This window comes from Triturus cristatus, chromosome 1_2 (genome assembly GCF_964204655.1).
Source record: "Triturus cristatus chromosome 1_2, aTriCri1.1, whole genome shotgun sequence".
Classification (NCBI taxonomy): domain Eukaryota; kingdom Metazoa; phylum Chordata; class Amphibia; order Caudata; family Salamandridae; genus Triturus; species Triturus cristatus.
Genome location: NC_140580.1, coordinates 392,693,404 through 392,765,492, shown reverse-complemented (window position 1 = coordinate 392,765,492; position 72,089 = coordinate 392,693,404).

The following is a 72,089-nucleotide window of genomic DNA, read 5'->3' as shown; positions in this document are numbered from 1 at the left end:
AGTGCATAGCATGTGTGTCACACCTGGAAACAATGGCAGAAGTCACACTCACAAAAAAGGGACACAGTCTGTGCCAGTGGACTCTGCACTCACCTGATACCCTGGTCGCCCATACAGCAGGGGGTACTGTGGGAGGATCACATCCAGCAAAGCCAGGTTCTCCTCCAGGGTGAAAGGCTGTGACCTCTCCACAGCCCTTGACATGGTTCCAGGGAATCAATAGCAGCAGCTGGGTCGTCGAATACAAAGATGTGCAGGCAAGTGCTCCCTCATGGGACCTGGCTGCCTTATATCTGCCTTGCTGGCCTGTTTCATGCACAGGAGTACAGAGTGATTGGTCACTCACATTTGCATCCTATGTTTCCTCCAATCCCTTCAAACCTAGCACAGTCAGTGGGTTCTTATTGTGTTTTTTTCCTCTGCATGATGTCAACTCCAGAACCACATTGCAACAAAGTAGATTCATTCAAACTGACTACTGCTGTGCACCTGCTCAAAAAAATTCAAACTTTAAACTTGGTCTCCATGACAACCAGCATGCATGTAGGCCTTTATACTTGTCCCTCATGTGTCCCCTATGTAATTTGGAGCTTCACACACAGGTACGGTGCGTCCCGGGGCCCTAGGGCACCCCAAATGCATAGCAACGGCCCGTACAGGCGTGTGTACGGTCCGTACCACTATGAGTACGCATACGCGACAACACCCATAGTGATAGTGAGCGTACAGGCGTGTGTACGGTCCGTACCACTATGGGTGTTGTCGCGTATGCGTACTCATAGTGATAGTGAGCGTACAGGCGTGTGTACGGTCCGTCTCACTATGGGTGTTGTCGCGTATGCGTACTCATAGTGATAGTGAGCGTACAGGCGTGTGTACGGTCCGTCTCACTATGGGTGTTGTCGCGTATGCGTACTCATAGTGATAGTGAGCGTACAGGTGTGTGTACGGTCCGTACCACTATGAGTACGCATACGCGACAACACCCATAGTGATAGTGAGCGTACAGGCGTGTGTACGGTCCGTACCACTATGAGTACGCATACGCGACAACACCCATAGTGAGACGGACCGTACACACGCATGTACGCTCACTGTCACTATGGGTGTTGTCGCGTATGCGTACTCATAGTGGTACGGACCGTACACACGCTTGTACGCTCACTATCACTATGAGTACGCATACCCGACAACACCCATAGTGGTACGGACCGTACACACGCCTGTACGCTCACTATCACTATGAGTACACATACGGCAGCACTCCCATAGTGATAGGGAACGTACACAGGCCCTCTTAGCGAAAGTACGGTGCCTTTCACACATCACAGTGGTGACAGGCAGCACACAGGAAGGAATAGGGCTGACATACTTGTCCATGGATGGACATCAAGGCATTGTCTGGGCAGTACTACATGTGTGGGGCACAGGTGTGAAATGCTGTGATGTGGCACATTACTCCTGAGTCGAGAAGGCACCAGATGTATGATGAGATGTGTACAGATGTTATGTGTGACGGTGCAATGTGTGCCAGGCATGCCCTTAACTCCTTTGACATGTGTGCATGTCGTACTGCACACTTGGGATGAGCGTCACTGGCATGGCACGGTCAACAACACACGCAAGTGTCCCCTGATGCCCGCTACAGGGGTTACCACACCAGACATGTCACTACCCACGGTGCACGATGTGACTATTTCATGTATGTGTGGGGGGTTCCCATTAGCTTGATGTTGGAGCTCCCTCAAAAGCATCAGCTGTTGCAGCAACCAACATGTGTCTGTGTGTAGATGGACATGGAACACTGTTCCGCACACCAGGCCACATGTGGTATCGGATGTGAGGTGCGTATGTATGCATGGGACACGGAGTAGCAGAACAAGGACATGTCTGAATCCTCTCTGTGTGGTGAGTCATTACATGTACACCTTCATGGCAAGGTGTGTGGGCTGTCCTAGTGTAATGTCATGTGACCTGTGGCTCTAGTGTTCCGCTACCTGTCTCTGCAATGGACATCCTACTTCTGCTGATGTGTGGATGTATGTCACTCCTGTGTTGCGTCTGGCTGTTCACTTACACTGGGACACAGCTAATCCCATGCCATGGCATGTGGAGGTTCCCAATCTCCGTGTGTAGCTGGGTCTTGGTAGGAGTGTCACCTGGCAGCCATACGTGTCCAGGGCATGTGGCACATACCTGACTCCGTATGTCGCATATGTGTATTGACAGATTAACATGTGCTCAGTACAAATCAATTGTTGTTGTAGTGCACTCACTCTTCCTTGTCACTTCCAAATTACTGCAGAGCGCCGCCTCTTCCCCGACCAATTCCGGACTTGGCTGACATGCGGGAGAATGACTGTATACGGTGCTACCGCTTCCCCCAACCGTTGATTCTGGAGTTGACGGCGAGGCTGGCACCACACCTGCAACTGCTGCACAGGTATCCTACGGCACTGACACCCAAGCTGAAGGTAATGGCAGCCCTACATTTTCTTGCCACGGGTACCTTTCAAAATACCATAGCTCATGTTGGTGGCATGTCCCAGAGCATGTTCTGCCGTGTGCTGCATGATTTCTTAGAGGCCATGTTGCTTCACCTGGATGAGTTCATCCATTTCCCAACCCCTGAAATGTTGACTGGTGTCAAGCGTGGATTCTATGAACTGGGAGGGATGCCCCATGTCATTGGGTCCATAGATGGGACACATGTGGCTTTGGTACCACCACAGGCACAGGAGGTAGCGTACAGGAATCGCAAGCACTACCACTCCATCAATGCCCTTGTGGTGTGTCTGTCCAACATGGTGATTTCACATGTCTGTGCTCGTTTTCCAGGATCAGCACACGATGCCTACATCATGAGGCGTAGCAGGGTGCCTGAAATGATGACGCAGCTGCGCAACGAACGAGCATGTGTTGTTGGTGGGTACACTCTGTCTGTCCTGTATTTTGCGTGGACTTCCAGCACGACCGCTTCTCCTGTCCTACTTATGTCCATGTGCTTTCCATGTAGGGGATGCTGGCTATCCCAACATGCCATGGCTGATCACACCTCTCCGCAACCCCATCACGCCGGCCCAGCTCCGCTACAACACCGCCCATGGCCGGACAAGGCGAGATGACATTTGGCCTCCTGAAGAGCAGATTCCGGTGCCTCCACAAGACCGGCGGCGCCCTCCCATATGCCCCGGCGAAGGTCTGCAAAATCTTCATGGTCTGCTGCATGCTGCACAACATGGCAGTTGAGAAAGCTGTGCCACTCATCCTGGATCAAGATGATCAGGACCATCCACCCGTGGAGGACGAAGGTCTTGGCAATGGTGCTAGTGATGTGGAGGATGTTGTTCCGCAAGAGGACATCCGGACTCGGCTCATACGCGACTTCTTTGCTTAGTGGTGAGTACCAGTGTCTGTGTGTGCACGCATTGGTCCCCGTGTGGCATGTGTTGCGATGTGTGTGTCCATCTGCATGTATGGCACGTGAGTCAGAGGTGTGTGTGGATGTGTCACTGGAGTGATGGTGCCAGTGACGTGTATTTCCCCAGTCATAATTGTGACCTAGCATGTTGTCATCCTTACATGTGTCGAGTACATGCACATACAAGTGGTTGTGCTTTTTGTGGCTGACTTCTTGTGTGTCTCTCTTCCCCAGGTACTTGCGCATGCCGTCTGCTGGTTGCATTGTTGTGGCACTGCTATTCCTCATGGACACGTCATCGTGTGCTGACTCAGCGTAACACGCACGGACAAGTTTGGAAGTCTCCTTAGGGTAAGGGATGCATCAGTGGTGTATTGGGTGTGGCAGTTGTTTACGATGTATGCACACTGCCCCTGTGGATGTTTGGTTCCTCTGCAGACATGTCGCATCACCATGGTACACATGACATGCAGCTGGGTACACCTGAATAGATGGTCAGACTTGTTGACAGTCATCTGTGATGGGATTGTGGAATGTGATGATGGCATCAATGTGTGTTACACTGCCCTCGGACACATACGGTTTGCATTGGATTGACATGGTGTGGGACTTCCACATCAGCGGATCAATGGTGTATGGCAGTCTCTCCGTGAGCAGCAGGGGGTGTTTAGCTGTTAGCCGACACTTGTGTGCCAGTTCCATGGCTATCACGCATTTGTGCTGCAGAAGGGGGGTTCCAGTGTTGGACCCACATGTTACTCCACATGACCCGTTCATGTGTACTCCGAGTTGCCTCTGCAATACAGAATACATGACTAATAAAGGTGTCCCTATGCCTCCAAGGTGCGTCTTCTCAGTCAATGCTGGTGTGTTGACACGGTGCATCTGGCATGTCTGGCATGGTTTTCCGTGATAGTGGCTATGTGTCTATGTGTCGAGTAGCAAGATGCAAGCTGTTTGTGTGGGATTAGACTGTGTATTGTGCATGATGTCCATGACTGTGTGGGTATTGTGACATGTGCCATCCCCATGCATCCAACGTTGTCCAGGCCACCATTCTCTGCATCCACCTGACTCAAGCTTGCAGGACATGGTTCTGCCACCTGTCCACACATACCTGGGTGCCCCCAAGGACACTCCACATGATCCCTGACCTCTGCGCATGGCTGTCGCTGTACTCAAAATGTCTGTCGGCACGGTTGTGCGGCCACCCCCTCAGCTGGTTGGGCCCATCACGGGTGTGTATGGTGCTCCTTGTCTGTCTTGCCTAATACAATGTGACCCATGTGTGTCCTGTGCCAGACTCAGGCCCCAGGGTGTGGATGGTTGAAATCAAATGAGAACTCAGGCATGGTTAGACTTTACAAGACACATGTAAGGTAATAATGCAATGAGTAGGCATCTTCTCTTTATGGTGTGACGTTTTATTTTGGTTGTGGTGGTGGGGGGGGGGTTTGACATGAGGGGCTTTCCGGGTGTGTGGAATCCAAAGTTCACTAGGGGAGTTGGTGTCCTTGCCATTTGAAATCCTCAGAGTCCATGCCACAGTCTTTGTCAACATTGGTCAGACAGTGACCAGCAAGTCCATGTGGCAGAGAATGTCTTTTGCTGCTGTGCTGCTGGTGCTCCAGTGGGCCAGGTGCCAGGCCAGGTGTCCTGGGAGATGGTGCTGTTGCGCCGACCCTCACGGTCTTTTCTGTGGACGACCCGCCCTCCTGCGGTGACCCTCGGAAGCAGGCCGTGACGATGTTTGGATGCTCCGTCGGATATCTCCTCCTCCTCCTCCTAATCCCTCCCTGTGGGTGGTGATGTTCTACGCCTGATGGCACAGGGAGGGTTGCCCATGTTGTCGGCCATCCGACGGAGTGTACTGTGAATTCCCGTGAACACCGTCACGAGCTCAGCCTGTCTGTCCTCCATCCGCCGTTGGTGTTGCAGTAGACAGGCATGTTGCTCCGCATGTTGCTGGGCCTGCTGGGTCTTGATCTCCTCGAGGATGGACACAACCTGGGCCATGCCCGTGGTGTCCTGCCGGTATGTGTCCAGGATGTTTCGGACATGGGAATATACCGGTTCCCCAGCCAACTGGTCAGGCTCGCGCCTCCGCCGTCCTCCACTCCCACCACCCCTGCCCACTTGCACCTGGCCTGCCCTTGTGGGCACATCGGGTCTCCGGGACCCCTGAGGGGTGGCATTGGCGTTGTCGCCTGCCTCCTCCTGGGTGCCCGGGACACCGTGTCCCTCCTGGCCAGCCTGGCTGCATTGTGGTGGTGGGGCAGGGATCCTGGGTGTCTCCTGGGATGTGGCAGGAGTGGGGGTGGTGGTTGGCCCAGTTGTACCTGACGCAGGTGCTGCAGGTCGTTGGACACCAGAGGGGCCAGGTTGGTCGGGGTCGGGTTTGTCCACAGAGTGGTGAGAGTCGTCGCTGCCGGTGGCTCCGTCATCCCGCCGAGCCGGGTCCTGTGAGTCTTCCCCCCCAGTGTTGGGGGGTGATCCACGACGTTGACCTGTGTGTGAGAGAGACAATGTTAATTTTGTTCCATGCAACATCCATGTTTCATTGGTTTCTAATTTGGCACATTTCCTCTGGGAATTTGGATATGTCTTGCATTCCACTCACAGTGCACTTGTACATGGGTATGTCCCTTGGCCTCAGCTTTTGCGACTTTACCTATGTGTGGCACAGTCTTACTTGCTGCGTCAATTGTGACTGCAGTCAGCAGTGGAGTGGGCAGGTGTGGCGAGCCATGCATTGGTGCCTTCCGTGTTGCACTGTACGTGGGCACATGGAGTGGTTCCACACACTTAGATAATGCAGGTAGCTGTCGTTGTGCTCGTGCACAGGTTGTGACATGGCCCTGTGTTTTGCCATGGAGAAGAGGGGGGGTTCTGGCACTGGCCACCCTTGTCTACATGCACGCAGTCCACCTGCTGACGAGCAGACATTCCCACACCCCACAAGGCTGATTTGCTCTCCCTGTGTGTCCCTTTCTCGCTCCCTCTCTGTCCCCCTCTCCCTCCCTCTGTGTGTCAGCCTCCTCCCTCTGTCCGTCTCCCTGTGTCTCCCTCCCTCTCTCTCCCCCTCTCCCTCCCTCTGTGTGTCACCCTCTGTCACCTCAGCCCAGCTTCCTAGGCACACACTTTTTGCCGGTCTTTGAATGGCCCTTGGCTTGTTGATGTGAGTTTGTTTCTGATCTCCAGGCAGCCATTGGGTGTAGTGTCTGTGTCTGCGCTGCTGCTGTGGTGTTGTGTGCTGCCACTCTTTCACAGTGTTGGCTGTTCATTAGCTGCTGTCATGTGCAAAAAGTGCCTTCACCCCATGTCTTAATGCAAGGCGTGCGCCATTTGCTGGCAAGTCTTTCCTGTGTAGGGACACACTGTTTGTCTGGCTGTGACCTGGGCCATATGGGCAGAGGGCATTGTTGTCTGCTTCTGAGTTGCACTATGTGATTTTTGGGGCCCACACTCCCGCCATCCGGGTTACCGTGTTTTGTGTTGGTGTTTTCTATGGCCTGTGAATTGGCATTGTCCAGCTGGGTGCATGGGGCATGTTGGCGCCAGTGGCATGTGCGTGTTCATGGAGTGTGGTTGAGTCATGCGATAGCTTGGGGTGGTTGCGTGCCTGTTTGTGAGTTTGGCTGTGGATGACGTTCCCCCCATGTGAGGTGAGTTGTTTGTGTACTCACCCGGGTCTCGGAGTCCTTCTAATCCGTCCACTGCCACCACCGGCAGCATGGCCATCACCCTCTCCTCCCAGGGATGGTAGTGTACGGGTCTGCGGGGCGGCCCTCCTCCAGTGACGTTGGCCTGGTTGTGGTCGTCGGTCATTTTGGCTCGGACCCTCCTCCGCAGATCGTACCACCTGGCTTGGCATTCATGCCTGGTCCTTCTGGTGGCCGCAACAGCATTGACAGCATCGACAATCCTCTGCCACATGGAAATGCTGGTCTGTCTGACCAATGTTCCAAAGAGGTGTGGCTTGACTCTGAGGATTTCGTCGACAAGGACCTCCAACTCTCGGCTAGTGAACTTTGGATTCTTGTTAGTGGGCATGGTGAGGGGTGTGGTTGTGGATGGTTGTGGGTGTGTGGGTGTGGTTGTGCAGGTGTGTGTGTGAATGTGATGAGGGGGTGTTTGTGAAGGTGTGTGTGTGAAAGTGTGCAAGTGTAAGGTGTAGTAAAGGTTCAAGTATGGTGCTGTAGGTTGTCTGTGGGGTCTGGCAGCAGTGAGTCTGTTGCAAAGGCTCATGGTTTGTGTGTGTGGGCCCTTTTTATTGGTCCATTGGTGGGTGTGGCTGTGTTTGAAGTTTGGGTGGGTGTGTTATAAGGAGTGGTTGGGTTTTGGGCCTCTGTTTTTGATTTTGGCAGTTACAGGTCAGTGATTGTGTTGGTTTTGTGCTTGTTGGACATGTTTAGTGGCTTTGTGCCATTCGAATGGTGTATTCTTGTGTTGTTTTGCTTTGTCCTGGTTGTGTACGTGCGTTTTTCACGTGTGTACGGTGTGTACTTCGGGCATTTTGTTGTACAGTGCTGTCCTTGTGTCTGGCTTGGTACGACTCGTACATGCGCGATGTTGTGTGAAGGTGCTGGTGTTGGGGCCTGGGGTGCGCTCCATGCATACGCGGGTGTGGGTACGGGTCGTACATACGCGGTTGGGGTGGGGGTACGCTCCATACGTCCGCGGGTGAGGGTACGCGTCGTACATACACGGTAGGGGTGAGGGTACGGGTCGTACATACGCGGTTGGGGTGGGGGTGCGCTCCATACATACGCGGGTGAGGGTACGCGTCGTACATACACTGTTGGGGTGGGGGGTACGCTTCATACGTCCGCGAGTGTGGGTACGGGTCATACATACGCGGTTGGGGTGGGGGTACGCTCCATACATACGCGGGTGAGGGTACGCGTCGTACATACACGGTTGGGGTGGGGGGTACGCTCCATACGTCCGCGGGTGAGGGTACGGATCGTACATACGCGGTTGGGGTGGGGGTACGCTCCATACATACGCGGGTGAGGGTACGGGTCTTACATACGCGGTTGGGGTGGGGGTGCGCTCCATACATACGTGGGTGAGGGTACGCGTCGTACATACACTGTTGGGGTGGGGGGTACGCTCCATACGTCCGCGGGTGTGGGTACGGGTTGTACATATGCGGTTGGGGTGGGGGTACGCTCCATACATACGCGGGTGAGGGTACGCGTCGTACATACACGGTTGGGGTGGGGGGTACGCGCCATACGTCCGCGGGTGAGGGTACGGATCGTACATACGCGGTTGGGGTGGGGGTACGCTCCATACATACGCGGGTGAGGGTACGGGTCGTACATACGCGGTTGGGGTGGGGGTGCGCTCCATACATACGCGGGTGAGGGTACGCGTCATACATACACTGTTGGGGTGGGGGGTACGCTCCATACGTCCGCGGGTGTGGGTACGGGTCGTACATACGCGGCTGGGATGGGGGTACGCTCCATACATACGCGGGTGAGAGTACGCGTCGTACATACATGGTTGGGGTGGGGGGTACGCGCCATACGTCCGCGGGTGAGGGTACGGATCGTACATACGCGGTTGGGGTGGGGGTACACTCCATACATATGCGGGTGAGGGTACGGGTCGTACATACGCGGTTGGGGTGGGGGTACGCTCCATACATACGCGGGTGAGGGTACGGGTCGTACATACGCGGTTGGGGTGGGGGTGCGCTGCATACATACGCGGGTGAGGGTACGCGTCATACATACACTGTTGGGGTGGGGGTACGCTCCATACGTCCGCGGGTGTGGGTACGGGTCGTACATACGCGGCTGGGATGGGGGTACGCTCCATACATACGCGGGTGAGAGTACGCGTCGTACATACACGGTTGGGGTGGGGGGTACGCTCCATACGTCCGCGGGTGAGGGTACGGATCATACATACGCGGTTGGGGTGGGGGTACGCTCCATACATACGCGGGTGAGGGTACAGGTCGTACATACGCGGTTGGGGTGGGGGTGCGCTCCATACATACGCGGGTGAGGGTACGCGTCGTACATACACGGTTGGGGTGAGGGTACGGGTCGTACATACACGGTTGGGGTGGGGGTACGCTCCATACATACGCGGGTGAGGGTACGGGTCGTACATACACGGTTGGGGTGGGGGTACGCTCCATGCATACGCGGGTGTGGGTACGGGTCGTACATACACGGTTGGGGTGGGGGTACGGTCCGTACATACACGGTTGGGGTGGGGGTACGCTCCATGCATACGCGGGTGAGGGTACGGGTCGTACATACACGGTTGGGGTGGGGGTACAGGTCATACAGGCACGGTTGGGGTGGGGGTACAGATCGTACATACACGGGTGGGGATTTGACTCGTACATAGGAGGGCTGGGGGGGTGTTGGGCGCTTATGGGGGCACACGTCTCCATGGTTGCTATGGGAGTTCGGTGCGGACGGTGTTTTTTCCATCCGGTTGTAACATCGGACGCACGGGATGGATCGTGATTCAGCGGTCGGACTTCACTTTTCACATTTGTACGGTAAATCGTCCGAGGACGTGTCGGACACATTTTCCGACCCGAGGATGTGTGGGGAATAATTCCCAATGCGGTTCGTATGGACTTTTTACCATGCGAATCGTGATTGCCAGTTTGTACGGCACTTGTACGATTCGTACGGTAAAGAGACCGGATACGAGTCGGACGGGCAATTTTTTTACTGGATCGTGATCGGCACCTTTGTTTTATCTGGAGTTGATTATCAACAGCATCGTTTGAAAAGGTAAAGCTAAAAAAAAGTGAAGGCAGCTTAAAGAGAAATGTTAAAGCACTCCACAATGTTCACAATAATTCTTGACAAATTAATGTCAAATTTTTGCTTTAAAAAAGAAGAAGTACTTTACTTGCACATAACTAAACACAAATTACACATTTACACAATGAAAACTAGACCCTGGTAGTACCACATGAAGTAAAGATGTGTCAGTGGTGCCTTTGTGTTGAACAATGTACAGCTCCTATCTGTGGTGTTTGCAAAGGAGTTTACAGATTTCTCATTATAAAACCCTTTCCTCCTGCATTTGTCAGAGGGTTCCCCATGTTAAATCCCTATTGCATTTATCAAAGAGTTCACAATGTAAAGGCTGAGTGAGCGTAATGGGGTAGAGCACTAATAGGCTAAACCAGGGAGGTACTGTGGTCTAAAAATCAGAACTGAGCAAAACAGAAAACTAACACACAATAAATCATTGTCCAACTAATGTTTTCCTTTAAAAAGAAAAAGTACTTTAATGCACACACCCCTCAATACTATACTCAATGTGAAAAATACTTAAGGATTTCAGGTAGGATTACAAATTGGAACTGATCCTTTAGGGCAGTTGCAGATTAACCAGATGCAAATCAAATACCCTAAAAAAAGAAATATCAGAGGAGGCAACTACCCTGCAAATGTAGTCTGCTCCTGTGATTGATATTAGTGTGATCATTTGAGCATCAGCAAGCTCTAATCCTGAATCCAAAAATGTTGCCATATAGTCCTATTGAAAAAACAAGACATTCCAAACAGGTCAAACCTACATCCTTTGCCAAGTCACTCCCAATGTAAATATGAACCCTACTGCATTTATCACAACATTTGATAATCAATAAATCAAATCTTTTGGGCAGAGCATGGTCATACAGACCACCACCCCAGATCTCAACTGCTATCTGTGAGAACAGCAGCATCATGGCAGTAAGTAATGTATACATTTAATGAAGTCTCATGAATGTAGATTGCATGATATGTTGTCTCATGTGTTGTTCATTTAAGTCCATATTGGCATTATGCATTGGTATAATACACAAAGTATCAAAACAAGCAAAGGGTTATCAAATGACGTGATGCTTACTTTAGTGTCTCATTTTTATATTTGCATGCTTTGTTAGCACAGAGGAGACTGGTTTTAGCAGAATATATTTTTTAGTGGAAGAGTGGGACCATGTCACTGTGCACTACAGTCCGTATGATGGTCCTTTGCTTTTCTGTTATGCAAAAATCATGTAAGAAAAAAGGCCAAGCGTTCAGAAGTTGAGTCACACACTGACAATATGCACCCAGCAGCTGACTGAGACAATATGGTAATCACATATAGATCATGCAGTTGTCTCACACAAAACATCTGTACCTCTAGTTACCAACTGATTCATGTGAATCAACTGTGTCACCTATCATAGTCTTCTTTTGCATCATACAGCTCAGTGAGACAGACCTACATTCCTGTGTGTCATCACAAGGGTGTCAAATCTTTCCACACGTGCTTGCTCACACTACCATCCACTTCTGGACCTGGGTATTGCTGGCTTCCCCTTCCACCCCTTGCTCAGAGCAATTCCATTAGGGATGTCAGGAGTCATGCAGCCCAGGATTGTGGCTGCCACATGTGTGCTGAAAACTTGGATCCTGCCCCCTCGTGACCAGCACAGCTGATCCTGTCCTCATGTATGAATCCAAATAGCTGTGACAGTATGTCTCACCTGAGTGGCAGACTACAGTGGGATTCAAGGATCCACTACAAGTTACTAGTACTGAAATTCTAGTACTGGGACATCTACACCTGGATTTGAGGATCCTGGGGCTTGAGGATTTACTGCAAATTTGAAGAACCCATAGCCTTGAAAAGCCACACCCAGGGCAAGGCTAGGTGCTTGGCTGAACTCTCTGTTGATGAGAGAAAGCCTCTAATTGGGGAGGGCTCTACACCTGTGTTCACCTGCTTAGGTACTCATCTTCACCCGTGTTTCTGGCTCTCAACTAGAGACAGCCTTCAAGCTGGACACAGAGTTCATCTCATCTTCTCAGAAGTTTTCTGCTTATAGCATGTCTTGGAACTTCTTCTTCGGCATCACTCCAAAGAACTTTCTCACATCCTTAGAGTTCTTCGAAGAATTTCCTTGCACATTTGGATTTTTTAACCTCTTCCAGTACGTCTTCATTTGCCCAGCTTACTTTTACTTAGGGAGAGTTAGTTTTATTTGATTGGATTGTGAAACTCCTCGTGGATTTCAAAAGAACTTTATTGCAATATGCCGAAATCACCAAAGTGTAAAATCTGTAAAGGAACATATAACATAACTTCTAACACTATGATAAATACTAATTTTCTGATAACACTTTTTCAAATATTAATAGAGTGAAAGGTTATGCTTCATAAAACTCACTACAGATTTTGAAAAATAACCTATTTTTATGGTGCTGATGAAACAAAGCATATTGGAGATGACTAATCTTGTAAGTTATCTCTTACCACTGAGCTAATGTCGGTGGCAGGGCTGATTTCCATAAAGTCAATATTATAGCTAGGGGAATTGCAAGTGCTTTAAAAATATAATTTGATTTTGGATATTTAATATATTTTCAACTTCTGTAAGATCAAAATATATAGAGAGATTTAGTGGAAAATGTTAGTTGGATCTTAATAGTCACTCATAGAATTATCTGAGCTGGGTGGGTATTCTGGCAATATATCAGAAGAAAATGTATTCAACTTGTTAGGGGTATAATATAAGATTTGCTTATTTATAAAGAGCATTATTTGAAAATTGGAGCTGTTCATAGCTATGTCTGAAAACCTATTCACTTTTGTTCATGCTCTGTCATCAAGGTTGACCCTAGTTGACTCAATCCATTTCTTTTTATTATGTGAGATTTCTATCAATGGGGCTACAGAAGGTTTCTGATACCTAAAGCCCACTTTCAAATTAATTACATCTGGTGTGTAAATCTAATTATCGATTTACTGGATCAGTTTGATCTGAGTTATGTCAACTTGTTCAACTATCTATTGCAATTGAATGTACAAAAAACAGAACCAACTAGCATCTTTCTTAGTGAATATGTGGAAAGTGGAGATTTCTTTCAAATTTTGAGTTTAGCTAAATAACATAATTGAAGTTCGGGAAGCCCTTCCCATTCTTCTGGAAGCTTTGTGACCTTAATTGTGGTGTTCTGTTGTTTTCTGGTGCATTCAAACTTGAAACACTCCATCTATTTTTATTTTAACAAGACATTTGATAAATAACACAGGAATGCCATAAGAGGAATATAAATAAGGGATATATAAACCTTTAACTATGTTGATTCAAACAATAATTGAAAGAGGCAGGCTGCCACATCTTTCAAAGGAGCTCTTTACCCTTGTCATCGGAGTTACATTATTATGATCATACAGCTCTTCAGTTTTATCGGAATCACAGTATCTAATGCCTAAGTACCATTAAAGATTGTTATTGTACTGTGTTCTTTACCCGTAATAGTAGACCCAGCCCTAAGCGATCATAACTGTCTAACAATGTATCTCTCCTTGTGGGGGGATAAAGTAAAGGCGGTACATGGTACAGTGACAGATATAGTTCCACATAGACCCAATGGCCCTAGAATTAAATGGGGTAGGCAAAATGAGGAACATTTACTATGTACCATTGTGTCTGCCTGTATAGATGAGGTGGAATGCTGTCTTGAACCCGAAAAGGATAATGCTGATATTCTAGCTAGTTTCGATATCATTAATAAAAACATTGCAGAAATCTTAACTGGAAGAAAATCAAAGGGCCCTAGGATTAACGGGGGATGGTTCAACAGGGAATGTACTAAATCCCTACAAAGATTAAAAATGGCTCTTAAGGGTAAACCCAGAGATAAGGAAGCAGTTAAAACCCTCAGAAGGGAATACTCAATTCATCTGAGGGATAGGAAACAGGAACTAAGGGAAGAGGCCTGGAACAACCTGACTAAGGCAGTGGATCTTAAGGATACCAAGTTGTTCTGGTCCACTGTCAATAGTCCCTTCCTCCAAAATGAAGAAGTCCCGGTAATGTCTGCCCAGGTATCTGAGGAACAATGGGTGACTCATTTTACTAGTATTTTTAACCCTGAAGGACTAGCTGTAGGGGGGGATAGTGAAACCCTGGCTTTTATCCCCATACCTCTTAATATCACAGTCTCTGAGGTGGATGCTGCCATCCGGGTCAGTAAGGGGGGAAAGGCGCCGGGCCCTGATGGGGTACCCGTTGACCTTTATAAAGCCGAGATTTCCATATGGAGCCCATTGTTAACAAAGGTTTTTAATGCCGCTGCAATGATTGCGGCCCCACAGACTTGGGGGGAATCAATCATTATTCCGGTGTATAAAAAAGGGGAGAAGGGTGAGGCAAAAAACTACCGCCCGATTTCTCTCCTCACTGCTTCTCTAAAAATTATGAGCAGGGTATTATTGAGTCGCCTAGAGGAATGGGTAGAAGATAAAGGGATCCTTGCGGATTCCCAGTACGGATTCCGCAAGGAGTTAGGCACTATAGAACAGTGCATTAATTTAGACCTTATTATATGCAAATATACACGGGCCAAACAAGGCTCGTTGTTTCTTTGCTTTGCCGACCTGTCCAGTGCCTTTGACTTGGTTGACCATGGTCTTCTGTGGTCAACCTTGTTGGACATGGGAGCTCCACAGGATATCATCTATTTCTTGGCCCAACTTTACAGGAATTTGACAGCTAAGATACGATACGGACAATCGGGGGAGTGTACACCCAGTGTTAAAATAGGTTCCGGAATTAGGCAGGGATGCGTCCTTGCACCTCTTCTTTTCTCCCTTTTTATTAATGCAATCGAGTCGGAACTACGGTCCACCAGTGCAGATGCACCGACTGCTGGCGGCCTGTCCATCCCAATACTGCTTTATGCGGATGACGCGGTTCTGCTCTCACAAACCCCTCTAGGGTTGCAAAAACTTATGAATAAATTTGCAGATTTTATTAATGGGAGAAAATTAAAAATTAATAATTCAAAAACTTTTATAATGCCCTGTGGGAAGAAAATTAAAAACCTAAGGTCCTTCACAGTTATGGACCAAACTATAAAAGTGGTGGACACATTTTGTTATCTGGGTATCACTTTTAATAGTAGGGGGATGTGGACACCTGAAATGATTAATGTAAGAGCCAAAATGGCCAAGTGTTCTTTTGGCATATTCAGGTTTGCATCCAAGCTAGGCTCAAGACGGATACCAGACATGTTGTACTTATATCGCCATAAATGTGTTGCTCTGGCCCTATATGGTTCAGGAGTGTGGGGCCATTGTAATAACAACATGCTCCAGGTTGAGGAAAACAAATTTGTCAAAAAACTCCTGTGTTTACCATCTTCTGCCTCAACAAAGCTGATCCATCAGGAGGTTGGTCTAGAATTTCTATCTGACTTGATCAGATTAAGACCCCTGTTAGTATGGAGATCTATATGGGCCAAGGAACAGACTGGTTTTACAAGAAAGATTATTTTAGATTGTCTTTACATGGACAAATGTTCCCGCATCCCCTGGCTTAACTATATTACCCAAACATTTAATTATGTTTTTAATCTCACGGTGCGTGATAACCCTTTTTGTGTTTTAGATATCCCGAAGAGTGAGATTAAATATGAATTTCTGAGGGATAGCATGGTGAAGCGTAACGCAGCTCCTGCTCTGTTCTCCTCACATGTTTTTTACGACAGACACACTAAGGAAGAATTGGGGCTCTCAGGATACCTTAAAATGGTTACTATTCGATCCCACCAATATGTATTGACAAGACTACGGATGGGGATTGTTCATTTGCTTGTTGCGTACCCTGTAATGAAGACTTATACTACTGCCCCCTGTCCGTGTGATGGGACCACAAAGCAAAGTACGGAGAATTTTTTATTGTTATGCCCTCTTTATCTCCACCTTCGAAAAGTATATCTGAAACCGCTTTTTAAAAAATATAATGTATTCAATATTGTTTCGGCCATGGGGCTTTTATTTGGACTTAATTCACAGGACATCTGTTTTTTTACTGCTGTATATATTTTAAAATCGATACGTCTGAGGAAAAGCACTTTTTTTTTCGATATGTGATTAACTTAAAACCTGCTATATCCTCATGTTTTAATGCTTATGTATGTATGTACTTTTATGATTATTAATCAATGATCGAATAAAGTTTTTGAATGAATGAATGAGTAAGAGAATGGTAAAAACAACCTGGAAGCGTGCAATAACAATACATCTGTTTTGGATTAATTTACTGGATAGACCCCATAGCTTGGTGTGTGCGTATTTTTGCACAAAGGGGTGACATGATGTTGTCTTGATCATCTGCCTGATAGAGGGCAATATCATGCATGTATAATTTAATCACAGGGAAATCCCTTACTGGTGGATACATTTTAAAGAGAGAGTGTATATAGATGGCCAGTGGTTCTATGAATAAAGCAAAGTCTAATAATGAGATGGGACATTCCTGCCTCGTGCACCTTTTAGGTGTTACATAGTAAGCTCTTTTATTATTAATAATCACCTCCACTACAGACATTTCATATAAGGACGTTATTGACCTAATGAACTGGGAAGGCAAATTGAATACCTCAAAAATTATAAATACAAGATCCCAGCTCACCAGGTCAAAGGTCTTCTCAGCATCTAGCAGAATCACGCCACCAAAATATTATTAATCTCGAAATATTTCATGCTTCAGCTGAAAAATATGTGTTGCCTGCCAGGTAGAGATCCAACTCTGGTTTCTGTGCTTTAGTGATGGAGTGATGGGGCAGCCTTTAGTCATCGATCTGAGATCATTTTGCCTAGAATTTTACTGCCAGAGTTTGAGAGCATTATTGAACAGTAATAGCCTAAATCTGCTGCTTCTTTAACTGATTTCAAAAGCTGACTATATTGCCCTTGACAAAGGATGGCGGATATTTTCCTCCTTCAAGTATATTCATGAGTTGCATAATATGGGAAAGCAACTCACAGGAAAATATTTTATAGAATTCAGTATTCAAACCAACTTCTCCGGGAGATTTGTTGCCAGCCAATTAGTTAACTGCCGCTTTTATCTTTTCTTCAAATATCAGCTCTAACAGTTGTTCACTTTTTTAACTGAAAGCTTAGGAATGGAAAGTCTTGGCAAGAAGAATATGGTCTCTACTTTCTGTGATGGGTAATCATCTTCATATAATAATTTATAAGGTATGGGTTTTTTGAAATAGAGAAATAGGGTCACATTTATAATTTGGTGGTCTTACCATCCTCCGCCCAGGATGACAAAGTAAATTACTCTTAAGTTTCTAATGAACAAATCTTGACATGTCCATCGGTCTACAGACATTTCAAGCACTGACAGGAACCACTGTCAAGACTGTTCCTGCCAATGTATTTGTAACTTTGCTGTATAGAAAATTAATTGTTTGTTTTTATTTTCAAAAACAAAAACCCTAAAGCTGAATATTTAAAAAAGTAAATAAAAAACACTGCCCTCCTCACCATGCGAGTTATCTCCCATGACGAGGGGGGCATTTTGCAGTTTTCTCTGCCCCATACTGCCAGGATTTTCCTGGCGGTGACAGGCAGCGAAAACTGATCTGTATTTTGCCCATCTATATTAGGTTGGCTAACATACAGGAACATCTGTCATCCCTTATTCCGTCAGGCCATCGGATGGGTATAACTATGGTGGAGACAGGATAGTCATCAATGTTATTGTTTGGTAAGAAATGAACACTCCTACCCTTACAAATAAAACCAGGTGATTGGACTAACAACCTGCCTACATTTTGCAATGAAGTAGGGTTGTCTTGTATTGGATTTATAAATTGTAGGCCTACGTTCAAAGATACAATACTCTAGCTACCTTGAAGATTGTTTATGGGTTTATTAGTAATAATCAAACCCACCTTTTTACAAATCATAATCCCAACCACACATATGGCTGAAGAGGAGGATGAAAAGTATAGTAGATCCACCCAAGATCATTTAAACCTATTTTTCAACCCGTAATCAAGTGTTTCTTGAAGCAAAATTATGTCTGAAATTCTTTCTTTTAGCCATTCTACTAAAGCCAGATGCTTCCTTTTATTGATTAAACCATTAACATTAAAATTAATGATACACAGTAATCTAACTATAACTAAGTGATAAAATAAATACTTAGTAGTTTGTTGCAACAATGGGCTAATCCAGCATATCCAATTTAACTTTTCCCCCCTTCTCCTGACTGTTGCTCACTCCCCCAGAGTCCTCTCCCACTCTAGCATTCTTCCCCCTACCCATGGTGTGTGCCACTTACCAGTGTGTACTGTTTCCCTGCGCCCCAGATTGCAGTGTACCAAAGACCAGGAGGTGGTAATGATTGCATCTTTTTTTAACTGTTTTGCTTGTGGTTGTTGCAGTTAAAAAATTTACGTTTTTAACCTGCCCGTGATTGCATCATTGCTCATCTGTTTTGTGTGAAAACTTCTGGTTTTTATTTGCCAGTGCTGTTCTATTTAACCTGTTGAATTGTACGATTTGCAGTCCAAAATCTGTTGTTTTTTCCTTACATTCCCCGTGACTACTTGTTTTTCCCTCCAAATTTCTCCCTTGTTCTGTGTTCAGACTTGTGTGTTAAGCAAATCTACCCCAGCTCCCATTTTGTATTAGCAAGTTAGTGAAACCAGACCCCGCCCCCCTTTTCCACCCTCAGCAACATGGATATTCTACATCCGAGAGTGTACAGAGAGGTGTTCTGAGACAGCAGTAATCTGCTGTGAGCTGTTTGAACTGTGTTTTTGGACGAATTGTGCTCTTGTTTCTTGGCTAGGAGAGTGAATAAAACTTTATACAAACAGCATTGTTAGAGGACAGAGTTTGTTAGGCCCATACCTGCAGAAGTCCAAAGTGTGGATTGAGCCTGTCTGTCTCCTAGGAGATTCTGAATAGAGGAGCAGCTTCCCTCCACCCCCCCGGCAAGCAGCCTAAAGCTTGCTGATTGGCTCCCCAGCTCCCATCCACCTACAGAGTAACACACCCACACCAAATCCACTCCACTCATTTTCTACAAACTAAGCCTATGCACAATTCAATGTATAAGCACCCACTACAAATCCACACAAACCACACTTATACACTCTTCTATTCTAGCAACCACATAGTTGCACCATCACCTAAAAAATGTACACAACACTATCCTGCACCAGTAGCCAATCCACTCATGACTAACACAACTCAATTCCACACTACACTGAACTACATCCCAACCAGACACACACTCTGTGCTCGAATTACTCCTAAAAGACCCCTTTTTTGTCACTAACAAACCTATACTCAGCCCGCCATCATTTCTCCAACCAACACCCTCCTCTTCTTTCTACCACAAAACGATAACCACGCAACATCTATCCCCCACTACACCACAAATACTACCTCTTGCAGCAACCAAGTCTCAGACAAACACTCACAACTCTACTTCATCCCCTCTTACACACGACATACACTCTACTCACAAACACATCACCACCCCCTTTACCTTACAACTTTCACTCACAAACAGTACTACACAAACAAATCCATCTCATAAAACAAATACATCAGCATCCCCTTTCACTATCCTCAAAAACAAAACATATCACGCACTCCAGCACAGCAAATCTCTCATTCGCAAGATCCCGTAATGCTTACCATCACAAACTCCAAACATACACTCACCTTCCAAATTACACAAATGAACAAACTCCAATACCAAGCTTTCTCTCTTCCACCATACCTAACACACATACAGCATCACAACTCATTTAACCGCTTCTTATCCATTGGACAATATAGAACCTTACCACATGACCCACATGCTGCACCACCACCCCTAACTCATACACCATTATTATTATTTAAATTTGTAGCACGCACAGCTACTCCAGGGAGTGTCCCGTCTGGTCTAAACAGACACAAACAAAATAGGCAAAGTGCCACACCTCACAGCTATGCTTCTCCATGTCTACTGCACAACAAGGTTATGGTACAAAAACAACACAGCACTCCAACTCGCTCTCAAACACTGTCTCCCCCACCTTCACACACAGACCCATCAAAATGCCTTCTTAGCCTGCTGGATGAGGAACATGATACAGAACAGCCACACAATTTCTATCCGCATATACCCAATACCAACACTAAGGACACACCAGCTGCAAGCCCACAAAATGCTGCTCACTCCTCTACAAAACAAAGTCACATTATCTCCAAAGCACATTCTCTAAACTGTCTACTAATAAATGCTTGATCGCTCTCTAAGAACAAATATCACATCCATGACCTTCTCACTGACGCAAAACCAGACATACTATTCATTACTGAATCATGGTTAAGATATGATATGGCTCCAGTCCTGCATGAAACCGTTCCTGTACGCTATCAAAGAATCACCCAAAATTGTATAGGCAAAAAAGGTGGCCTAGCTGTTTTGTTCATTCAAACATTGCAGATCACTAAAGTTGAGGATGTCTCCATAAAAAATTGTGAGGCCCTTTTCACCAGATGTAATCCTACACCGTCTTCCTCCTGTAACTTCCTGCTCCTTTACAGACCTCAACCTAGCAAGGCAACTTTTCCAGACACACTTCTAGGCACAGTTTCAAACACTACACTCCAACCTATGCGTTCTGGGTGACCTCAACATATGGTTTGACAAACCAAATATGCGTCATCTGAAAACAATCATCGCTGGCCTGGAAGCACTGAACCTGTATCAGATCGTCCACAGATCCACACACATCGCTTGACACAACCTATATGTAATTTTTGCTAATACAGAACTAGCTACCTTTCAAACAATGACTTTAGTCACATGGTCAGACCACCATTTGCTTACCTTCCAACATAAAACAACACTAAGCGACACACCTAAAACCACCTTACGTGCATCCACTTATCGGCCATGGAACAAACTCAATTTGGAACACTTAGAAACACAACTAACATCTAGTAGAGATCTAGAAACAATACATTCTGTTCAAAAACTATATGAGTGGCTACAGGAAGCTTTTGATATCCTGATACCACTAAAAACCCCATAAAAGAACAAAAGAAAACAAGCAGCTTTGAGAAATACAGAGACAAAAGAGATAAAACAACAAATTAGAAAGCTGCCACGTACCTGCCTGAAAACAAACGCCAACCAAGACAAAATTCACCTATAGAAAATTAACAGATTGTACAAATCAGCTGTCAAAAAAGTGAAGAAAAAATACTATTCAGACAAAATTCAAAATGGTAAATGTGCAAATAAAGAATTCTATAAAATTCTCAATGATTTTTGTATACCAAATTGCCTAGAAGCAGCTCATCCCGTTACTCAAGAGTTCACAGACAAACTGGCAAATCATTACACAGACAAAGCAGACACATTGGACTCATACCTAAAACAGAGACAAAACATCAGCACTAACCCTTTCACAAAGCTACAATCCAAGAATATTCTAGCCGCCGTTCCTTCCAACACATTTCACACGATGATTTTATGGACCTGGTCAAATCAAGCAGGCCTGCCGGCAGCCCTTCTGACCCGTGTCCACCGCAAACCTTCAAGACAATTCTTCTAACAACCTCTGCTGCCACTCCCGTAAGGAGAATCATCAATAACTTCTTAACTACTGGAATATTTCTAGCAGAACTCAAAAAGTCATACATACGCCCATTACTGAAGAAAACAAACTTGGACCAGCTGCACCCTGACAACTACAGACCAATTTCAAATGGACCTTTCCTGGGCAAACTAATAGAAAGAACAGATTTCTCCCAGATGTCACAATTCATTGAAGAGAATGCCATGCTTTCTGACTTCCAAACGGGATTCCGTCCAGGAAGAGGCACAGAAGCTGCCCTCCTTGCCATCTGGGTTGACCTGTAGAAAACAGTTGACTGCAACAGGGTTGGTGCGCTACTTCTCTTGGATCCCTCGGCTGGATCTCTTGGCTGCCTTTGACACAGTTGACCATGACACTCTTATACAAAGACTTCTCGAAGCCAGCATAGAGGGGCCTGCTGTAGACTGGATCGCGTCCTACCTTTGCAACAGAACTAATGTCATCAATACCCCACCTTTCTCATCCAAACCGTACTTCACTAAAGCAGGGGTCCCTCAAGGCTTTATTATCTCACCCATGCTTTTCAACATCTACATGAAGTCATTACCGGCACTGATCAATCAATTTCACCTCACGTGCTATGACTATACAAATGACATGCAAATACTCCTTCAACTTCAATGCTCCAAAGGTATTTGAAACTCACTAATGTTCAGCTGTCTCAGAGCTGTGGATCAATGGATGACATGGAGGGATCTCAAATTGAATGCTTCCAAATTGTAAATACTCATGTGTGGCAATTGGAAACATTATGCCCCACTTGCCATGTGGCCTGATGATCTGGGAACACTGCCTAAAATATCGAAGGAATTAAGAAACCTCGGAATGACCATGGGATTTCCACACAATGTCCAGGCTACCATCTCCCTTGTTTTGTCCAAACCCAATTACGCCAATAGCCTCTACCATGGATCACCTTTAATGACCATGAAAAGACTACAATGGATTCAGAACTCAGCTGCCAGAATATTCTTACATATAAACCATGAGACCACATCTCCTCTGCCTTGAGAGCCCTGCATTGGTTACCGGTTGCCAGAAGATCAACGTTTAAGCTGCTTTGTATCGCTCACAAAGCGATACCTGGAACAGGACCACTCTTCATCAGACATAAAATCACCAAACACATTCAAGAAAGGAACCTCCACTCTAGAGTGGCACCTTGCTTCAAAATCCCAAGATCTCAGAAAAAAAGCATGGGTGGCACATTCTTCTCTGTTCAAGCAGCCAAACTATGGAACTTCCTTACCCCCAACATAAGATCCACGGATAATCACCTTATCTTAAGAAAACTACTCAAGAATTGGCTCTTCACCACATAACCACCATACAAAAACAGGAAAATATACAGCATATCTCTCTGTATATAAGCATTTATTTGTACGATATATATATATAATTACATATGTGTATTTCTTTGTATAAACGTGTAGAATATGTTTTTAAAAAAAATATTATATATAGATATTCTTTAGTTCTGCTTAACAAATGTATATATTACAGATAATTACATTATTATGTTTTTAACATGTATATGTGACTGCATAAATAACTAAATCTTTTTATCAGGACTATTTATCTACAATTGCTTCACTATTGATCTACAAAACAAATATATATGTTTATAAAAATAAATAACACTAATTTTAAGTACAACAACACTTGAAAGCTAGAGTTTATATAATACATCATTAATCTACATATACTACCTTCCTCTATGCATCTATTTACCTTCCATGTACTTATGGATCTATATCTTTATTACTTTTGGATCTATATATTTATTGCTTTTACTTATTTATTTTCTTCTAACTCAGCATATCCGATGCACTTTCCTTTTTTCACCCTATACCGCTCTCAATATGTCCTCCAGTTGAACTCTCTGACTCTTCTCAAAACTCTTTCTACTACTCTTTCCAATGCAGTAGCCTATTTCTCACCCTATGCCTCTATCACTACATGCATTACCTCTGCTCTCATTCATCCCAAATCCCATACCACTACTATGGTCCCCAAAAAAGCATTTCGAGACTCTTTCCTACTCCACCCTTCCTCGCATCATCTCTTCCCACCCCCCAAAACAAGCCTTTCTAAACCCTCTCTCTGACTCTTCCCCCTTCACCTCCCTTTTACTCGTACCCTCCACCTCCCTTGTACTCATCCCCCTCCACCGCCCTATTACTCATCCCAAGCATCCTCCACTGCTATGAGCTTCAAATCAAATTCTTCTAAATCCTTCCCTTCAATCCCTCCACTATCCTTTTCAATCCAAATAACAGACTAACATGTCCACCCCTCAAATTATTTTCATATTTCACTATTCTAATTCACCACTAACACTGTACGGGTTCCAGAGTAGCGTGCTAATCGCCGAAAAAAAGCACTTCAACCCCCCATCAGGGGTAGCAAGCACTATATAAATGCAAATCCATTTCCCTTCTCTATCCCTCCACTATCCTTTTCAATCCAAATAACTGACTAACATATCCACCACTCAAATTACTTTCCTATTTTCACTATACTAATTCACCACTAGTACTTTTTGGTTCCAAAGTAGCGTGCTACTCACCGAAAAAGTGCTTTGACACCTCGTCAGGGGTAGTAAGCGCTATAGAAATGCAAATTACACTACAATACAATTACAATTATTTTTACCTCATCTAACTATTGACCCAATTTAATCCCCTGTTTTTGCATCTAGGTTGGGTTTTTTTGCCTCCCCAGTGACAGCTAACACATTTTTGATACATAAGTTGTGGGGTATTCGGTTGCTTACAATATGTAGTAAGTTTCAGCTCATTTCTATTATTTTCCTGTTAGAGAACTGTCCTCTTGAACTTCAGTTAAGTAGGTTTAAGTTGAATGGACATCTGTTAACACATGAAATAGATTAGATCATAGTACTTCAAATCATGGGGGTTGCAAAAGTTGTGTCTGTAAGCCATGATTTTTTTAATTTTCCATCACTTGTTTCAATTTCCATCATCCTCCAGATGTTTCAGAAAACATATCTGACTAAACCAAAAAAATAGAACTCACTAGCCACATGGATCACTTTTTGTGGATAGTTTAGGACAGGATGAGTTATTTTACGTGGAAGACCATGAAAGTGAATTCAATGGTTCTTGGCCATGCACCAGATTTAGGGTGATTAAATGAAACTTGATGTGTCCTGGAAATGACATGATCCTCTGGGACTCTAGGAGTGATGTGCTCTTTGATTTGATGGGCCACCTAGGTAATCATATGATGACCTTCCTCCTTTTCTTCAGGGCCTCCCATGATACGGAGATTCAACCAAAGTTATCTATTTTCAGGGTCCACTAATTTTGATTTGAATGTGATCATATACTTTGTGACCTCTGAAGCATGAATTTGTGATTGTTCATAGCCACCTTCTATTTTGGAAAGTCTAATTTCCATATCATCAATGTGCTTGGAAAGAGATTCATTGGGTGTATTGGGAGTGGTCGTAACACGCTTAATTTTGTGTAGCGTAATTACTCAAAGTTTCAGCAACATTGTGCAAAATTACACATTGTTACGAGAAAAGCATCTCACACACAACACAAAAATGTAATTTCAAGTTGATTTCTGGTTCCTCGTGTTCAAATCACTGCCGCTCATGTTCCGATTTGTAGTTTTGTGCGCAAAAAACTATTCGAACTGTCTGCTCGGTTAAATAAACTACCTGAAATACATCTCTCATTAAATAATTGTGCAAACAGTTCATCTTGCATCAAAGTTTCTCCCCAAAACTAAACGATTTGGCATGATGGCATAATCTCTATAATTTTGAGTAAATTGCATTATGCAAAATAACCCAAAAAATGCCAGTTACTTTGCGTAATCAAACTTTTGTCCAGCCTATAGTGTATTCATGTTATCTGTCTTGGTCGGTACTGCCACTAAAGATTCAGCTTGAAAAGTTTAAATATCTTGAGCTTCCTGAACTGCTAGTGAGGTAGATGGAGTAACTGAAAGTCAGGTGTTACTTCCTCAGTTAGACTGAATCTGTATTTAAAAATATTAACTAATGAGGGTTATCTCTGGCTTGCGGTGAATCTGAAAGGCAATCCCTTTCACTTCCCACTATGAATTTCCCATTCAATTGATCCTGAGATAGTAGGGCTGTCTCTATGATTCCATTGTTAGAACAATTCTGACAGTCTGGAGGTATTGACTTGACTTATGTTTGTGGTATAACTGAAATTCCATCTGAGACTTCTTGTTGCATACTTTGGAAAATGGGGTATTGATTAATTTTCCAATTAGTACTACACTGATCAGTCTCAACCGTAGCAGAGTTGCGTTCTTATGCCAATGACTTATTATTGTTGCTTCTTAGATGAGGGCCTATTTGATTATGTGTATCCTTCTCATATGAGAGGGCAACCTTGGAAATGACTTTTGTAAGCTTTTGTTCTGATAATTTATAACACTTCTCTTTAAACAAGATGCCATTTTGGGTGTTTTTCTATTTGACCTTCAGTAGCCGTAGTATACAACTCTGAGGAGTGGTTCAAAGAGAAAATGAACAACTTTTTTGTGTGTTCTTAATGCAATGAATGTTCTATTTTTTATAATTTTGCTTTATCCTGAGACCTTGTATGCCATTATTGTCACTAGTCATTTTATTTGCACTGGAGCGGCTCAGTGAGTTAAGCGGGGACTTCATCAAGCTTCAGCAATACATTTTATGGAGCTTAGAATGGGGATCAGACTGGTGAACATTCATATAGAAATTCAATAAAAACAAAAAACAAATCCATGTCATTAAACAGCCGGTTGATGCCTTACCTAGTTGGCACAAGCACCCATCTCCTTCGGCCCCATGCTATTCGGTACTCCTTCCAACCAACCTTCCCCTTACTTTTATTTCACAGCTCCCTAAGAGGTGCGAAGTTACGAGGCTAGTGAATAGATTGGCCAGTCAGAGCTTTAAAGCATATTGAGATTTGCAAAAGTCTTTTTTTTAATCTAAAAATATGGCCTTCCCCCAAATAGGCACTATCACCCCTATATCTGTTGATAAGCTTAGCCTTACGTCTTTCTGCATAGAGAAGCTACAAAAAATGACAAATATCTACTCCGCAAAGATAACAGTGTTCCAATACAGAAAGAGAAACCTCAACAATGTATCCACCATGTCAGGAGCTGGCACTTGTACTAAATACAGTCAACTATAGCCTTCAACAGGGGTCTGAACGTGCTTGCATTTCTACGAAGACTAATCCTTCCAGGCTCCAGCTCTCTGCATCTTGGCAATCATGCCAGTGCAGCATGATGGCTGTGATGCATAGTTTTACCCTGAGCTGTCGGGTGTGAATCCTCCCTGATAAAAGCTGTCTGGCAAAAGGATCAGCTGCAGATTAACCCTGAACAAAAACATTCTGCTCTGACACCACCAACAAAAGCAACAGGTCAGCTCTATTACAGAGTGCCTCTATTCCACCAGTGCCCTCTGGAGAAATCAATACAAAAAAATACACCTCTTAGTGCTTGGCATCTGCAGTGGAACTGCTTCTGGGCAGGAAAGCTCCATGCCAGACAGTCCATCAAACAGGGATTACCCATCATCCTTCTTATTGTTAGATTCTTGAAATGCCCCTCTGCCTCTCCTTATAACTTGTGCTGCAGCAACTGTCTCTTGGGTCTTTGCAGATTTATATACAATTCCTGAGTCAACCTTTGTCCTGTTCATAGACTCAAGTTATTGAGCTTTGTCCAGGACATCAGAACAGGACCAGTCTCAAAACAGTTCCCTTGGCACTAGCAAGATAAAGGTACTCTGCCATTGGTACGCTGAGTGTTTACTATAATGCACCCCTTGGTAGAGTGATTACTGGGTAAATTTTTAGTTTCTGTAGAATTTTATCATTCATGTGAAGTCAATGTAAAATAAAAAAATCTGCATGCAATTTGAATTGATGTAAGGCCAACTTGCCTGTCCCCCAGTTAGAAGGGCATATAACAGGTGTAAATTCACAACATATAGGGTCTAGTGGAGAAAGGCTCTGTTGTTGCACTCACACCAAGGGTCTTGTGCCAGTCTTATGCCTATAGTTACCAAGGCTCCACCCATGCTGGTAAGTAGGCCTGCCTCAAGAATAATGCGTGTTAAATGTGTGTCCAGTGGATGGCATAGAACTGTTGATAGAACCGACACACAGTAAGGACAACAAAAAACGTCTATTTGGCAAATACGCAGCATTGAAAAAGAGACATTCTGATGAAAGCCCAGGACCTTTTCTAAGGCCATTTAGAGAGACTGAAACATGTCAACAAATTACTAGAGTCAGTGGTTGTAACTCTCCTATTAAAACTGGATTAGTAGGTTTTAATCATACTATTGGAACCCAAAAATAAAGGAAAACTGGAGTGTTCATTTGGCATGTTGGCATAAATGTTTACCACACAGACAGGGACTTGCTTGATGGTAATCATGGTAAGGCTTTGACCTCAATTCACCAATCCATGCAGTTCTGGACACGGCTACCCCTCTCGCCTTTGGGCAGAGCTTTGGTGGCAAAGATGCTGGTTCTTCCAAGGCTCCTGTATTTCTTTGCAACTTTGCCAATGATACCAGCTAGATTCTTTTTCAGGACTCAGAGGAGCCTGGAGTCTGAGAACGTTTGGGGACCTGCTTTGAAGTGTCTTTCGATCCCCATACTTTAGAGCCCCATGCTCAAGGGTGGACTTGGGGTCCCAGATATTAAGCTGTATTTTGCAGTGGCCCAATTGCAGTGGCCTATGTGCTGGCTGACTGGGGATAGAACGGCAGAGGGTGTCCTGGTTTGGGTGGACCTGGGGGCCTGAACGTCCTGCAGTGGCTGCTCTCGCCAGTTACACCAACCAGGGGACTGGGCAGGTTCATGCAAGTGGCCACTTAAGGTTGACACCACATGCCAGGAGGAGTCTGATGATGGGTCTACTCCTGGCCATGAAGCAGATTCTGTGATGTATGAAGTGTATGTTCTGCTACCATCAGGAACTAAAAGAATCCACAGAACCAATGACCAATCCTCGCCTACACCTGTACCTGAAGCTGTCTCTCAAATCACCCCGCTTCCAACCGAGAGCACCATTCGGAAGAACAGTGCCTGAGAGTGCCTTTATGTGTTCCTCCACCCCTGGCCCATACATGTGTCTTATGGGAGGTGTTCTAGAAGGCCATGAAGGGGTGGAGGCTGGGCAGCAGGCCATCTAACAGGGTCTTGACCATCTAGGTCAAAACATTGGTGATGTGCTCAAGGGAGAAACAACCATTACAATGTAGTCATTACAACGCACTACCTTTACAACGCAGCTGTTACAATGCAAATGCCATTACATCACATGCAATTACAACGCATGCCATTACAACGCATGTCACTACAACGCATGCCATTACAACACATACCATCACAACGCATGCCATTACAACGCATTATAAGGTAACTAATAGGGATTTTTTATTTTAGGGTGGGTATGTGTTTTGGGATCCATGGGGATAGTATTTTTAACCCTACACTATCCAACACTTACCCTACTGTTGCGCTCACTAGTGTGGGAATAGTAATTTTTACCCCTACACTATCCAACACTTACCCTACTGTTGCACTCACTGGAGTGTGAATAATAAATGTTACCCCTACACTATCCAACACTTACCCGACTGTTGCCTCAAAGTTATTATGCATTGTAATGGTATGAGTTGTAAAGGTATGCATTGTAATGGTAGTTTCTAAAAATGTGTTCTAATGGCACGCGTTGTAAAATCATGTGCTGTAATGGTAGTTGTGTTGTAAAAACTGCATTGTAATTGTTTGCATTGTAACGTGATATATTCGCTCAAGGCCCTGCAAAATGGCCAGGCCGCCCAACACCACACACTTGCATGTGTGTTTTCCTCCTGGACCTTGGGCCCTGTATTCTTCATGTTCTCCTCACTCCTCACTCCCTGCTGTTATTGTCAAACCCTGCTCAACTATCACAACTGCCCCTTTATCTCATGCAATGTGCCTCAGTGCTCGGAATGTGTAGGGTCCTGCCTCACCAGCCACCATGCCTACACCATTGGAGGTGCTAGAGCTAACCCTCATATCTGACAAAGAGGATACTTAGGAACTCGCATCCTCAACCTAGGACACCAATGAAGTGACCCTATCTGGCTTGGGTATTGACATTTATTTTGCTTTGGGCACTTTTAGAGTTTCGCTTGCAATTGATTTTGATTTCGGATTTGGGCTTATGTTGGTACATTTTATTTGCAATTTTGAGTACATAAGTCTCTCTTTTAGAGAATGCAAATGATATTTTCCCTAGCTTCCCCAAGTTTTTATTTGTTGTTCAGGCACCTACCAGTTTACTATCCCTCCCTGGACTTATGAAATATTCTATTTGGGTATTTTCCTGCACAAGCACAGTTTTCCTCCTGCCTCTATTACCTATCAGCAGATCCAGTGCCTCTTGATTACAAATTATTAATTTTTCTTCCATAAATATTTTAGTTTTCAGAGTCTGACTCTACTTTTCATTAGGTTCATTCTGCATGAGTATGCCTGCTGATGGATATGTGTGTGATGACCTATGGGAACTTCAGACAGAGGTAAAGATGAGATGGCATGCAGAAGAATGATTGGTGAAAATGGTGTTTATTTCTCAAATAATCATCAACAAACATTTACGAAGGTGGCAAACATGTAAGATGTGATAAATAATACTAGGAAAGTAAATGGCCATTGGATTGTTCAAGGGGATGGTGGTTGCTCTTAATGTCCACAGGAGGTTGCCCATATTCCTGGCTGTGCTATATTGAGCCTGCAGTGGTTAAGTGTCAGGTTGTGATTGATTAGAACCAGTTAGACATGATGTAAAGAAAATGTAAGGCACACATGAGACTTTGACATAGACAGGTAGGACATATCATTGGCATATTTGAGCAGATGCTGCTTGGAAAGGACACAGGGACATGAGCCAGATATTGTATCATACTTGGAAGTACCTAGACATGCTTGAGACATCAGCTGCTGGCCACACTGCCAGCAGGTGCCTTTGGACATGTGTTGGTTGATACAGGATCTGCATATATGAATAATGGGAGACAGCAGTGTTATGACAGTGTGACTGGGGATAGCTGTGATAGCTGTTAAGTTTGACAACTTGACAATGCTTATAACTGTCAGAGGGCAATATAGTATATTTCTTAACCATGGACAACATATTAATTGGACCAAAATGTGTTTAATTTGACAAAGGGTGTCAAAGTAATGTAAATGAATGTAGTGGATGTGCTAGGATCATAGACGTACCTGAATGACGGATGACAGAGGGACGAAGCGCTGCTTGAAGAATGTTCCTTAATGTGGACAAATGGGTGTGACTTACTATGGGACATAGAGTCTCCGCAGCTGTGGAGAATGTTGCTCATAATGTTTTTTAGGTGTGTGTTATTTATTTCAGGTGATTTCTATTTCTCTATATTTCAGTGGCAGCTAGTGGATTTTGGAAGTGGTGAGCCCCTTGAAGCTCAAAATCACACCCAGCACACGGGCTTTGCCAAACCCTTCACATGCTTTCATATCCCATGTACACACACATACACTTAAACATGCACTCAGGCACATATGAGCAAACATACATACATAAACACATAGTTGCAGGCAGGCACACAAAAGAAGGACATACACATGCACTCACGATACTAAACACCAAAATTTACTAGAAGCAGACTGACTATTTCTGATTTTTCCGTCCGACTGCAGCATACCTGAGGCACGTTGATAAGCTTCCACCCAATCACAAGCCAGAATATGGCTGAAGGTGTGGTACTTTAAAATTTGGGACCGCGTAGGAGGCAGGGCCCTACCCCTGTCTATCCCGGTATTAGCGAACCGCGAATGGCCAATGCAGTATGTACAAGTGCTTTGCTTAACGTTTTATCGATAAATGCACTTCATATACGATATTACACATTAACTTCGTGGGTTCCATCTTAGAGCGGTGGCCATCTTATGGTTGCCCTCACATAGGCTACACATTACGAACAAGTACGGGCCTTTAGAACATATGTGCCTTCCATTTGACTTCTCTGTGACCTGTGCAGCTTGGCTCCGCTGCCCCAGGTCAGTCCGGTCTCACGAGCTCCCCGTCCTACAGCCACCTGTGATTAGCATCAGGGTTTGACACACCATAAAGCCTTTTCATCCTACACAAGCCTCCGGCTAATCTCTTTCACACCTGACTCTTCCTGCTTTATGGCTTGTTTTACGAACAGGAGATGCCCGTGTTTATTGGGGCCTCTTGATATCTGATGTGGGATCTGAGCCTCGCTGGGTAAATAATTGTGGGCTGGCCGAACTGGAATGTGGGATGGTCATCATGACTCTGCCTTTTCGTTTGTAATGAATACATGTAAATGACCATATCGTAAAACGAGGAATGTGTGCCTGAAGCATGATATTTTGTATTTAAGGAGAAACCCGTTTCTGTAAGTTTAAGCAGTCTCCTGAGAACATACATTGTGTTGTACTTCTCGGATACCTGTAATTGGTCTGCAGCCAATAAATCGATCTTTGACTTCACCTAGAAGACTCTGTGTTTCTGTGGGTCTGAAACAGGAAGAACCCGAAGTCTTAGGGTGTGTTCCCCTGCACCGCTGGGTCTTAAAAACCCGGTACTTCAGTTGGCGCCCAACTCGGGGCGATTTCAGCGGTACCAGCCCAAGCCAGAGGTTCGTGAGGAGCTTCGTGTGGAAATTCCGGAGGAAGGCCGCCACTTCATCGACCCCTGCATGTCGACGTGGTCCAAAAGTCTTTTCTGCAAGGTTCTCCGCGTCCCGACGGCTACGAAGGACTGCTGCCCTGATTAATCGCCCTGTTTTGGACCCTTGACGATTTTGGTAGAGCGAAACAATCGAGAGAGTCTTCTGGTGACGCCATCGATCATCGATATTCGGTTAAGTATAAGTGGAGCGTCTCCCAGTTTGTTTGGTATCCTTTGGGAATTTGGTATCCTTCGGGATCGCTTTGATTTGGAACTTGCAAGTGCCAAAGCCAGAGGACTCGTGTATTCACGAGACTATCGTATTCGATAATCCTTTGAAGTTTGAAACTAGACTAGTGAGTGAAGATGCCTGGTTCTAGTGTATTTGGAAGATTGTTTTGTTTGGGTTGTAGAAGGGATTCCCAATTAGAGTATTCATGTCCGGTTCCTCCAATTGGAACTCCAACTTATGAGCTTTATGTAAAACATGGCGTGGGCCCCATTGCATATAATGAAGTATGGATCCGATACACCGGAAAGGACGGTGTTTTAAAATGGCCCCAAAATGGTAGGTTCGATACAGATATCTTAGATAATTTGGAAGTTAAATTGTTTAAAAGGAAAGCCCAGCCGGTGATGTTTGATTCTTTCCGCCTATGGCGAAAGGAAGCCAAACAGAAGGAAATTAAGCTAGTGAAAAGGAATAAGAGAGAAAGAGGTATATCAATGATGCAAGCAGCTGTGCAATTTAAAGATAATGAGGAGGAACAACTGAATGAACAGTTACATAGACAGCGCAAACTAGGGATCGATAAATGTTACCCAGTTTTGTCACCCCTTGTACAAGATGAGACAAAAGAGAAAGAAAAGGATTCCCTAATGTCCCATTTGCTAAGTTCGCCACCCCCGTATGTGCAAAATGCCACAGCGCCTCCACAGCTCGTGAATGTGCAGCCTCCAGTTAATATGCCACAGGCCTTTCCACAGCCGCCAGCTCCCCCTCAGCTGGCTCCTATCCCTACAGCGCAGCCCTCTCAAGGGCCGCCGATTCCGTTACCTGTCCCCCCTGTGCTTCCTGCGACTTTGCCTAGCACATCAGCTGCCTCCCCTGGCGCTCTTTTTTACACTACCCAAGTGCCTGTATCTGCATCCTCTTTTCTTCCCTCTGTCTTTCCTCCCGTTTTCGCCTCAACTTCTCCTTCAGCACGACAACGTCTAGCTAATGTAGTTACTAGTTTAATGTCGCCTCTCTTTGGGTCATCTAGTGTGACCCCTGGTTTACAACGTAAGCAATTGCGCAGTCAGCTGCCTGGTCCTGAAGAGAAGGAGGTGTTGGATCATCTGGTGCGTAGGTGGATTGGTTTCCCTTCACTCTATGAGGTGGAATCAGTTGTTAACGTTTTTCACCAATGGGATCCCCCGAAACAGAGGTATGTGTTTGACAAAATGTGTGAATTCCTCTATGAGGAATTGGAGGATCATGGTTTGATTTTGAAACAGGTACAATTGTGGGTCCCGACGTAGATAAAGCAGTTGCGACTTTACTGTCCTTCAGAAATGGCGATTGTCAACAATCATTGTTCGAACAGGAATTCCCTGTGGGGAAAAACGTAAAAGCGCGCCAATATCCGATGCGTGAGGTTCCCCCAGTTTGGAGACCTGCTGATCCAAATGCTGCTCCACCTGTCTTAGCACACTTTCAGCGTGTTTGGGTACATGTCCCTTGGAAACGATCTGAAGTAATAGCGCTTAAACAGACATTGCCTGACCCCCGTAAAAACCCTGCAGGATATTATAAGGAGTTATCACAGACTGCAGACTCGTGTGTCATGAATCTAGCTGACATAGATAAGTTGTTCGGGAATGTGGTCCCTCAGCCTTTATGGGGATCCATCCGTAATACGGATCATGCTGTAGAACTAGGGGCACATGGGCTAATATCGTTGCTGCAGACGCTAGACAAGTTGGTGGTGCCAAGCCTGACCCTTTGGTAGCAGAACTCCCTGGTAGAATTATCACTTACATGAAAACTTTAATGCCCGCGATGCGCGTGAATTGGGATAAACTATCTGCATGCAAGCAGAAGAAAGATGAGACAGTGTCCGATTTCTTTACAAGGTTTGAAGAAACGTTTATCGACCACAGTGGTCAAGACATGAGTACTGAAGGTGGCCAACGGTTATTTGTTGATAAATTTGTGCAGAATCTACTTCCCGAGTTGTGTAAGAAATTAAAAGATTCAGAGAGTCTTGGGCTGTTTCCTCTTCAGCGCAAATACTGGCTACTGCACAGTATTAAGAAAATAGAGATAAAGACGAGAAGGATAGAACAGACAAGAAAACGAAAGAACTGAAAACGAAGGTCCTTTTACAGCAGGCTTATCCGCCACGTGGAGGACAGAATAATTATAGGCAAACCCAAGGTATCTATCAGCAACCCCAACAGTTTCAGAATAACCAGCAAATGAATGGGTATTATCAACCACGTATCCCTATAGGTCCCAATCAATGTTCATATTGCAGAGAGGAAGGTCATTTTAAGTATAGTTGTCCTAAATTAATGCAGCGTACCAGTAATGTGTATGGCGCAAGAGGTAGAGGTGGTCAGCAAGCTCCTAGAGGTAGAGGGCGTGGAAATGTTCCCCAGAACGCGCATCCTCTTCCGCCTCAAAATACGATAAATAGCTTTGATCAGCAAGCAAATGCAACTGGTAATACAGCTCAGTACTATAATAATGATTATTATGCAGAAGACGACAATGTGGAAGGTAATGATTACTAGGACAGCCATAGACAGAGAGAGGGAGTTGTTTCAGTACCAGTGGACCAGAGTGGCCCGTATGTTAAGGTGACTACAGCGAATATAACAGAGCCCTTTCTGCCGGACACTGGTGCTGCAAAGAGTTCAATTATGCATTCAAAACTCCCTGGCGCGCCTTTGTCTGGCGAAATGAATGTTTCAGTAGGTTTTTCTGGCGCTCCAGTTAGGAACCTGATTTCTAGTCCTATGCCACTTTCTGTTGGACCTTGTGAGCTAAAAGCACCCCTCATCCTAACGACAGGTTGTGGTGAAAATCTGTTAGGGTTAGATTTGTTAAAAAGATTGCATGCAACACTATATTGTTCTCCTTCAGGAGTACAACTTACATTGGGTAAGGAAGTGATTTCCCCGATGTACTTGTCAAAGAATACATTGCCACCTGAATTGTCATCCCTTCCGGATGTCCTTTGGGCTACTGGTCCCAATGATGTGGGTCTCTTCGAAATACCGCCATACGTGGTCACTTTTAAAGCCAATGTCAGATTGCCACGCATTCCCCAGTACAAGATCTCCAATGAAGGTCAGAAAGCGTTGTTAACAATTGTCAGCGATTTGATTAAAAAGGGTGTAATTGAAGAGACAAGAGGCAACATTTGCAATAGTCCTGTTTTACCTGTCTTAAAACGAACGGACCCTTCACAGCCACCTGTTTACAGATTTGTGATTGATCTTAGAGAGGTAAACAAGATTGTTGTACCACAGTTTCCAGTTGTCCCTGATATAACTGCCTTGTTAACTATGATTCCAGCTTCCGCTGCATGGTTCTCAGTAATCGATCTGAAGAATGCTTTCTTTAGCATCCCAATTGCAGAGGAGAGTAGGGACATTTTTGGCTTCAGTTTAGGAGGTCGAAGCTTCCGCTTTAAACGCACTCCACAGGGCTATTGTGAAAGTCCATCAATATACAGTCAGGCTTTAAAAGCGCAGCTTGATGCACTTGTTTTACCTAGTGGCGCTATCCTTATTCAGTACGTTGACGATTTACTAATCGCCGCGAATACTGAAAAGATTTGCAAAGAAGCTACATTGTCATTGTTGCGTCATTTGTCTGCCTTTCATCATAAAGTGTCTCTCACCAAAATGCAATATTGTCGACAAGAAGTGACCTACTTAGGTCATCTCTTATCGAAGGAGGGAAGGAAACTGACCCCAGAAAGAATTCAAGCCATTGCACAATTGAGTGTGCCAAGAACACAGAGAGAAGTGCGTGCTTTCTTGGGCATTACTTCGTACTGTAGGCATTGGATACCAAATTTTTCTTTGCTGGCAAAACCTTTGTTAGCATTAACATGTAAAGACACACCGAATCCTGTCCCATGGTCTGAGGAGTGTCAGAAGAGTTTTTTGGAATTGCGTGATGCATTATGTTCAGCTCCTGTGTTGGGTACCCCTGACTACAGCAAGCCTTTTACATTGTATGTTCATGAAAAGGACGGTTGCGCATTATCAGTGTTAACACAGCCTTTTGGCGACAGACCGCGTCCATGCGCATATTTTTCGTCAACCTTGGACCCGGTAGCGAGGGCATTGCCAAGTTGCTTGAGAGCTACAGCCGCAGCAGCTATGTCTATTCGACAGTCTGCTGGATTGGTAATGGACAACACACTGATTGTTATGGTTCCACATGCTGTGGACACATTCTTAAACAGGACCAAGACACAGCACCTAACTAGTGCTCGATTGTCAGGGTATGAATTGACACTGTTGGCAAATCATATACACATAAAGAGATGCAACACGTTGAACCCAGCTACATTATTGCCGATTCCAGCAGACATAGATGAGATTGAGCAACATGATTGTCTGTTCAGAACAGAAGAAGAGAGGAAAGGATGAGTGGATCTTAAAGATACTCCCCTGACTGAGTGTGATGGTACCTTATGGGTGGATGGTTCATGCTTCAAGCTTCCGAATGGTGATACGACTGCTGCATATGCTATCACGACTTTGAACACGATCGTTGAAACTGCACGAGTGCCACATAATTCGGCTCAAGCAGCAGAATTAATTGCCCTTACAAGAGCATGCGTGTTGTCTGAAGGAATGAAAGTGAACATATATACTGACAGCCAGTACGCCTTTGGCGTGGCTCATAGTTTTGGGCGATTGTGGAAAGAACGTGGGTTCCTGACTTCGCATGGAGCTAAAATTCAGAATGGCAAGTTGGTGAATGATCTCCTTGAGTCGCTGACCCTACCGTTACAAGTTGCGATTATGAAGTGCAGTGCGCACAAAAAAGTCACTGATGATGTTGGTCGTGGCAATGCATTTGCTGACGAAATCGCGAAAGAGACAGCAAAAGATGTGAAGACTCGAATGTATGTTGCAGGCCCTGCAAGATGGGTTGGTGATGTTGGAATGTGTGAAGACACGATAGAGAGTGTGAAGTCCCTTCAAGCTGAAGCCACAGAGAAAGAGTTGAGCAAGTGGAGAGAAAGTACGGGTAAATTGGATGAGAATGGTTGTTGGGTTGATTTGTCAGAACACCGGCGATGGTTGTTACCTGATGCATATGTGCTTCCAGTGGTTACTATGGCACATGGAATGGCACATATCAGTGTGAAAGGAATCTGTAAGTTGTTGGCTCTGGTATGGCAGAGCGCTGGAATTCCCAAGTGTGCAGAGAATGTGGTTAAGAATTGTATGGTATGTTTGAAATACAACCCTGGTAGGGGAACCCCAACTCCAGCTGGTCATTTTGCGCCTCCATCATATCCATTTGAGGTTTTGCAGCTAGATTTTATCCACATGGAAAGGTGCAACAACTTGAAATATGTACTGGTTGTTGTTTGCGCTTTTTCAAAATGGATAGAAGCATATCCCCTAAAAGACAACACTGCTGTATCCACAGCCAAAGCCCTTGTGAAAGAATTCTTCCCTAGGTTTGGAATGCCAAGAATGGTGTGGAGTGATAATGGGAGTGAATTTGTGGGTATGTGGAAATATGAATTTTTATGGTCAATTGTGTCCCCTATCTTAGACCCCAACGGCTCCATGTACATGCTACAAGTACATGTATGTTCCCTCCAGTTCCAGTTATGAAGACGCAAATACAGGTGCGTCCACCGTCAACATGTCCTCTTTCAGATCCGCCATGAATGAGTCGGATATTCCGTTCCTAACTATGAAAGGCCACCGACTTTATGTGGTTCACTTTCCACGTTTTACAGTTCAGGCGAGTAGGCCCTGAATTCTGCCATCAAGCCTTTTCCTGCCTTCTGCCTCTGAAAGCTCCAGTCCGAGCCCGCATCTGTATCCATGAACTTTGTCCTACTCCCTGCACGGCTAACGGTGCCTGATCCGGCCTGTTGCCTGCCAAAAACTGTATTTCACATTCAAGATTATCTGCTCCGCTCCTCATCCGATGCATTCCTGTCTAGTAGTTTAGGTAAACATTCTTCCAGCTACCGAGCAAAGGGCCAGGCCTCACTGTCCTCATGCAAGTAATTCCTAGCCCCTGTTACTATGGAGGATTCCTGCCCCCTCGCATCTCATGTAGACACTTAGACGCTTGTACACGCACTAACAGTCAGTATAGAATAGATCCCGTCCGAGAGACCTTTCCTTTTAGATAATACAGTTCTTTAAACATAAGATATTAGATATGATTTGGGATTAGGTTGACATGACCCCCCAGACTTCTGTCTCCACATGTAGAGCTGAATGTCAAGTCCCCTTCACCCTCTAGTTGCACGTCAATCACACGTCATGCGGCTGCGCACGCATCTTTGCCAAATATTTCTGCTGACATTGCAGGATTCTCTTATGGATCCACCCACCTGTGACATCATGTTTAATGACGTTTCTAGTCCACGCCTATGTTTACGCCTTTTTACATTACGTATGTGTATTATTATCTATATTATCAGCTGTTACGCCTCCTGCATCTGTCTTAATGTAATGCTTTTCATATAAATATCTTTACTTGTCAATAATGTATTGCCTTCCCTTCCTGAACCCTCGTGGTGATGGAATTTGATGCCTATGGTTCGAACCATAATTCCTTGTAAGGAATAAAGCCTTTCAGAACCTCTAATACCACGGATTCTGCCTCTTATTTTTACTGAGTTATTCTTACTAGACTTTACCGCATAAAAAAATAGTACAGGTAATTAAATATTTACCACATAAATTGGCGCCTGAATAGGGACACTTTCTCATCTCACGCGCCGGAGGTGCGTTGCAGGTCCGGTCTCCTGCCACAGCCGGACGGACAACAACGCGTACCCGCAGGATTTCCTGTATCTCCCTCCGGCCAAGCGGGGGCGACTGAGGCTGCGATCAACACCCAGACGAGGCGGTGAGAAGTGCGAAGTATCTCGACCAGAGCCTAGCTGAGAGAGCAAGATCCGAGGTATACAGAGGCCCACCAGGTTCCGAAGTTCCGAGTCAAGTCGAGTCCAGTCCGGTCCAGTTCAGTTCAGTTCCGAGGCCTTCCGTTCCGTGCTACCCGGTGAGTACCGTTGCCGGGGAGGCATTTAGACGTGCACATTAGGTTGTGCCGGTCAAGACGGGTTTGGGTACACAAATCCGGTCTGCACTGTTTCAGCAGTGTATATGTACTGTTTAGCAGTATATCTAGTATGTCTTGCATATAATTCAGTATTATCTAGTGTTAGTATTATGTCAGTAACTAGTTTCCTATTAGTTATCATTGTTCGTTAACTGTTAAATGTTAAATGTTTTAATACGTTCTACATATTGTGGTGTGAATGATTGTTCATTATTGTGTTTATTGTATTAAGTATGTTCAAGAATAAGTAATAAGGTCTAAAAATGCCGCTCTTTTCAAAATTAAGACAGATCAAAATCAGAAAAGGGGTACTCGAAGAAGCTGTTCCCATTCCACCTAGGGACACTCCAGGGTACTTTATGTATCATAAGCATGGCCTAGATGCCGTATTATTTCTTGATTTATGGGTGGACTACACCAAAGATTTACCAGAAAGTCAGAGGTGGCCCGCAGCTGGGACCTGGGATGCAGATTGCATCATGAGAGTAGAAGAAGAATTATGGAAAAAGAAAGCCAGACAGTCACAGAAAGATGCCATTGAGTTATGGCGTAAAGAATCGCATAGGCGCACAGAGAAAGCGCTCAGACTGGAAGAGAAAAGTAGAGAGAATTCGAATAAAGCCCGAGAAAATATATTAATTGAGGAAGGTATCCGAGTAAAAACAGAACAAGTAGACAGACAACGAAACATCCTTATGAATGGTATGTATCCTCTTCTGGCCGAAGGGTTACCTCAGGCCACCCCGGAAATACCGAAAGACTTGACACCTCCATTACTCCCGATAAAAGCACATCCCAAAACAGCAAAAGATGTTTTCCTTTCTTCCTATTTAGACGATGCAGCTCCTGAATATGCTAATGTTCCGCCACACACACCGCCTACCGATGGTGCTCAACGCCAAGATCATCCGTCTGTATCCCCGCAACAACAAACTCCTACGCACATTCCCACAGGTCCATCTGTTTCTACCGCTTTTCCCACATCTACAGTTTCTATCTTACATCCAACAAATCCTTTCGTGCCTAGCACCTCAGACGGTGCGACAGGAGGAACGACAGAAATTTTTGCCACGCCACCCCGAGGAAATAAATTATCCCTTAGAGATTTAGCATACGAACGTACACCCCAACTAGCAACTTCCGACATGTTTAAAGAGCATCTAGTGGATTGTAGATATGATCCTGTGCCCGGTAGACGGGATGGTATGCTGCTGTCATCACTACGTATACGACGAGCTTCAAGGTATTTAGCGACGCTACCAGGAATGGTGGCACATTTAGATAATATATATCACTTTGTCCAATCAGGGCGAGGCCCTGAAAGTATTGACGAAGCCATGGAATACCAGAAAGTGGATGTACAGAGACAACTGTTACGCTTCTTCATAAACTGTGTGATCAGAAACCAAGACAGGCCTGAGGTAGAGCAGAAGGAAATACAAGTACTTACCAGATGGGGTCAGAATATATCAGAAGGGAAACATGATAAACAGACATGTATAGTAGTTATGTGCCGAAAGATCCGCAAAGAAATAGAACGAATACATAAAGAAAGATTAGAGGCAGACAAAACTGAATCAGAAGGAGAGGAGGAGGAAGAATCAGAAATGCCCACAGGACAATTAGAAACGATAGCTTATGTAGGTAGGGGAAGACCTTGTAACAATATCCGATACTTTAATGATCCAATACGTCCGATACGTCCAGAATGTAACAGAAATTTTCAAGCCCCTATGTTAAATATAAGGTCTCCTGAACACCTATTCCAAGCTGCTGATAAACTACTCCGAGACCGAAAGGGGTACCATATGCTCGATTCCATGGATGAACAAGAATTAGCCAGGTCAGCAGTACAATGGGCTGACAGTCCCGGCAAATACAGTGATGATGCACTAGCACACACGTTTCTGAACCTTACCCCCGACGAACAGCGTTTAGCTGGTATATACATGATTCAACACCTCCTTATATTATATAAAAGCCAACACTCCGATCCTGGACCCCTACCTGACATATTGACAGAATTACTCACGAATAAATGGAGAGGTTCAGGTACTGATTTAATTAAAGAAATTCTAGAATTTCGAAACCAGTATATAGTTTTCGTATGCCCAGAACATGTCCCAGTTCCCACTATGGGAAGAAAAATGTATCACATAGATAGACAGAATCCCTTACGCGAAGTACACCCAGTCAGAGGTGAGGACAATATTTTTAAACGCGTGTTTGTGTACGCGCCCATAACTAAAATTGAATTATTAGAGATGAAGAAAGTAGTACCTAGCCATGACAAAGACCCAGCAGGTTTTCACCGTGAGATAAAAGACATGTTACTCATGGGAGAGTATACTTACCCGGACATTATGAAAATATTAAAAGTCCTATTACCCGCCGGTATTTACGAGAAACTCAAAGAAAAGGAATGGGAGGTGGGAGACCAAAAGATAGATTGGACAGTATTAGAAAACGAAGAAAAGGCCCGAGCTGCAGGTTCAGGGCTTGGGGAAAGGACTACAGCATTACCAGGATTATTAGTGCAGGTACTACCACGTTTATTAACTACGAAAAAGGAAGACTGGGGTGCAATCTCAGCCTGTAAACAAAAACAAGATGAAGACACTAGTGATTTCTATTCCCGATTTGAAAAATGTTTTGGTATTAATAGTGGCATAAAAGCAAGTAGTGAGTCATATCCACATCTGTTTGTGACAAAATTAGTTGAAAATTCCCTACCGCAAGTTAAGAATAGAGTATTGAAATTCGAGAGTACCTGGCAAGGTAACACCCCGTCACAGATGTTACAGATGTTACAATATCACCACAATAGAATTAGAGAAGAACAAGAACATGAACAAAGACGTATGAAAGACACGAAAATGAAAATGCTTGTGGCTCAGTCAGTTCCAGCTGACAGTCATAGAAAGGGTACGACACAGTCCAGTGATCCAGTAGGTCCTGTAAAAGGGACATGCAACTATTGTAAACAGCCAGGTCATTATATACACGATTGTGCAGTTCTGAAACATAATATCGCCACGGGTAAAACCCAGGAAAGACCACGTCCACCTAGACAGGATCAGAACCAACCACAAATCCCTCAGCATGCACAATCTAGGCCAGCTCCGCAACAGGCAGCTCCACAACAGACCGTAGCAACACCACAAGCGCAGCCTATTGCTGCAACACAAGCAACGACACAACAGATGTACCAGTACGCGGGGAACAACCTTTACAACGCAACTTTTACAACGCACTACCATTACAACGCATTTTTTACAACGCATAATCCATTACAACGCATGACATTACAACGCATGACACTACAACGCATTTTTAAAAACTACCTTTACAACGCATTCCATTACAACGCATACTACCATTACAACGCATACCATTACAACGCATAATATTACACTATACTATCCAACACTTACCCTACTGATGCACCCCCTGGAGTTAGAATAGTAATTTTTACCCCTACACTATCCAACACTTACCCTACTGTTGCACCCCCTGGAGTTAGAATAGTAATTTTTACCCCTACACTATCCAACACTTACCCTACTGTTGCACCCCCTGGAGTTAGAATAGTAATTTTTACCCCTACACTATCCAACACTTACCCTACTGTTGCACCCCCTGGAGTTAGAATAGTAATTTTTACCCCTACACTATCCAACATTTACCCTACTGTTGCACCCCCTGGAGTCAGAATAGTAATTTTTACCCCTATACTATCCAACACTTACCCTACTGATGCACCCCCTGGAGTTAGAATAGTAATTTTTACCCCTATACTATCCAACACTTACCCTACTGATGCACCCCCTGGAGTTAGAATAGTAATTTTTACCCCTATACTATCCAACACTTACCCTACTGATGCACCCCCTGGAGTTAGAATAGTAATTTTTACCCCTATACTATCCAACACTTACCCTACTGATGCACCCCCTGGAGTTAGAATAGTAATTTTTACCCCTATACTATCCAACACTTACCCCACTGATGCACCCCCTGGAGTTAGAATAGTAATTTTTACCCCTATACTATCCAACACTTACCCTACTGATGCACCCCCTGGAGTTAGAATAGTAATTTTTACCCCTACACTATCCAACACTTACCCTACTGTTGCACCCCCTGGAGTTAGAATAGTAATTTTTACCCCTATACTATCCAACACTTACCCTACTGTTGCACCCCCTGGAGTTAGAATAGTAATTTTTACCCCTACACTATCCAACACTTACCCTACTGTTGCACCCCCTGGAGTTAGAATAGTAATTTTTACCCCTATACTATCTAATACTTACCTTAAATGTAATTTAATATTATGCGTTGTAATGGTATGCGTTGTAAAGGTAGTATGCGTTGTAATGGTAATGCGTTGTAAAGGTATTTTTTAAAAATGCGTTGTAGTGTCCTGCGTTGTAATGTCATGCGTTGTAATGGATTATGCGTTGTAAAAAATGCGTTGTAAGTGCATGCGTTGTAAAAGTGTGCGTTGTAACGTCATACATCCACCAGTACGCACAAACTGATTATCCCGATTATCAGCGATACACATGAAATAGCCTAGAGAGGGAAGTTGGCTTACCCCTTATCGAGGTTCCTGTAGATCAAGAGGGACCTTATGTACATAGTGAACTATTGGGGGAAGACAGAAAGTTTTTACTTGATACAGGGGCAAGCAGAACAACTATACGGCGCAGTGAAGTTCCAGGGGCACCCCTCTCAGGCTCACAGAATATTTCCCTTGGATTCTCAGGAAAGCCTATCATTAATGAAGTATCGCAACCCCTTCCACTTACGGTTGGTCCATTGACACGAACTACAGATTTATTGCTTACTAAATCATGTCCAGAAAACTTGTTAGGTATAAAAACATTGAAGGCTCTAGGAGCTGTAATATGTTGTTCTCCGGAAGGAGTGCGACTCTTTTCGCGTGACTTTAAGGGTCACTACGTGTCTAGAGACATGGATCACCGGTTGCAGAATTTACCTACACATTTATGGGCACAAGGCCCTACTGATGTTGGTTGCATGAACATAACACCATATCGAGTCACACTAAAAACAGGAGTGGTACTACCACGAATGCGACAATACAAGTTACCACCAGATGCTGTCGTGGCTTTGCTGCAAATCATTGACGAGCTCATTGCACAAGGAGTGGTTGTGGAAACCGACTCCAATGTATGTAATTCCCCGATAATTCCGATCCTTAAAAGAACGGATCCAAAGGCACCACCAGTATATCGACTAGTTATTGATCTGCGAGAATTAAACAAATGTATTGTACCACAATACCCTGTGGTCCCAGATATCTCTTCATTATTGACAGCTATTGATTCAGAAGCAACGTTCTTTACTGTAATTGATCTCAAGAATGCCTTCTTTAGCGTCCCAATAGATCCGGAAAGTCAATATTTGTTCGGATTCAGTTTAAATGGACGAAGTTTTAAATTCACACGCGCACCTCAAGGATTCACAGAAAGCCCCAGCATCTATAGCCAATCACTGAAACGAGAACTTGACAGTATCCACATGCCAGTTAACACTGCCCTGCTTCAATATGTCGATGATCTGCTGATCACCGCACGAAGCGAACCTGAATGTGAAAAAGCATCACTGACGGTTTTACATTTCTTAGCCGACAAGGGGCACAAAGTGTCCCCTTCTAAGCTGCAATTCTGTGTCCAGCAAGTTGTTTACCTTGGGCACTTGCTGTCCAAATGGGGGAGACAGCTTACACCCGACCGCATCCAGTTAATTGCTAACATGCCACCACCTAAGACACAAAAGGAGGTGCGGGCTTTTATAGGTCTCACTTCATACTGTAGGCAGTGGATCCCTCAATATGCATTTCTAGCAAAACCACTCATTCAGTTGACAACACAGGAGGCAGCCACATCGACTGTCCTCCCTTGGACTCAAGAACATACACATGCCTTTGAAAGCTTAAAGAAAGCTTTATGCCAAGCACCTGTTTTAGCAACACCATGTTACAGTAAGCCTTTTACACTCTTTGTTACAGAACGCGAAGGTACTGCCTTGTCAGTACTCACTCAGGAACAAGCAGGATCACACAAACCATGTGCTTATTTTTCTAGTACATTGGATCCCGTAGCCCAGGCTCTTCCTGCGTGCCTGAAATCAGTGGCAGCAACAGCTTTAGCAATCAGACAAAGCGATGCCATAGTATTAGGACATCAATTGACAGTACAAGTACCACACGCAGTAGAGGTTCTCTTGAACCACACACAAACACAACACTTGACTATAGCAAGACTCACCGGTTATGAATTAACATTGTTTCAGCCACACATAGAAATCAGACGTTGTAATACATTAAACCCTGCCACACTTTTGCCGGTAAACGGAACAGATCCATTAGCACATGATTGTATTGAAGTCATTATTATCACGACGAAACCCAGACAAGATTTGACAGATATCCCTTTATCAGATCCGGATCTAACATTGTATGTAGATAGTTCATGTATGAGAACAAGTACAGGAGAGTTAGTTGCCGCTTACGCAGTCACAACAGACACTGAAGTCATTGAAACCAATTGTATTAACACTCTGTCAGCCCAAGCAGGAGAGCTCATCGCTCTGACACAAGCCTGTATTCAAGCCAAAAATAAGAAAGTCAACATATACACAGATTCACGTTATGCATTCGGAGTCGTCCACGACTTCGGCGTACTGTGGCGAGAGAGAGGTTATTTAACTTCTCACGGTACCCACATCCAACACGGTCCCCTCATTCAAGCTCTATTAGATGCGATTCATCTACCTACTGCAATATCGATTATGAAATGCAAGGCCCATACGAAAGTTACTGATATCATTTCCCAGGGTAACGACCTAGCTGACAGAACAGCTAAACAGACTGCTCAGAGCCAGACTCATACAACTGACACGACAAAGACAATAGTTCCGACACCAACACATTGCATGACAGTTAAGGATCCCGCCCTTGATGTAATTGACATACAGACACATGCTACACCAGAAGAAATAAAGAGATGGACTGAATTAGGAGGGATCCAAACGGATCAAGGACGGATGACGAAGGGAAAATCTATATGGTTTCTTCCCGACTCCATGGTTCAAGTCATCATTAACACAATACATAGTCCAGCGGACCTAGGAGAAAAAGCTATGCTAGAGAGCATTCAACACATTTGGTTTAACAAACACTTGCGAGCAGCAGCCAAACAGAAAATACGTACCTGTATGATTTGTTGTCAGTTTAATCCAGGTAAAAGCATTCCCGTAGAGCAGGGTGGATTTCAACCCCCCGATCACCCTTTTGAAGTCCTCCAGATGGATTATATCCAGATGGAACGATGTCGAGGATTCAAATATGTCCTCGTAGTTGTATGCGCTCTTTCCCGGTGGACAGAAGCCTACCCGGTTTCAGATTACACTGCCCCGACTACTGCCAAACAGTTAGTTCGAGAATTCTTCCCACGGTACGGTTTGCCTCGTATCGTGTACTCAGATAACGGCCAGCCATTCTCATCCGAACTAATGAAACACGTTTCACTTCTGTTAGGTTATCAATGGAAATTTCACTGTGTCCGACATCCCGAGGCAGCAGGTCTCGTGGAACGTCATAATCAAACTCTGAAAATTAGATTGTCCAAAGTATGTAGAGAAAAAGGTGTCGATTGGATAGTAGCCTTACCAGTTGCGCTCTTTTACATGAGAATGGTAGCACATTCTCGAACAGGGCTATCCCCGTATGAGGTGATCTTCGGTAGACCACCAAATATGTGGGGGACGCCTATACCTCGTAAAATCACTGATGTTGACTGTAATATGCTGACAGATTACCTGGCTTCCTTGATGTCTGCACTACAATCTTGTCGTTCACAGGTAGCTGCAGCTTTTCCCGATAACACTGAGGTGAAGCCCCATGACGTGGTTCCAGGTGACCTGGTTCTTGTGAGGAATTTCGACCGGAAGACCCAGCTGGAGCCCAGGTGGCAGTCGCCCAAGCTCGTCTTGCTGACCACAAGGACAGCCGTGAAGATTGAGGGACGTAAAGGGTGGTTGCACTCGAGCCATATCAAAAAATTTTATGGACTACCGTCCGATGTGAACACTCAGCCCTGCGTTCCCTCACAGACAGACTCAAAGCTCCCCTTGGTTGAAAGGACTGAGAACGAACTCTATAAACTGAAACTGAGGTCTAGCAAGTCAGACAATTTGATTGTTTAAGTCCTCTCCAAGGTGAATCGGTTGAATTTGTCTCTGACATGTATCCTCTAGACCGAAATAGAGAGAGAAATAGACAGATACAGCTTAAAAAACATGCGTACTGTAAATCACTTCGTAGTCACTGCATAGTGACATTATTAATTATGTTTTTTCTAAGTCTTCTGATCATCATTTCTAGTGTATTGCTACATATGTATTACCCTATTTCTAAGCATGTTTACAATGCTACTGCTGAACATTCTTTTAGCGAATTACCTCCGCATGAGTTGTCTTATAGATTTGCGTTGCGCAACAACACTTTTATTAGTATGTTACATCATTCCCATCAGACCAACAATGCTACCAATTGTTGGATATGTGGCCGACTCCCTCCCTATCAGAACTATAAGGGAGTTTTGTCTCTCTTTCCGTATCCGTTCACACACAATGGCTCCTGTGGAGCATGGTTTAGTTTGATTAATTCCCTAGATTCAAATTCCGTAGTTTATCAAGACAACTGGGTATGGGGAAACCTGAACCTAGTTTTGCTTAAAGTCTGCTACCCTAACAAGGAGGGACTTCCCAAAAGAACAGGAACTGATCTAGAAAATGAAGTATATGGATTAGGTAACTTTACACTTAACCTCATGATTCTGAATGTTGAATCCGAAGCTACACCAATCTTGCCCGCTATGTCAGTATTTCCAGTTAAAGGTGAATTATGTGTAAGAAAGAATGGTTCCATACACATGGGCCATAGTAAATGCACCACTGTGATAAAATTCAGTGATCAAGGCAAGTCTACATTCAGAGCTTCTCGTCATTCCTACTTCATATGTGGCCAGACTGCATATATACGTTTACCCCTAGATTGGGATGGTACCTGTTACATAGCATTCCTTCTGCCACCTGTTTTCCTAGCCCCCCCCGACTATCACAGAAATACCCATTTAGTACACAATAGACAGCAGAGAGATCTCCCGATTGTCGATTACACTGAAACGGCATGGGAGCAATACACAGATTTCAATAAAGGTTTCTTTCCCTATATAGGTACAGTCACTAATAGTAAACTGATACGTAGATTAACTAGAACCCTTGAAGCAGTAGTGAATGAGACTACTTCCGCCCTAGGCAACTTAACAGAGGAGCAGTCTGCGATGCGGATTGTTGTGCTTCAAAATCGTCTTGTCCTTGACGTCATCCTGGCCGATAGGGGCGGAGCTTGTAGAGTCATCGGATCAAGTTGCTGTGTTTTCATACCAGAAAACTCGCCGTCAGTATATAAAGCCATAACTCGCTTCCATAAGATTATAAGCCAGATACACCAGAGTCCAGGCACCTGGACTTGGTCCGGTTGGTTCTGGAGCGTGTTGTCAGCCTGGGGATGGAGGATTCTATCCTTCCTAGGTATTGGCTTTCTCATATTATTCAGTTGCTGCTTATGTCTACAATGTGGGCCAGCGATTTGTGGTTTGTGTGCCACATCGTGTATTCCGCATCCAAGTTTTCATTCAAGATCCCGGAAGAAGAAAGAAGAACAAATGATGCTATATGAACAGATTGATGGATTGATGAAGATCGATATCTCCTGAGGGTCCGTAGGGGACAAGGAGGGAATGTGGAAATATGAATTTTTATGGTCAATTGTGTCCCCTATCTTAGACCCCAACGGCTCCATGTACATGCTACAAGTACATGTATGTTCCCTCCAGTTCCAGTTATGAAGACGCAAATACATGTGCGTCCACCGTCAACATGTCCTCTTTCAGATCCGCCATGAATGAGTCGGATATTCCGTTCCTAACTATGAAAGGCCACCGACTTTATGTGGTTCACTTTCCACGTTTTACAGTTCAGGCGAGTAGGCCCTGAATTCTGCCATCAAGCCTTTTCCTGCCTTCTGCCTCTGAAAGCTCCAGTCCGAGCCCGCATCTGTATCCATGAACTTTGTCCTACTCCCTGCACGGCTAACGGTGCCTGATCCGGCCTGTTGCCTGCCAAAAACTGTATTTCACATTCAAGATTATCTGCTCCGCTCCTCATTCGATGCATTCCTGTCTAGTAGTTTAGGTAAACATTCTTCCAGCTACCGAGCAAAGGGCCAGGCCTCACTGTCCTCATGCAAGTAATTCCTAGCCCCTGTTACTATGGAGGATTCCTGCCCCCTCGCATCTCATGTAGACACTTAGACGCTTGTACACGCACTAACAGTCAGTATAGAATAGATCCCGTCCGAGAGACCTTTCCTTTTAGATAATACAGTTCTTTAAACATAAGATATTAGATATGATTTGGGATTAGGTTGACATGACCCCCCAGACTTCTGTCTCCACATGTAGAGCTGAATGTCAAGTCCCCTTCACCCTCTAGTTGCACGTCAATCACACGTCATGCGGCTGCGCACGCATCTTTGCCAAATATTTCTGCTGACATTGCAGGATTCTCTTATGGATCCACCCACCTGTGACATCATGTTTAATGACGTTTCTAGTCCACGCCTATGTTTACGCCTTTTTACATTACGTATGTGTATTATTATCTATATTATCAGCTGTTACGCCTCCTGCATCTGTCTTAATGTAATGCTTTTCATATAAATATCTTTACTTGTCAATAATGTATTGCCTTCCCTTCCTGAACCCTCGTGGTGATGGAATTTGATGCCTATGGTTCGAACCATAATTCCTTGTAAGGAATAAAGCCTTTCAAAACCTCTAATACCACGGATTCTGCCTCTTATTTTTACTGAGTTATTCTTACTAGACTTTACCGCATAAAAAAATAGTACAGGTAATTAAATATTTACCACAGGTAAAGTGATGAAGAATGTGTGTGAGGGATTAGGTATAAAGCAGAAATTTCACGCTGCAAATCACCCCCAATCAGCTGGATTAGTAGAGTGCTACAACGGCACTCTAAAGCTCAAGCTGGCCAAAATCCAGGCGAGCTCCGGTCTTAAATGGCCTGACGTTCTGCCTTTAGCACTCCTATCCACCAGAATGACTGTGCACTCACGAGTGGGACTTAGTCCATATGAGGTGGTTTTTGGCCGCCCAACCAATGTATGGGGTGTGCCAAGACCGACAAAATTTAGTGAAATCGAACATCCAGTACTGCTTGACTACCTGTACGAATTGACGGCTAAATTGCGTGTTTTACACCAACAGGTGCATGATACTCTTCCCCAGGCCTCTGAGGCTCCAGGACACCATATCGACCCTGGCACGTGGGTTCTCGTGAAGAACTTCCAGCGAAAGAACAACGATGAGCCCCGTTGGATCGGCCCTCACCTCGTACTTCGAGGAGAAGGGAAAAAGAATTGGATTCACGGCGCCCACTGTAAGCGGATCCCTTTGCCTCTACCATATGACCGGTGAGTCCAGGAGGGTGTCGCTGATTCTGAAACAGACACTGTACACCGTTTTGTACCATTCAGTGATGCACGCGTGAGAGGCACAACTTCAGCACAGGAAAGTGACGATATTTTGCAAGAAGCTGTGCCACCGTCGGTTCGATTGGACACCACAGAGCCTGAACTCTTGTTCCAAGACCAGTCAGTACCTGGCCGTATCCGCTACAACTTGAGACCAAGGCCTATGGACAAATAAATATTCCTTTCCCTTACCTTTTTGTTTTTTGATATTATAGCTCTCCCCATCTGAAGGACTTTCTTGATTTTTTTTGTTTTTCGAACCACCATCCGGGTTCAGCCGCAGGGTCGCGGTGCCAAGACTTTGGGGTACAGGCCGAAGACGTTAGGTCAACGGTTCTGGTTGGTCTAGGGCATTCCCTGGACTGACAGGCGTACTCCTTAGCAGAAGATACTCACCCGCCGCGAGCGGCACGATTAGAGGATGGAGTTTTTCAAGATGGAGAGACCCGTTGAGGAAATGAACTTTAAGACGAAAATATGTAAAATAATGAAGAGCAAACGTTTTGTATTTTTATGTCTGTTTGTATTATTTAGTATGATGGTGTTTACTGTAGGATTTGTATTCTTCTCCTCTCAAGAGCCCTTTGCACCCACTGTACAACCTATACCTCCTCCAACTGCCCCCTTGCACTCTTTCCACCCTCTGCCTGAACACGAACAAGCTAGACGGTCTGAGTTTGTAAACAATTCATTCATTCAGCTCCTGCACCAACACCAACTAGTCATGAATACAACCAATGCTGGGTGTGTGGTTTAATGCCACATACCATTAACAAGGGTATTCCTTATCTAGTGCTGCCGTTTAGTTACAATGGATCGTCATGGGCATTTCAGACCATGTTTCTCTTTGAATTAGATGCCTACTCCCCGCGACAACCGCGTTCCATCAGACCTAGCACCAATAATAAAGCTTTAATGAAAGGAGTTGCCGATATGAGCAGAGATATCGACGCATACTCATCTATTACTAAGGATGAATTGCGAGCCTATGTAGGTTGGAACGCGACGGGGTATAGCATTAGTCTGGGTGAAAGGCAGCGAAAAATCTCATCCCCAATTTGGGTCGTACCCCACATAGGTCGGTTCTGTTTACAAGGTAATGGTCAGAATCCAAGAGATCAACTGGGGAAAAGTGACTGTACTGAAACGTACACTTTTTCATCACAGTTTTCCCCTGCGTTTTTGGCTGCCAAGGGTACATATTTTGTCTGCAATGACCGAGCATATACATGGTTGCCCCCTGATTTCTCGGGCACATGTTATATTGCAAATTTGCTACCGCCAACATTTACTGCCGCCTCTGATTATCACAAGACCAGAATTGTGAGAGGCGTGGTTAGTAAGGAGGATACTGCCGGTCAGGAAGCGGGAGACTTCTTTCTGGGTTTCCTGCCGTTTTGGGGACCTATGGTCAACTGACTTGTGTGGTTGAATCCACTGTTAATGTTACGGCTGGTGCCCTTGGTAATTTGACAGCTGAGCTCCAAGCGGATCGCCTCATGACTTTGCAGAACCGTATGGTTCTAGACGTCATACTTGCAGACCGCGGTGGGGTATGTAAAGTTATCCAATCTAGCTGTTGAATTTTCATACCAGATAACGCTCCAACAGTTTATCAAGCCATCTCCAAACTGCATAAAATATCTGAATCCATACACGTGGATAAAGGAGATTGGTCACTGATGGGGTGGTTCTGGGAACTGATATCTGCCTGGGGTTGGAAGATTCTGATGGTCATTGGAATGATCTTAGCCATTCTTTTCCTGTTCTGTCTGTGTATACAGTGTGCTGCTGCGATATGTGGCCTCTGTGCTACATTATGTGTAAGGAAACCTGTATCGAGGGACGAGCTAAGTAATAGGATGATGCTACAGCAACATCTCCATGACTTCATGAATATAGACCTGGACTCTGATTGATATAAGCATAGTTATTGCCTATGTAAGGGCAAAAGGAGGGTCTGTGGTACTTTAAAATTTGGGACCGCGTAGGAGGCAGGGCCCTACCCCTGTCTATCCCGGTATTAGCGAACCGCGAATGGCCAATGCAGTATGTACAAGTGCTTTGCATAACGTTTTATCGATAAATGCACTTCATATACGATATTACACATTAACTTTGTGGGTTCCATCTTAGAGCGGTGGCCATCTTATGGTTGCCCTCACATAGGCTACACATTACGAACAAGTACGGGCCTTTAGAACACATGTGCCTTCCATTTGACTTCTCTGTGACCTGTGCAGCTTGGCTCCGCTGCCCCAGGTCAGTCCGGTCTCACGAGCTCCCCGTCCTACGGCCACCTGTGATTAGCATCAGGGTTTGACACACCATAAAGCCTTTTCATCCTACACAAGCCTCCGGCTAATCTCTTTCACACCTGACTCTTCCTGCTTTATGGCTTGTTTTACAAACAGGAGATGCCCGTGTTTATTGGGGCCTGTTGATATCTGACGTGGGATCTGAGCCTCGCTGGATAAATAATTGTGGGCTGGCCGAACTGGAATGTGGGATGGTCATCATGACTCTGCCTTTTCGTTTGTAATGAATACATGCAAATGACCATATCGTAAAATGAGGAATGTGTGCCTGAAGCATGATATTTTGTATTTAAGGAGAAGCCCGTTTCTGTAAGTTTAAGCAGTCTCCTGAGAACATACATTGTGTTGTACTTCTCGGATACCTGTAATTGGTCTGCAGCCAATAAATCGATCTTTGACTTCACCTAGAAGACTCTGTGTTTCTGTGGGTCTGAAACAGGAAGAACCCGAAGTCTTAGGGTGTGTTCCCCTGTACCGCTGGGTCTTAAAAACCCGGTACTTCAAAGGTACCGAAGTAGACCTTTTTTTCGGTTTTCCAATTTCTGAAAGGGCAAGAGGGTATGTGATTGACAAGCCCTGAGGCTCCATTATCTGACATACAGCACTGCATGATGCCTAAAACATGCGAAATACAGCTAGTGGAGTACTCTTCTGCTGGCAATGTAATATTACAGCTTTTACATGCAAACTAATGTTTCATAAGATTATTTTTCTTCATGTAAAAGCTGCAACATGATGAGCAATAGTGGAAGAGCGAGGCAGAGGGTCAATGCCCTGGCACCTCTCCAGGCAGTCACCACTGCGATATTTTACAATTCACAATTCTATGCCTTTGGTACCTCGATATACCTCTAGTTGGTATATGCCTAAAATGTGCCCTAAAGTTATTGGTAGTATTTGCAGAATCGTACTTTGAGTCTTATGTGTCTCCACACCCTCATGCAAGGTGGTGGGGACATGAATGCCTACTTGTAGACCTAAATCTCAACCTATGCATAGGCGTAAATCTGCATATGCTAAGATTACTACCTATAGATTTATCCTGGTGAATTTGGTCCACTGTATTTAAATGTAACTTTTGTGGCTAGTGTGAACTTCTGTCAGGGATCCTGACCTTCTATACCTATGTAGGACATTCCTGTTCCGCATGTACAGATTTGTTTACAATTTTGCATATTCTTATGCAATTGTGGTGCAATTTTTATGTGTCAGTTGTGAGCAAGAGAGCAGCAAATTGCCCAAATAACATATGCGCTTTTAGCACCTAGGTTTATCTTCATTGTCCAAAAAGCATCATTTGTGGCCCAAAATCCCATGAATGTTTCATGAAATTAGTAATGCTTGCATTTTGCTACCGCAATTATGATTTTTTACAAAAGAACATTTTCCCTTATGGTGGAATTTATGTGTGAGAATATCAGCTATTTGGGGCTGGTTTCTGGGAACTCTAATGTAAATACACCAGCAAAGGTTGGTCAGTACCCTCAGTCGTTAAGGTTTGTGAGTATTCACCAAACACTGGTAGGTAGTTTGACATTCCTGTCATTGTAGTCATGAATGTGTTGATAGGGGGTGATCATAAAATAGAACTGGATTTGTATATGGGGGAAAAGTATTTCACACTAGGGAAACAAAAACCTTTTAAAGCACAAATGCTCTTTGGGTCTGATTTAGGGTTTGCCAGGTGGAGTAGTGTCAGTCGAGATGGTGGAGGACTTTACCTCTGCCATCCTCATTGAACTTCTTCCTCCAAATTTTCTGATAACCGCAAGGTCCAGCTGTCATCTCATTACACTGAAAGGCATTTCCGTTGAAAGTCCTAAAAGTTTGGTGGACTGCTGTGTATTCTGAGGACCATTCACCAATTTATTTTCATTTTTATGTTTTTCAGAAACGAACTCCTAGAGCAGGTGTTTGTGATGGAAAAAACTAAAAAGTAATGACCTCAACACCCTGGAAGTTTTCTCGCAGGTTGTGGCTGTCATTATTGGGTTTTTTCGATCCTCATCTCCAGGATTTTCCTGGCAGTGATGGACCACAAAAAAGACAAGATGAGAGGTTTAATGTCCTTCCTCCAACAGCCCTTACTCCATTAGGTTGCAGAAGGAAGTATTCTGCCCAAAAAGTCAACGGGAGCTCCGTCAACGGAATACTTAAGGTCTGCCTGTCTCTAAATGAGGGGTGTGGAATCGTGGTTTAGCAGGCAGCATATTCCATCCTGCATGTGAGGGAGTAAGCTATCTGCCAGAGTTTAAATTAGGATCTTTATTTTCACATTTCTCTATGCAGAAATATACTCTTGTTACATTGTCACATGTATAAATACAGATTTGGTACTCCTGGAAATCTGTGCTTGTTTCAGATTCCCAGTAGCAGGAGCGTAACACAGGCCCCCCGCAACCCCGCAGTGTGGGGGGCCCCCCAAGCTCCAGGGGCCCCCCTCAGCACTACACTTCTGGGGAGCTCCTGATAGAGTCCGGAGGGGGCCCCTCCACGTACCTTGCAGGGGGGGCCCCTCAATTATCGTTACGCCACTGCCTAGTAGTACGCTGGGTAGTCGTAGAGAATTCTGATAAGCCTGAAAATTTACTCCAAAAGAAATTCAACTTCTCTGTAAAACGTTTTGATTATCTGACCCTCTGTGTTACCTGTGAAGGATTCTACTTTGCTTTTAAGACATATATACAGTACGCATTCATGTTTCATCATGCCATTTACATTATAGATTGATTTCGGTGTTCTGGCCTGCAATTTCATTTTCAAAGAATTCTAGTGAAACAGCCTGCGCATACATGTATGTAAATTCAGACATTTGCCAAGACAATGTTTTACAAAGCAGCAAAGCAATGCTTAAAAAAATACCACATACAGCCTTTTTAACATTACCATAATAATATAATTCGCTATAAATATCAAAGCTGCAATTTTCAAATTGCACTCCCATCTAGTGCACAAGCATCATCTAAGTGGAAACTAAGATTTTAAAGAGTATGTTTTATTGACTTTGCTGTGCTTCAGAAACATTTGCATGCCACAAATCATTTTCGCTGTAATCTTTTAAATAACCATAACGTATCCAATCTCGCAGAGACCCAGATCTCTTCTCTTAGATGCTTTGCCAGTTTCCTTTCCTAGTTGGACCATGTTATTAGATCTTGCTTCTTTTTTCGTATAGTATTCCAAAAACAATTTTTATTACTTGGCGAACAGTTGAAATAAATTGACTGTCTTGCTGTGGTGGGTGGTCTTTTCTACCTTAAATAAATCTGGACCTCCCTGTCTTTAAATGAGGTGTGGGAGTAAGGGTGCCTTTGAAACTGATACCCACCAGTACCATCTCACCAATGGCATGGTAATGTTCAGTTTGATGGCTGGGCCACGGCTAGCTCTCTTGCACTTTTCCAGCAATATCTATGAAATAACTTTTCTGTCTATAAGTTTTTTTTATGTATTTGTTCATTTTCTGTAGCATCAGCTGCCTTTCAGTGGCTACTTTAGATCTCTTTGGAAACAAGATGTCTTGATTACAACATGGGCATTAAGTGAAAAATTAACAGTGGAGGAAATTGGCCTCTACCACAGAAGGAAACAAGGTCCAAGTGAGAACTGCACCTTTATCAGTGTTTAGGCCATTGGGCTGAATGGATCAGTATGAGGAAATGAGTTAATGTTAGATTAGGCAGTACATTCAACAGATTTAAGGGCTAATTTATTGTTTGGTGTGCAGCCCCCCCTGCATGCTGGGTTGGCAGAATTCCTCGCATCCACACCCTCAGAGGCAGATTGCCTGCCATTTTCCCATCTGCATGGTGGATAAGTCTGTTATGAATTAGACATTGCGACGGATGCATTTTCGTTAGGAAACTGGTCGCCATGCTTTTTCAGTCAATTGGCATTTTCTTTTGCTTTTCAACCAAAACCTCCCAAAGTGGAGGTTGTTGCTTAAAAGCGGAGTAGCATAGTTTGGGCTTCATCCTTTTACATTTGCCTAGGCAATAAATATATATTTACCTTTGGCCTTATGTACTCGCGTGAAGCAATAATACCACTGAGATATAGTGCACTAAAGATATAGAAGGTGCATTTATTGTGTATTTGAGACATATATGTGTGTGCATAACAACATGTTCCTTTTCAGAAACATCTGGATTGCTGATATTATTCTTCTATAGGTTTAGATTGTAAGGTGGTGCGCTAAAATGAATTTAATGCAGTGCATTCACAGGGATTATGTTTTTCTTCATAAATCATGACCAGTTATCGCTTTTGTTTAATAAAAATGTATAAGTTTACTGTGCACATATATTAGTACAGTATACGATAGATTGATTACTTTTTTAAATATTCCATTTATTGGATTATATGCAGGTTGTAAAATTAGTATGCATTTAAAGAAAAATGTTAAGTCAGCGTGATTGTTGGCCTTAAGCTTTCAGTCGAGACATTTAATACTAACATGAAAGTTGTTTTTCTGCATGCTTTCTCCTCTGCAGGTGCAGACTAAAGGCATTCATTAGTTAGTAAAAAGTACATTGTATTTGAGAGATTAAGAGGCAAAGAAGAACTGGCAAGGTCAAATAATTTTAATGAAGAACAAAGGGAGTGTTACCAGTTGGTACTATCAGACGAAGTAAGGAATCTAAGGACACTTTGCAAGTATAGTTCCTGCAGCCCTTGGAAGGAGAGCAAAGCACCTTCGCTGTTTAGATCACCCATGTGGGTGAGCCCAGCATCTCGCCATGGAGAAGAATTGTGAACCCGCATCAGATCCTTTATGGCCGGCACGCTCCAGAGGGGCAGCTGCAGAACATAGGTGGTTGGTGCACATCTGGGTTGGACATATCGAGTGCTGATGAGCTTGGCCATTCGCATGAACCTGTTCAGTCCTCTGATCGGTGTAACCGGTGAGAGCAACCACTGCGGGACGTTCAGGCCCCCCAGGTCCACCCGAACCAGGACACCCTCTGCCATTCTATCCCGTGCCAGCCAGCACATGGACCACTGCAATTGGGCCACTGCAAAATACAGCTCCTGGTCTGGGACCCCAAGTGCACCCTTGAGCATGGGGCTCTGACGTATGGGGTTCAAAATCTGCTTCCAAGCAGGTCCCCAAATGTTCTCAGACTCCAGGCTCCTCTGAGTCTTGAAAAATAATCTAGTTGGAATCATTGGCAAAGTTGCAAAGAAATATAGGAGCCTTGAAAGAAGCAGCATCTTTGCCATAGACTCTCTGCATAGGCAAGCAGGGTAGCCGTGTCCAGAATTGCATGGATTGGCGAATTGAGGTCAAAGCCTTACCACGATTACCATTGAGCAAGTCACTGTCTGTGTGGTAAACATTTATGCCAAGATATTGAAAGGTCTCAAAACTCCAGGAGAGGCACTCTACTTCCAGCACTTCTCGATGCTCCAGTTCAATCCAGCATAAAGGGAAGATACATGATTTACCCCAGTTTACCTGAGACCAGACATCTCCCTGAAGTGATCGAGTAGGTCATAAAGGGCCAGTAGCATGCATGCTTGGTTCTGTAGATATACTAACACATCATCCTCATATAAGGACACAGTGTGGCAGTTTATTCCCACCCTGATGCTCCAGACAGGGCCCCTGGCCCGCAGCATGGCTGCAAGGGGCTCCATAGCTAATGTGGAAATTACTGGAGATAAATAACACCCTTGACAGATTCTTTTACTTATGGAAAAAGAGCACGTGATCTGATTGCCGGTGCGGACCCGCACCTGCGGGCGGTATATAAAAGCTTGCCTCAACCTAGAAAATTAAGACCAATCCCAAACATCTCCAGAACCTGTAGTAAGTAAAACCAACTCAATATATCAAACTCTTTTTCAAAATCCAAGTAGACCATCATTGGGAGGTCAACCTCACCGGACATAGTATCCATAATGTGGCACAGGCCCGAATGTTGGAGAGCATCACCCTTTGAGGCACAAACCCACATTGGTCTGAATGAACCAGGGAGCTAAGCACCGGAATCAACCTATTCGCAAGGACCTTACTCAAGATTGACAACGGACGATAACAGCTCACCTCAAGGGGGTCTCTACCTGGTTTCGGGAGCACAACGATGAGGCATAAAGCTCATTAAAACGCCCCAGTGGTGCGCCTCTCGGTGGACGTCCATCAGGTGAGGAGCAAGAGTGGCTCCAAAATCTGCATAATACTCCACTGGGAACCTGCATGTGCTTGGGGTCTTGCCTCCTGCCATCTGATGAATTGCTAGATTGATCTCCTCTATCTGGAGAGGCTGCTCCAAGTCCAACAACTGAAGCGTGTCCAAGCAAGGAAGTGACACCACTTGCAGGTAATCCAGCACCTGCACCGAGGAGAGTTCCTGGGGTACAGAGTATAACTGCTCGTAATACTTAGCGAATACTTCATTAATGTCTGCTTGAGTATTTCTCAGGTGACCTACGCTATCCTGTATGGCACCCACCAGAGTCCTGGGGGTCTCCATTACAGTAACCACACCAATGTGTGCCCTGGTTTATTGCCATCTACGTGCCAGTGGGCTAGGAAGGACTTATTGTCCAGATCACAGAGTCGCTTCACCTCCTTCTGGTATTGGCACTGCAAGATCACCAGACAAGGGTGTGTGTCAGGTATCCACACTGCCTCAAGCGCCGTGTTCCACAGTCATGTCTCTAAAGCTAGCTCACTATGAGTAAGATACAACTTAACTGCCCTTGTCATGGCAATGCAATGCCCCCTCATGACCACCTTCATGACATCCCACTCCAGCCCATAAGACCCCACTGTCCCTGTGTTCGCCTCAAAATACTTGGAAAGGTGTGTGGCTAATGTGCTCTGTAAACCGTGTTCTGCAAAGCTTCCATATGAAGCCGCCATGTCAGCATAGGAGCCCTTATCCCCTCCCACTGGAACGTGACTCGGAGTGGGTTGTGGGCCGAAAGAGTCCTGGCCAGGTACTCAGAACAACGCATGAAGGGCCAGCAGTCTGTAGTACAAAAATAGTAATCTAACTGAGTGTGGACCTGCTATCCTGGTGCATAGTAAAAATACTCCATCTCACCAGGGTGCCCCAAGCGCGAACATCATGTAAATTGGACAACCTAGACCACTGCTGGGAAGCGGGGATACCAAACGATCTCTTTCAGTGTTGTGTATGCAATTTAAATCACCTCCCCACAACCCCGGGGACTGAGGATTCAGCAACATGGTCGGGGAAAGACTATCTATAAACGCACTTTGAGCAGTATTGGGTGCATAAAGGGACACTATGGAGAATATGCAACTATTCAGGGCACCCTCCAAGACCACGTAACAGCCCTCACTATAAACTAGGACTCTAGATTTTACAAATGGTACCTCTAGAGTGACCCAAATAAGGACCCCTAGGGCATAGGCTAAATATCCAGTACATATACCTGCCCACTCCATCGCCTATTTACTTTGTCAAGCTCCCCCCTGGTCAAGTGAGTACCTGGAGACAAGCTAAGTGTACTTGCCTGTGTTGAAGGTAAGCATATATCCTGTGTCTCCTGACAGTGTTGCCGTATCACTGATATTCCAAGTTAAAGCATTAAAGGTAGTGGCCATGAGCGCAGTCCGTATATCGACAGGGCTCCCAAGGCCCTTGTCATCCCCTTGCCCCCCACAAGCCTCCCTTCACCCAACCATCCATCCAACCAGCCAGAAAATAAAGAACAGTCAAACAGTTCTGAGAAATAACCCCCCCATCCCTGGCCTGAACGCCTTCCGGCTCCATTCCAGAACCCCCCCAAAATAATTCAACTGGAATGTAACAGATGCCTGCAACATAGTCATGTTCTTATGGAACAGTCTGTCAGGGGGCGGGCCAAGTAAAATCGAACAAATTGCGAAAGTGTGAATGTTCAATGCTGCTGCGGTGTGGGCCCATGTCGAATGATGTGTCATCCAGACCCCCCGTTAATGTGGATTACCTATAGAGGGGTGTCAGACCCCAAAGGTATCCAACCCTGCCTTATCATCCAGCCCACAGGCAAAAGAATCTACATTACAAGTCATCCGCCGATTGCTGGGTTATCTTCAGACACAGATGGGCCCCAGCAGCGGAGGAGAGCAAGCCACCCAATCCGACTCCACTGGGAGTTCGGAGCGCAGATGGGCAAATGGGTTCAGGCTGTGGAAGGAGGGCTCCGATAACACTCGAGCCACCACTTGGTCCTTGGTTGGTTTTGGCTTAAGGGATCTCGTTTGGGCCGTCGTAATTTTGGCTTCAGCAACCCATCTGGCCTTGATTCCTCAGCTGGTGTCTGGTGAGCTCGCTCAATGGAGAAGAATTTTGGCACCCTGTCTTCCAGAACCGTCTTCGTCAGCCATTGTTCAAGAAATAATTCCAAGCTAAAACCCTCTGACCATTTGGATAAGCCCAGAAAATGGATATTGTTGCATCCAGAATGCCTCTCCACATCTTAGACATGTGTTTCAGCCATTCCTGCAGATCCTGCACTGTCGACTTTACCATAGCTAGGGTGGTCTCCGTTTTCTCCACTCTGTCCACAAGCTTGCGGTGGTCAGTTCTTAACAATTTCACATCTAGTGAGACAGTGTCAATTCGAGCTTCCAGGGAGATTTTAGTGTCCATGATGGCGTGAAGCACCTTGTCAAACTGAGTCTAGTGAGTTGGAAGAGTTGCTTTAAGGCTTTGTAAACTGTCAAGGGTCCTGTCAGCAGGCGCGGAGAATGTCGTCAGCTCCCCAGTGCCAACGTTAAATGATTTTGTCAAAACACACCCTCAAGCACAGTCACAACGAAAATTTAAAATGACATTTGAACATTCCATCCTTTAGGCATCAAATGTTATTTAGCGGTTTTATTTTTGGCCTCTTGGCCCCTCTCTTTTAGCCAACACGTGTTTCATTGCATGGGGCATTATATAATCGTGATTGTAAGATACACTCAAGTACACATACCGCAACCACATCTTATGGTGACATCTATGCACTTGCATCACAATGAAACTGTATTGTGGCAAACAAGTGGAAACCCATGCATATTGGTTTCTGGATAGTTAGAGCAATTTATGTCCATTTACATATTTCCAATTATAAAACTGTAGTTATTCACAAGGCAGTTAAACTGTCACATAGCAGGCAGAACTGTACAGAATGCCTATCAAGACTATAGTCAATTAGACAAGACGTTTATGAATATAATCATTGTGTCATGCAAAATTTAGCTACCCATCAAAAAAGGGGGACTTTGAAATTACAACCAATATCAAACCCATCAGTCCATTTTGGGGTATGGCATGATGATAACCCCTAAAGTGCACTCCCTAATCAAGCATGCATATGATACCTCCAGTGTTATTCACAATGTTAGTGCCAATTTTTTTTATTTTTTTATTATTTATTTAATAATTGAATTTGTTGAGCGCGAACAGCTACCCCTGAGGGTTTCCCGGCGCTAAGAGACAGATTGATAACATCAGACAGAAAGATTTAGAGATCGAAGAGCCAGGTCTTCACCGCTCTGCGAAATCGCATGTGACAGTTTTCCATCCGTAGGGCCAGTGGAAGTGAATTCCACAGTCTGGGTCCCAAGTTCGCAAAGCTACTACCGCCCATTCTGGTAAGTTTGAACTTAGGTACCTTAAAAAGATGATGAGATGAAGAACGGAGAGCCCGAGTAGGGAGATAGGGGCTGACAAGGGCCTGAAGGTAGAGGGGTGCTGATCGGATTTTGATCTTATGCATAAAGCTCAAAGCTTTAAATTTTATCCGGTTCTCCACACGAAGCCAATGCAGCTCTCTCAGGCGTTCTGTAATGTGGTCACGTTTATGACAGCCACAGAGAAGCCGAGCTGCAGCATTTTGAACCAGCTGAAGGCGCCGTGTGACGGCCTTTGAGGACCCCATATAGAGCACGTTGCCGTAATCCAATCTGGAGGTCACCAAGGCATTCACAACAGATCTCTGGGTGTTTTTGGGGAGCATCCAGAGGATTTTCCGCAGCCATCGTAGAATGGTGAAACAGGTGGCTGTGACTCTGTTGACCTGATCTTTCATGGATAGTCCCCTGTCAATAATTACACCCAGGTTGCGCACTTGTTCAGATGGAGTTGGAAGGGGACCCATGGTGGTGGGCCAGTGACTCAGATTCCAGAGATCAGGTTTGTTGCCAAAAATCAGGACCTCCGTCTTTCCGCCATTTAACTTAAGTAAGTTGTTACTCATCCATTTAGATATTTTGCTGAGTCCAGTTTGCAACGGGGAGGGAGTTGTGGGATGAATTTGAGACAGTGAGAAAACAATTTGTGAGTCATCGGCATAAGAATAGAGATTTAATCCAGAACTTTGTGCAACATAAGCCAAAGGTGTAACATATAAATTAAAAAGAAGAGGGCTAAGAATAGACCCTTGGGGTACCCCATGGGGGGAGGGGTAACTCTTAGAGGACGATGACTTGGAGAAAATTTGAAAAGTGCGGTCAGACAGGAAGGATGCGAGCCAGTCCAGTGCTTTGTTTTCAATGCCAATGGCCGCGAGGGAATTGAGAAGGATACTGTGTAATACAGTATCAAAAGCTGCGCTGAGATCGAGTAAAATCAATGCAACTGTTTCTCCTCGATCCAAAAGCAGACGCAGGTTGTCCGTGACGCCCAATAGGGTCGTCTCTGTAGAGAAACCGGGACGAAAACCCGATTGGTAAGGATGTAACAAGTTATTGTCAGTTACAAATTTTGAAAGATGGGCATGGATGTGACGTTCTAAGATTTTTGAAAATACCGGTAGTAAAGAAATGGGACGGTAATTGGCGGATATTTTGGGATCGGCTAGTGGCTTCTTCAAAAGCGGGGTGACCATGGCATGTTTCCAACAGCTAGGAACGATAGCAGTATCCAGTGAGTTATTGAGCATTTTGCAGATGGTGGCTAAATGTGAAGAGTTCAGGGAGCGTAAAATCGGGGCGGGCAAAGGGTCCAACGGGGATCCGGACTTGTTATTTTACTCAAAGTTTCTGAAAGAGTTATCGGACAGAGATCAGGCCAAGCTAGCAGTAGAGGTGGAGGTGACCCAGAGGAGTTCATGGACACGTTACTGGTCTGAGGGAAAAAAGAGGGAACTTGGGTTTTGCTTTGAGCGAGAATGTCCTGATGTATATTTGTAATTTTAGAAATAAAGTATTGGGCAAGCTCATCGCATTTCGTGTTGGAGAATTGGGGAGGTGTTGCCGTGGTCTGTGAACCAGCGAGCTCTTTTACCACGTTAAATAGGGTTTTTGATTTATTTATTGCTTCGTTTATGGATTTGTTAACGTGGATGGCTCTGGTTGTAGCACACACCTTATGAAAGCATTTCAGCTCAGTTTTATAAGCAGTACCCGATGTAAGTGAGTAGTCTTTCCTCCATAAGCGTTCTAATTTCTTGCACTTTGATTTGTGCAGACGGAGTGTCTCATTATACCAAGGCGCGGGGGCTTTGTGAATAATACCTTTCTTGTGGGTAGTGGGAAGACAGGTATTTAAGGCTTCCAGAAGCCAGTCATTAGCAGCACTGGCTAACCCATCCATATCATTGGACGCAAATATATTTTCAGGCTTAAGATCAGATAGAGTTTTATTGAAAGCAGCAGGGTCGAATTTTTTCCAATCTCTTTTCTGTGAGTAAGGATCAGGTTTGTAAGTGGGTGTGTTCACATAGTTTGTGACAGTAAATTTGATTAGGAAATGATCAGACCAGATGATTGGCACCGCCGCGGAACACTTTACATGGATACTGTTAGAGAAAATTGGGTCTAAGAGGTGACCGCCTATATGAGTAGAGCCCTTGTTGTATAGGCTGAGGTTCATGGTAGCAAGGTCTGCAATAAGATTGCAGGCCAAGTTGTCATTTTGATCGTCCAGATGAACGTTCAGATCGCCAATGATGAAGAAGTTGCTAGATGTAGATAAGGCCGAAGCTATGAATTCAGAGAGCTGTAACTGCCAGGCGTTGCCAAGACCTGGAGGGCGATACACTAGTAGACCTGAAAGAGTGATTTTGGGTTGGAGAGCCAGCTTAAAAAACGCTGCCTCACAGCCGTATAACAGGACAGGATCTAGATGGCATTTGTAGGTATTTTTAAAGATTATTGCTATACCGCCACCAATTTTCTTGGGGCGATCATGTCTAACAATCGCATATTGAGCAGGAAGAGCTTCTGCAATATCAGGTCCGGAACTATCACGGAGCCACGTCTCTGTAATGAAGAGTGCGTCAGGAGATTAATCCGTAAGGAGATCGAAGATCTCACATTTGTGTTTGGGTAGGGAGCGGCAGTTCAAGCTAAGGAGGATGTAGCTTGAAAGAGAGTGGATTACTGCTCGAGGAGATAAACTACGACAACGTTGTGGGATCTCCAGATGGAAGGAGCAGTGGGGGCAACATAGTGGGAATTGATCTAACATATTAAAAGTAACTGTTGGATGGTTTAATTTAGGATTAAGAGCGAGAATCAGATCAGCGTCATAGCACAAACGCGGGCATGCTGTTTGATCAGGGGGTATGGCCCCTGGGCCCGGAAGGGCGCGGACGGGCGCAGACGGGCTTGCCTTAGGCGCGCCTTCGGCGCGCTGACGGCGCGCCCGCTGCGCCCGTCCGCTGCGCGTACGGGGAAAGCACATTTTTATAGGATGGAAAGTAAGGGGGGGTGTGGCCTGTTGGAGGGGGGCGTGGCCAGCAGCCTCTGGAGAATGGCGGCGTTGATGTTGTGGCACCGCTGCAGCTCTACGATCAGTTGCGCGGGAAATGCCAGGAGCTCATGTGCAAGTGCCCAGGAAGGGAAGGTGAGTGAATAAGATAACAATCAGTTTCACACTTTAAAATACAAGTTTCGCAATCTCCCGGCTTCCGCCTCAGGAGTTCTATCTGTCTCTGCCTCGCGCTCGTATTCAGCGCGTTTTTAAAGCTTCGGCGGGGGCGTGGCCTGTTGGAGGGGGCGTGGCCAGCAGCCTCTGGAGAATGGCAGCGTTGATGTTGTGGCACCGCTGCAGCTCTACGATCAGTTGCGCGGGAAATGCCAGGAGCTCATGTGCAAGTGCCCAGGAAGGGAAGGTGAGTGAATAAGATAACAATCAGTTTCACACTTTAAAATACAAGTTTCGCAATCTCCCACACCTATGAATGCAATAACGCTATAATGCACTTTCCCTACCTTATCTCTTGGTTGTACTTACTGACCCACAATATAATGTCCAATTGGTAACATTGGTCCATTCAAGCCTATGTGAATAAAATGATATATTTTAGACCCCATTTTCCAATGTCAACTTCTCTTAGTGTCGCAACCCAAACATAGTATCCAGTCTACATATATCACTAACTCATAAATCATCTGGTTCCACTTCTACAGTATGTAAATCACCTATCTTGATCACCTTGCATATGCGGTATATCCAAAATGTATATTTCCCTTTAATCTGATGGGATCTTCTCTCCTTTATCAACAAAGTGCAATATATGTATAAGCCCTAATCGTATAAACCACTCCATTAATACGCTGTGTCCATCATTGCAAAACTATCACTCACCTATCAATCAAATGCTGCAACCTTACACATTCCTTCAAGTAAGTACGCTTTAATCATGGCGTTCCACCTGAGCGCCTTCTTGATGTGAGTTTTAAGACCGAGTGATAGGAACAACGGACTAGAATGGAATCAACCCCCACAGTGAGAACAAAACATTATCCTCAATTTGTGGCCGCTATCTTAACGTGAGCGGCATGTAGGTCCACGCAAGTCAATGCAAACTAGTATTGGAAAATGAAATTATAATTCTCCCCATGTGGCTGCTAATATATCCTTCTGGGCTACATTATTATTCTGGCACCGCCCGAAATTTCCTAGTCCACCAATGGACCCCATTTCCAATTTTGTGTATTTAAGGCAATAGAAACTTCCCCAATGTATGAGGATATGAACCCATCAATCACCCAAAAGGCCGTCCACTTCATATGATGACTTTTCTAGGGAAGGTAAATCCCAAAAGAATGGGCCAGGGTTACGTCGTAACAGTCCCTTAGTATACGGACATCCTCATTAATACGAACTTGTGTTGGTTCTGGAGCCTGTAAGTCACATGTGTCAAGTACTAAGATCTCTCAGTGCACCAAATGAAATGCATGTGCCATGTTAACCATTATTAAGCAAGGGTTAAATAAAAGAGAATTGGGATAAAAAACTTGCATTTGCGCCAATCCAAACAATTCCTGGATTTCAACAAGGTAGTGCTTGGAAAATTATAAATACCATAATGGAGAAATAAAGTGCGCCTGCCACATCATCAGCAAATATTTTGACAATTAATAACCCAGAAAATATTGTAACTCGTGATCCATATTTAGACATTCCTCCGCCCGTAAGCACATGATCCAAATTGCTTCCCTTCTTCTTCTCAGACATAATTCCCTGTTTTGCCCTGGGGATCTCTGAACATTTGATCAATTGCATAAAATTTCAAATATTTATTTTGCCCTTGTGCAGCACAATACCTGGCATGAACTGCTATGGGATATGTTCGCCAGTCTCTCTTTTAGTGCTCTTATTGTGCTCTCAGTGGGGTCGATTCACAGAACTAATCTGAGACAAAATCCTAAATTTACTACTTTTGGTATTCACAGAAGACCTTTAGTAGTAGTAAAGTTAGAATTTTGTCTTAAATTAGGATTTTGTCTTAAATTAGGATTTTGTCTTAAATTAGGATTTTGTTTTAGGACCAAAACTTAAAACAAACTTAAGTTTAGCTTAAGATAATATCCTAATTTAAGACAAAATCCTAATTTAAGACAAAATCCTAAATTTACTACAACTAAATGTCCTCTGTGAATACAAAAAGTAGCAAGTTTAGGATTTTGTCTAAGATTAGTTCTGTGAATCGGCCCCTATATAAATTAAATCACATTTGAACACAATGACATAGATCACAAATGTAGTATTGCAATTTATATTCGAACATATCCCATAGGTATTTTCTTTGTCTTTTCCAAACTGCTTAGTCTTGTCCAACACCCATTTACATATCCACAATGACCATATTAAAAAAAATCCCAAGGTATCCAATTGTTATGTGATTTTGGTGTGGGGTAACTGGGGCTCAGTAGAGCTCTCAAGAACTTGCCCCTCTGGAAAGTTACATCAAGTCTGTTTGAGGTAAAATCCCTCAGCCTTTTGTCAGCCCGAAGAATGTGCCAGTGTTTCTGCAGACTTCTCCGCAATTTGTCAGACAGCCAGGTGAAGTCAGTTACTAATTCGACCTTTTCTAATCTTTCTTTTTATGTATCCTCTTCCTCAATGTGTCAGTTCTATTTACCTTGAGAATAATGTTTCTTTCTGTTCTAATGACGTGTCCGGTATACTCTTTGTATAAATCTCGCTTCCAAGTCTTGTATGCCAACCTGAAATTCTAGTTTGTCACTGCAATTGTGTATTGCAAACATCATTTCACCAAAAGGGATTGCTCTGATATGGCAATTGGGATGTGCACTGGATGCATGTAAAATGGAATTACATGATGTCAGCTTGCAATAGAGTCTACTTTGTATGGTGTTGTCCTTAATAAACAATTCCACATCCAGAAACACAATCATCACCCTATTGTATTAACATGTGAATATAATATTCCAATTATTCATAAGTTGATCACAGAACTCATTCAGTTGATTTACAGTGCCGGTCCATATCATAAAACAATCATTGAACTAGCGCCCGAGTACAGAATAGATTAATTACATTTCATCCCTACCAGGCCCCATTTCCACTCCTCCTCCATCCACCATGTAATGAGGTTCACATATAAAGGAGAGAGCCTGGAGTCCATGGCTACTCCTTGTAATTGTCTGTACCAAGCATTTAAAAAAAGAAAAATATTGTTATTCAAAATCAGTTCAGTATGGCCAGCATCATTTCTGTGTGTTCCCATAGGCTGGGCGATCTAGTACTTAATATATGTTGCAGCACTCTCATACACACATCATGTACAATGACACAACATACAGTCTCCCCATCAGCATCACTGGTTCCCAGATCACATTGCTCAGCAAAACTTAATATATGTTTGATGTCCTATATAGATGAGGGAAGGTTCGACACAAAGGGCTGAAGAAGAATATAAACAAATTCGGATAGTCGTTCCATAGGACCACCAATACTAGAAACAATAGGTCTCCCTGGTGGAAAGGTGAGATCCTTGTGCACCTTGGAAAGGGTGTAAATAGAGGGATATCTAGGGCAATCTGCATGCATGTACATGTATTCCTCATCATGAAGTAAACAGTTATCACAGCAAGTTTTTAAAATCCTATTAATCTTACTGATTAGTTAAAAAAATGGGGTTACCCGTCAGTTTCTCAGAACAGGTTGAATCACTCAGTTGTGAATAGCTCTCCCATTCATAGTCTAAGCAGTTGTTGACCACAATGTTGCCCCTTTTGTCAACCTCTCTTATAATCAGACTAGTATCATCCTGTAACATTTTAAGGGCCACATGCTCACTGGGACTAAGGTTGTCTTTACCCCAGCCATGACGTGACCAAACTTTCTTACTGAGTCTATCAATGTCCCCACAAATAAGTTTAGAGAATAATTCTATGTTATTACCACTAGTGACATTGGGAGTCCATTGTTATTTACTTTTCACTCCACTGGTAATATTCATGTCTGTATGTAAATTCAAATCATCTCATACTCTGGCTATCATAATTGGATCCCCTTCGAAATCTGAGATAGACAGTAGTGTCACTGTGTCCCGTATGTCCTGTATTGATAAGTCACTGGACACTAAATCTGCTTCAATAAATTCTGGTCCTTTATTACCTTGAGGATTGAATTTAAAGAATTTCTTCAGTTTAAGACATCTGATATATTGAAACAGATCAATTTTCAATCTACAGATATCATCCCCCCATACCCAGGCAGAATCCCACACCTTTTTTAAGGCGTGATATCATGTCTGGACTCAGTATTTTGTCTGATAGGTTATTGATACTCCCTTATTTGGACCTGAACTTAATTCTTTCTATTCTAGGACCTTGTTTTCATACGTTCCTCTCTCCTTGTACTCCCTACTCTTTTTCTCAAATGATTTTGTGGTCTTGTGCTTCCCCATCATTGTAAGCGAGTCCAGGCAAACTCGGGAGGATGGTTTGGGAGCAATAAAAACAGAAGACTTCCAACAGTCACACCAAGGACACCCAGCTTCAAGTCTGCTGGACAGGGCACGCACTGGCACACCACAGGGCGAATCAGGTGCACCCCTTTAGAGGAAATCTATTTCAAATTGTGCCAGTGTATCTTTCCTCCAGGGAGGGCTCTTGCAGTTGCAGGCTCAGTGCTTCCAGGAGCTTCATTTGGTGGAAGCAAGATTCAGTGATCAGGGGTCACAGGGCCAAAGATTATTCACAAATCAGTCACTTCATATAATTAGGTGGTGAAGGGTCTCCTCACAGTATCAAGGCAGAGGTACTGCGGGTGCAAAGCCAAAATGATGAATCATCAGGGAACGTCCAAGTGGTGATGGTGTCCCCCACTCCTAGACTCAGACACAACCAGTGTGGCAACAGATGTCAGCCAGGAGCCCTAGCAGCTGCACACTCACAGGGGACGTAAGGCACAGTTCGCCAAGCTTGTACCCCAATAGCAGGAAATATCCCTCAGATTGCAGTGAAGGGGTGTTGGGGGCTGCACAGCTGCAACTGTAAAGAGGAAACCACCCTGTATGTCACCTCAGAAAGGGGGGAGCAGTCACCAGCAGTCACACACCTCACACCCTCAGAGGCAGATATTCACTGATGAGCCCTCAATGGGGTCCTCTTGGGCCTGCACCCATTCTGGCCCTTGCTACTCTGCATTTGTCCAGTCCACGGGCCCGGTACAGCTGCCGACATCCCTATCATCCCATTACAGTGTGCCAGATAAATGTCAGCAAGTCCAGAGGGCACTCTTGGTCAAAGTAGAGGTGCAGCTGCGGTGGAGTTGGGCAGTAGTCTCCCAGGGCCCACCGAAGGGCTGCCGCAGTGGCATGCTAGTGGCTTTACATGCTGCTGTTCCAGCGCTGGCAGCACTGCATGTGCGGGGTCAAACCTCCCGCACTCATCTCCTCATCAGGTGGCCCCATTGGTTGTAGGTTAATGTCCAGAGGGAGTCAGGTAATCAGCTGTTTGCATTAC